This window comes from Dipodomys merriami, unplaced genomic scaffold, assembly GCF_024711535.1.
Source record: "Dipodomys merriami isolate MVZ:Mamm:240054 unplaced genomic scaffold, mDipMer1.0.p SCAF_49, whole genome shotgun sequence".
NCBI classification, from domain to species: Eukaryota; Metazoa; Chordata; class Mammalia; order Rodentia; family Heteromyidae; genus Dipodomys; species Dipodomys merriami.
Genome location: NW_027206057.1, coordinates 926,128 through 990,683, shown reverse-complemented (window position 1 = coordinate 990,683; position 64,556 = coordinate 926,128). Strand labels below are relative to the sequence as shown.

The 64,556-nt window shown below is 37.4% G+C and overlaps 1 protein-coding gene across 1 annotated transcript; it reads left to right on the top strand.

Annotated features, from left to right (window-relative positions):
- The first annotated feature begins 10,476 nt into the window (after positions 1-10,476).
- Positions 10,477-31,970, top strand: Slc40a1 (solute carrier family 40 member 1). Its single transcript, XM_069995628.1, has 8 exons — positions 10,477-10,846; positions 11,301-11,368; positions 15,197-15,356; positions 17,501-17,616; positions 19,042-19,168; positions 27,468-27,713; positions 28,000-28,650; positions 30,400-31,970. The coding sequence occupies exons 1-8, from the start codon at positions 10,804-10,806 to the stop codon at positions 30,711-30,713; spliced, it is 1,725 nt and encodes a 574-aa protein (XP_069851729.1). The 5' UTR covers positions 10,477-10,803; the 3' UTR covers positions 30,714-31,970.
- Positions 31,971-64,556: the final 32,586 nt, after the last annotated feature.

Sequence of the window (64,556 nt, the reverse complement as noted above, 5' to 3'; positions counted from 1 at the left end):
AAATACCGTACAGAGGGGTTACAATTACATGAACATGGTAATGAGTACATGTCTTATCAAGCATTGTTGCCTCCTCCTTTGTTTTCCCCTTACCATCCCTGCCCTTCCATCTCCACAACTACACTCTCCCGCCTCCCCTGCCAAAGTTGGAAAGTTTGTTTTTCGACATAGCATCTTGTACATCTCATTGTTGCAATGGGTCCACCTGTATCCCTATTTAAACAACTCATGATTCTCCAAACTACACTTCTACATTTCCTAAAAAAATACTCTCTTATTTGATTCTGGTGCCCTGCATCTGGTATATACATTTTTCTAATTTGGGGAGGGGAAGGGAAATAACAAAATGCTGAAATAAGGATACAGGTTGAGCCATTGTAACAATGAGATGTACAAGATACTATGTTGAAAACCAACTTTACAACTTTGGGTTGGGGGGGAAGGTGGGGAGGTGGGGAGGGAAGGGATAGTAGCCGAAAAACAAAGGAGTGGGTAACAATGCTCGATAGAAAATATACTCATTACCTTACTCATGTAACTGTAACCCTGTGTACAGTATTTTTGCAATAACAATATGTACAAAAATATTCTCTTTAATATTTCATAATCTACACTGATCAAAGTTCCCTTTAAAATTCTATTTGTTGCTCCTAGATTGGAAAGATCAACATCGTGAAAATGGCAATACTTCCCAAGGCTATCTACAAATTCAATGAGATACCTATCAATATTCCAACCTCATTCTTCAAGGAAATAGAAGATGCAAGCCAAAAATTCATATGGAACAATAAAAGACCACGAATAGCAAAAACGATCCCCAACAGAAAGAACAGTGCTGGAGGAATATAAATACCAAATTTCAAACTCTACTACAAAGCCATAGTAATGAAAACAGCTTGATACTGGCACAAGAACAGATTTCAGGACCAATGGAATAGAATTGAAAACCCAGAAATGAACCTACAGACCTATAGCCATCTAATCTTCGATAAGGGAGCTAAAAAAAATAGAATGGAAGAAAGACAGCCTCTTCAGTAAATGGTGCTGGCAAAATTGGTTAATTACTTGTAGAAAACTAAAGCTAGACCCTTATATATCACCCTGCACCAGAATCAACTCCAAATGGATCAAAGACCTCAGAGTCAAAGCAGACACTCTGAAAACATTACAGTATGGAATAGGAGAAACCCTAGGTCTCCTTGGCTCAGGCCGAAATTTTCTTAATAGAGACCCAGAAACACAACAAATCAAAGAAAGGTTGGACAAATGGGATTGCATGAAGTTGCAGAGCTTCTGCATGGCAAAGGACATAGCTAGCAAGATCAATAGAAAGCCCACGGATTGGGAGAAGATCTTCACTAGCCATACAACAGACAAGGGTCTCATATCTAAAATATACCTAGAACTCAAAAAATTAAATCCCCCTACAACAAATCTTCAAAGAAACAACTGCCCAATAAATAAGTGGGCTAAAGACTTAAAGAGAAACTTCTCTGAAGAGGAAAGAAGGATGGCCAATAGACACATGAAGAAATGCTCAACCTCTCTAGCCATAAAAGAAATGCAAATCAAAACAACATTGAGATACCACCTCACCCCAGTTTGAATGGCTATAATCAAGAACTCTAATAACAACTGATGCTGGATTGGATGTGGCCAAAATGGAACCCTACTGCATTGTTGGTGGGAGTGGAAACTTGTTTAACCACTTTGGAAAGCAGTATGGAGGTTCCTCAAAAGACTCCACATAGAGCTCCCCTATGACCCAGCAATCCCACTTTTGGGCATTTACCCAAATGATCACACAAACAAGACCATACTAAAGCTACCAGCCCGACTATGTTTATTGCAGCCTTATTTACCATAGCTAAGATATGGAACCAACCCAGATGCCCCTCAGTAGATGAATGGATCAAGAAAATGTGGTATATATACACAATGGAATTCTATGCCTCCATTAGAAAGAATGACATTGTCCCATTTGTTAGGAAATGGAAAGACTTGGAAAAAATTATATTAAGTGAAGTAAGCCAGGCCCAAAGAAACATAGGTCCCATGGTTTCCCTTATTTGCAATAACTAGTATATGTCTGAATCAAGCAGAAAAGGTCAGATAAGGTGATGTTAGGGAAATGAACCCTAACATATGTATTCCAATGTTTTTTTTCTTTTATGCATTGTTTCTAACACATTTATAAGATGATTTCTTTGTTGCTTTGTATGTCCCTCCCCCACGGCATAACCCCTGCTTTTACTGTATTTGATGTTGTTATAATTTGTGGAGGGGAAGGGAAAAAACAAATCGTTTAAATAAGGATACAGGTGGACCCATTGCAACAATGAGACGTACAAGTCGTTATGTTGAAAACAAACTTTACAACTTTGGTGGTGGGGGTGGGGGAGGAGGGTTGGTTGGGGGGTGGGTGGAGGATGGGATGGGAAGGGGAAACAAAGGAGGAGGCTACAATGCTTGATAAGAAATGTACTCATTATCTGGCCCATGTAATTGTAACCCCTCTATACAGTATTTTCACAATAAAAAAATAAAATAAAATAAAATTCTATTTGTTAGCCTGATGCTAATGATTCATGCCTTTAATCTTAGCTATTGAAGAGACTGACAGCTATGGATCACAGTGTAAAGCTAGCTTGGAAATCCTTGAGCTTCTTTGGTGGTTAAAGTGGGAAGTAGAGTTGTAGCTAAAGTGGTAAAGAGCTAGCCTTCAGCACAATAGCTCATGGACAGCAGAGACAGTGCCAAGGCCCAGGATGGAAAGCAAGGAAGGACTGAAGGAAGGAAGGAAAGAAGGAAAGAAGGAAGGAAGGAAGGAAGGAGAGAGAGAAACAAAGAAAGAGAGGGAGAGAGAAAGAAAGAAAGGAAGAAAGAAAGAAAGAAAGAAAGAAAGAAAGAAAGAAAGAAAGAAAGAAAGAAAGAAAGAAAGAAAGAAAGAAAGAGGGGGACGAAGGGAGGGAGGGAGGGAGAGAAAGAGAAAGAAAAAGGGAAAAAAGAAAAGGTGGGAAAGGAGAGAGGGAGAGAGCAAGAGAGAGAGGAAGGAAGGAAAGAAGGAAATTTTATTTGTTTCACTCTACAGTGCCAAGCAACTCCTTGCCTGTTTCTGAGACAACTTTTTTTCCCCCGGCGTGGGTCTTGAACTCAGGACCTAGGCATGTCCCTGAGCTATTTTGCACAAGGCTAGCACTCTATCACTTGGAGCCACCGTCCAACTTCCAGTTTGGGGGAGATTAATTGGAGAAGAGTCTCATGGACTTTCCATGAGACTTTCCACGGACTTTTAATTCCAATTGTCAGATCTCAGTCTCCTGAGTAACTAGGATTACACATGTGAGCTACACATGCCCAGTTTTTTGTTTTGTTTTTTATCTATGGCCTCGGCTATCTCCTGGAGGCAGATTCTACACTGAAATCCTCCAACAGCTCCTAGTATTAAGTGGCTTCTGTTCCTCCAAAGGGTCATTCATAGTAACCCACCTGCCAGTGAGACTCAGTATTGTAGTACTTCCAAACCCCTGTTGGTGTGTGAGTGCCTGCCATCTTTAGCTATAGGAAAAGCCGTATGTAGGCTTATTGACATTGTCCTGAGCTTATTAGGTCAGTAAGAGACAGAAAAACTAAGTAGAAAGAGTAAGGGCCTTGTAGTTAGACAACAGTGTAAGCTTGAATTCTAGCTTGAATCTTACTCCTACTCATCTTTAAGCAAGTGACCTTGAGTGAGTTAACTTCCATGTACAAAGGGGTAATAATAGTATTACTTTACAGGGTGTTGTGCAGATGAGATAAGGTAAGCACCTTGCTTTCTATCTGCCATTTGTTTAGTGCTCCAAAATGATACTATCTTTTATTATATATGTGGCTTAATGTAGACAACACTGCAGTAGTGAAAAATGATGTTCTTGGGCCTTCTTATTGTACTTTTAATCTGTGTGTGTGTGTGTGTGTGTGTGTGTGTGTGTGTGTGTGTGTGTGTGTGTGTGTGTGTGTTGGCACTGGGACTTGAACTTAGGGCCTGGGCACTGTCCCTTTCCTGTTTTAGTCAAGGAATCACTTGATCCACACTTCTACTGGCTTTTGCTGGTTAATTAGCGATAAGAGTCTCACAGGGCTGGAAGGTGGCTCAGTGGTAGAGTGCTTGCCTTGCATGCACAAGACCCTCAACACCACATAAGCAGAAAAAGCTGGAAGTAGTGCTGTGGCTCAAGTGGTAGAGCGCTAGCCTTGAGTTGAAGAGCTGAGGGACAGTGCCCAGGCCCAGAATTCGGGCCCCATGACCGGCAAAAAAAAAAAAAAAAAAGTCTCACAGACTTTCCTGCCTAGGCTGGCTTTGACCCATGAACTTTAGTTCACAGCCTCCTATGTAGCTAGGGTAACAGGCATGAGCCACTGGTACCTGGCTACTTTTAAAAGAGTTTGAAATATCAATTTAGTAAATATTTTCAATTGTATCATGGAAGATAGCATTGTCCAGGTCACATGATGATCTTTTTTTTTTCTTAAAAAAATCTTTTTTTTTTTTTTTTTGCAATGGTACTAGAGTTTTCTTAGTATACTATTGTCTGTGAGCACAAATTCAAAGATTTGATACAAAGCATATCATCTAAGGATTGCATGGCTGTGAGGCATCATTAGCTTTTACTGTCTCGCATTCAACTTTGGCATGTTATGATAACTCAGCATTTTATGAGAGTAAAGAAGTAATCAGCAGTATGGAAGTAGTATTTACTTCTAAAAGATAAAACAAACAATATAGAAGAGTAGGTACATGATTATACCACCAAGAGAGGTTTAAGAGGGAGTTGGAAAACAACACCTCTTAGAAAGCACATATGGACTGTGTCCTAAATGGAACATTAAAAACTGAAAATTCTGTCTGTGTCTCAGAATGCAAAGTTCTTGAATTTAAGTATATGGGTAGCATAGTTAAAAAAAATACTTTTAAGGTGTTAATTAGAAACAGGTACATGGTGTGGAATGAATGTCTACAGCAGAAGAGGATATGGGAACACATAAATGGAATGCATTGTTTGGATACGTGAGTTCCGGAGAGATCCGAGATCTGTATGCTCTCTCCTGTGAGGAGCCTACAAGCAATTGAACAATTGAAAATGGTACTAAGCAAATAAAGCAAAAGAAATAATTACCAGAACCAAGAGTCAGCTGACAATAGATAAAGGATTAAGAGACAGAATATACAAATTATATTAAGTGAAGCAATCCAGGCCCAAAGAAACATAGGTCCCATATTTTCCCTTATCTGCAATAACTGGTATCTGTCTAAGACAAGCAGAAAAGGTCAAAAGCTATGTACATATGACCATATAAGCTGATACTAGGTGAAATGAGTCCCAAGATAGGGACACAAGAAATTTTATCTTTCTTGCTATTCTTTTTAATGTACTTATAATGTACTATGTGATTTTTTTTGTTGGTTCTTTTGTATGTTCATCCCCCATGGTATAATCCCTGTTGTCACCATATTTGATTCTGGTGTCCTGCATCTTGTATATACAATTTTCTAATTTGGGGAGGGGAAGGGAAATAACAAAATGCTGAAATAAAGTTATAAGATGACCCATTGTAACAACGAGATGTACAAGACACTATGTTGAAAACAACTTTACAATTTGTGTGTGTGTGGGGGGGGGGAGTTGGGAGGTAGGGGAAAGGAATGGTAGAGAAAAAACAAAGGAGGGCATAACAATGATTGATAGGAAACAGACTCATTACCTTGCTCATGTAACTGTAAACCCTCTGTACAGTATCTTTACAATAAAAATAATAAAAACAAAAAATTAAACAGTGAAAGAACAAATGGTTCAATGAATAAGTGGGAAAACGAATTTAACAGTCAGTTCTCAGAAAAAGAAGTACAAATGGATAATAGACACATGAGGAAAAAAAAACACTCTACACTCTTAACCCAAAACAAAATGCAAATTAAAGTAATTCTAAGGTCCTATTTCACCCCAGTCAGAACAGCTACCATCAAGAAAACAAACAAATACTGGCAAGGATATGGGTAGGGTAGGGAAGAACCTCAGAGATTGTTGGTGAAGTATAACCTGGTGTGAACTACCTCAGTGTAGAGGTTCCCCCCCAAATTAAGAATAGACTACCTTATGATTCTGCCTTAGGGAAAGTTAATCAATACATAAGAAAGATACTCACATACTTACGTTTGATGCAGTACTGATCACAACCAGTGATTCCAACCAGTGCATTCAGCTGAGGTATCCAATAACACATGAATGGATAAAAAACATATCATGGAATATTACTCAGACATAAAGAAAAATGAAATTATATCGTGTGCAGAAGAGTGGATGGAACTTGAGATCATATAGAACAAGATAATCAATACTCAAAAAGTCAAATCTTGTGTTTTGTCTAATTCATGGAATCTAGACCTAAAATATGTTCATAGATCTAAAAGAAAATATACACATATGTATACATATAATATTAAGTATGCTTGTAACTGTAGGATTGTAACTGTAGGATTGTTCGGGGGAATGAGAGGCAGGGAGAAAAGGAACAAGAATGATGGAGGGTGGATGGTATTGAAATACATTATGTCTATGCATGCAGATGGTATAAGGAAACTTGGAGGGGATGGAGAAAGATAATGGAGGAAGTTAATCTGATTAAAGTATGTGCACATATAAAATACCACAATGAAACCCCTTTGTATAATTAATACACATAAAAATGAATGAAAATGATGCGAAGAAAACAAAATGAATACCTGAGAAATCCATTCCTCTTTATTTTGCCCATGGAAGACAAGGCTGAGCATTATTTTCAGACTATGAAGCAGAGATTGTGGTTATGTTAAGCTGTCTTCGGTTTTGCTTGAAAATAGAATACAAGAGAATAGACTTCACATGGTAACATGTAAGTTAACAGCAAAAGAAATGACCAATAACAAAAACTGAGAGACTGAAATATTTATTAAATAAACTCATATGTATTTTCTTGCTGTATGTGTAGAAAATTAGTTTGTAGTTTCATTGGTCAGTTGTGATAGACAAGAGTTGATTTCTGTTTCCTTCTTTCTATACATTTGACCTACATTTACCCCCAAAGAATACTAATACCAAAAAATTGACAAAGTTTCCTTTTAAGAGTATGCATCTTTTTGAAATTTGAGATAACACACAGAATATAGAACTCACCATTAAAGCCATTTAAAAGTATTCTGTTTGGTCATAGCTTACATTAGTAGAACATGCACACTCAGTGTTTCACAGCCATTGCCACTGCCCAGATCCAGGACATTTTCATTGCCTCACAAGGAAACCTTGTACCCATTAAGTTGTCAGTGTTCAGTCTTTCTTTCCCCCAGATTCTGAAAGGAGTCATGCTTTATGTATCTATGCTTTCATCTTGGGAATGCATTTTTTTGTAATCTTGTGAATTCTGAATTTGTTTATCTAACTAGAGACTATAGATTATTATCTATCTGCATATATGTCTGTATGCATATCCTGACAGAGAGAAAGAGAGAGCTCACAATGTATGTCAACGTTCATGAGAAACTTTTCAAGGTCAATTCTATTTGCAGAACTCAAACAATGTGAAGGCTTGAGAGGATACTTACCTGTCATTCAATGTCTTTTTTTTTTTCACTCAATGTCTTAAAGTAAGCATTTGAACTTGAATTTCTCTCAAAGGTCCAGTTCACAGAAATGTCAAAAAGTTCTTAAACTTGCTTATAACACTGAAAAAAATGTTTGAATAGAAACAAGGCTTTATAGCTCCTAATTTAGGATAAAAAGTTCCATATCCAATAGGAGCTCTGCCCTGCATCAGCTCTTCCTGTAATAGCTGGTGATTGCCCTATTATTTTCAGAGCACTGGAGTAGTGACCATTCTTTATTCTACCTTTCTCCTGGTGAGGACATCAGATACAACAGAGGAAACTGAGGATCCTGTTGGGTAAGTGAAATGCAACTTAAAAAACCCTGTCCTTTCTCAACCACAAATACTTGTTATCAGTTTAAATTAGAATTTACATTTTATTGTGGTTGGAAATTTTAAAATGATTAACCTATTCATGAACTTTAAACCATGCTTAAATATAAAATGGCTGGGTGAAGTGGCTCATACCTGCAGTCCCGGCACTCTGGAAGTAGAAGCAGAACTGTGAGTTCCAGAAATGAGATCCTGTCTTTTAAAGAAAAGCTACAGTTCAATTGGAAAGTGGTTTATTTGGTCTCTCTCTCTCTCTCTCTCTCTCTCTCTCTCTCTCTCTCTCTCTCTCTCTCTCTCTCTCTCTCTCTATCTCTCTGGTAAATTGACAAGCTTGTATGACTTTCTTAGTTCTGATTGAATTAGGGAAGCTGTGTAGTGTGTGTTCTGGGAAAAACAATTTTGGAAAAAGACTTAATTTTTTCAACTAGTCAAATGTTTCCTTGGAAGGAGGAAAGGGAGTAGGGTCTTGTGACTTAAGCAGTGAAGTACACCAAGGCCAGGGCATTTCTGTCCCTTTTCATTTTACCCATATTTTGAGGATTTTTAAAATTCTATGTTTAACTCCTTTCTATGTCATGACCTCAATAAAATTTGACAATTTGCATCAGTTATGCTTTAGGGTTCCCTTGGTGATGCTTAAAATGCCACCAGCTTTGGTGGCCCGGACTTTGCTGATCTCCCCACAGTGTCTTTTTAATTTGTTTCAAGATTGTTTCTCATCTGCTCTTCTCATCATTTTCTTAGTTTTGGCTTCTGGAGAGTCTTGGGTGGCAATGCAGAACAGACTCCATATCACATTTTGAAGCACACACCGACACAGCTATTTATTTGTTTTCACAAATACTTCTCTGTGTTGATAGTAAGCAATGCCTTTCTTTCTAAGCTACAGAACTTCCTTTCAACCATCTGAAACGTGGAGGTGGGCTCAGCACTCTTTATGGTACTCAATATACCGTGTATTAAGTAGGCAAAGGATTGCTGGACCTAGCAACACAGCTCATTCCTCGTAAGAAATCCTTCCTTGTACCGTGGAAGAGATTCATTTGTCAGTCTGTCCTTCCCAAGCTGTGCTCAGTGCACACTTTATTTCTAATCCCTTTCTGGAACTTCAGCAGGCCTACCCTAAATCTCTGAAGGAAGAGAAAGAACTTGGAAATACTGTGTGAAAGACAGGAAAGAAAGAGCTTTAAAAAGGAGAAAAATCAGTTAAGAGCAAACTGTAAATTCCCTATCTCTATTCTCCAGACCAAGTCCCAACCGAAGCCAGCAGCACCCCGCCCGTGGACCTTTGGGGCTTCTGATTGAGAGTCCAGATACAGGGCATGTGTTCCTGAGCGGCTCCCTTCATTAGGAGGTGGCAGTCTGGCCTGAGCTTCAAGTGCGGAACCTGGATGGAGGCTCAATGTACAGGATCACTCCTGAGGTTTCTGCGAGATTGAATAAGGTAAGGTCATCAACAGGCTGGGTTAAAAAAAAAGAGAGAGAAAAGGAAGGAGTACCTATCTGTCCCTCCCCAAAGGGTTAGGCACAGCTGGATCCAACTAATCAGCTGGCATTCATAGCCATCCATTCACCCCTCCAGGCGGCCACCAAGCCGACACAGAACCCAGAACCAACTGGGACAACAGGCATTCCTGGGAACTGGCCCATAGCTGCGGGAGAGGCAGGAAAGAGAGTCGGGGGGGGGGCGGGGTGAGGACGCAGAGGGAGAAGAGAGGACGTGCGCGGCGGGCTAGGCTGCTGCCTCCTTGATGTATCTCCAGGGCAGAGTTGGGGTTCGAGGCTGAGGGGGGCGGTGTTAGATCCGTACCCCTGTGGAGGGGACTTCACCCTTCCAAGGCTGCCTCGCTCCTCGGAGGAGGGGCTCGGATCTCGGAGCCCCCTTCCTGCGCTTTGATTCTGCTGCTTTGAGGGGACGCCTGCCCAGCCATCCTGGGAAGAAGAAGAAACAAACACACACAAACATTCCCCACCGCAGGCGGCCGGGAGGGGAAGGCCGGGACGGCGGCCTCGGTGCCCCGAGTTCGATCTAGATCCAGACGTAATGCACATCTGTTTCAGGGGAGCCCCTTTCCCCGGCCGGCCGGCTCGGGTTGGAGCTTGGCAGCCAGGTCGCCAGGGCGAAGCCTTTCCCTCCCACGACTGTCTGGAGGGCTCCCACGCCGCGGGTCCCACGCCTGTCCCCCTCCCCACAGACACCCCCCCCCCGCCATGTCCTTCCCTGGCTTCTGCAGCAGCAGGAAAAGCCCGGCGGGTGGCGTGGCGGAGGCGGGCTGCGCAGGTTATCAGTGGCCGGCCGGACGCCTGCGCCGGGGCGGGCGGCTCCCCCCTCCTCCCGGCTGGGAGGCGGGCGTGCGGGGCCCCGCGTGGCCCGGGCGGCGGCGGCGGCGGCGGCGGCGGAGGCTGCGGGCGGGCGGGCCGCGCCGGAGCTCCGCCCCCGGCTGGTATAAGTGCGGGGCCCGGCCCGCGGCGGCGGCGGCAGCGGCGGCGGTGGCGCTGGCTGGAGCCGGCTCGGTTCCTGCTCGGCCTGTCGAGCCTCCCACCCGCTTCCATAAGGCTTTTGCTTTCCAACTTCAGCTACAGTGTTAGCTAAGTTTGGAAAGGAGACCAAAGGAAGACCCCGGGCGGTTGCGCCTTTCCAAGTGCTGTCTCCCCTTCGCTTGGCTGTAATAGTCGCGGAGGTCTTTCTTCACCTAAGAGGCTGCTGTGTTTTTAGCGGTGCTATCTCCAGTTCCTTGCACTCCTCCTCCACCGACACCTCGCCAGGAAGCAGCCGCAGGACCGCGAGCCGGGGGAGAACGCCTGCCTGGAGTCATGGCCCGGGCGAGAGCTCAGACCCCGCGGGAGGGACGCTGCGGTGAGTGGGGCAGAGCCGGCGCGCGCGCCCCCCGGGCGGTGCGGGAACGCGGCCTGGCCTCGCAGGTGTGGCGGGAACGCGGCTGTGCCCGTGGCCAAACCCTTTAATGCGCGCACGTCTGGGACCGAAGAAGAAAAAGCGTCCCGAGTGTGAACTTGCACACAGGTGGGGATGTCGCGGGCCGGGCGGTGGCGTTGCCTGGCGCTGACACAAGAGTTTCTAAACAGTTTCTTCACTTTGCGCAAAGCTATGCAGAGGTGGACCAACAGGGCAAATTGAAGTAAATGGCATTAGGAGACGAAACACCTCCGTTTACAGTGACTTGAGAAGCTACGTGGTTTGTCGTGCACATATAGCAGTGCTTTCATAGAAGAAGATGCGCGTTTTAATCTCGACTCACTCATGTAATCCATGTGCTTTAAAAAACAATCTTTCTTCCCGTGTTTCTTTGTAGGATTTTTAACCAACTACCTGACTTCTGCAAAATTCCTTCTCTACCTTGGTCATTCGCTCTCCACTTGGGTAAGTGAGAATGCACACCAGGCCGCGCACCACAGTTACACAATTTCTTGTTTACTTTCAGCCAGTTGGGTTAAGCCAAGCTCCACTTTTGTCATGCAGCTAAGGAAAATAGAGCATGCTTTAATGCAAAAGTTATTTTCATCAAAGCTGTTGCTCAGCACTGAAAATAGGGTAGAATGGCAGAGTGAATGACTTCAGCTAATAATGACATTCTAAGATTAATTTAAATATACAGGACAAACAAGATCAAATATCTGAATGATTAAAATCCTGGCCCTCACATAGTATGAGTGGTCACATCGTAAGCTGTCCAATAAACCATTATGTAATGAAAATCAGAAACTGATTCACCCTTCTCCCTCTGACTTTCTGTGTGGTTTTAAAAGAATCCTGATGTTTCCATTGGCCTGGGTTTCATTATCAACCCTAAAAAAGTGAATCATCCAAAAAGGTGCTGGATACATGTTTAATGATTAAAATCTTTAAAATTAAGCAATTGTTCTTATTGTCTAAAAGCTACACAGCTGAGTATGTTAAAATCATATGCCCTTTTATTAAAAGCACCAAAGTAAGAAGAATTTCAAGAGTAAATTTTTAATCTTGCCGGGCGCTGGTGGCTCACGCCTATAATCCTAGCTACTCAGGAGGCTGAGATTTGAGGATCGAGGTTCAAAGCCAGCCCAGGCAGAAAAGTCTGTGAGACTCTTATCTCCAATAAACCACCAGAAAACTGGAAGTGGTGCTGTGGCTCAAGCAGTAGAGCCCTAGCCTTGAGCTGAAGAGCACAGGGACAGTGCCCAGGCCGAGTTCAAGCCCCACGACCCACCAAAAAAAAAAAATTAATCTTAATTTATTTTTTTAATGGAAACTTCTGTTGTATTATTCTTAATAGGTGAATAGAAATCACTCTATGAGGAAATCTCTAGCTGAGCCCTTGAGAAGTTATTAAGATAGATGATTGCCTTTCTAAGAAATATCGGTTCATAGTCAGCTTTGTAGCCAAGCAAACTGCTATCTTTTCAAATGCTTACTCAGCAATGACTCAGCAAATGGATGTCAACAAAGTGGGATGGGTGCAGTTTGTTTCAATTCCAATAACTGGTGAGACTAAGTAGAAACCTAGTGAAACCACACACAGTAAATCTGAAAGGATGTTTTCTCTATTTAATTTACTAAGTATGAAGTTGTAATAGGTAATGGAAATGGTGTCTAAAATTCTTAGCTTGTCCTCTGGCCCTCACTCCTAGAGAACCGAAGTGAACTAAAATGTCTGACTTCCAACTACGGGCAGGGATTAAGTTTTGTTTTTTGTTTTTTAAGTTTTTTTGATCAGTCCTGGGGCTTGAACTCTGGGCTTGGGCGCTGCCCCTGGGCTCCTCAGCTCAAGGCTAGCACTCTACCAGTTGAGCCACAGTGCCACTTCTAGTTTTCTGGTGGTTTATTGGAGATAAGAGTCTCACGGACTTTCCTGCCAGGGCTGGCTTTGAACTGCGACCCTCAGATCTCAGCCTCCTGAGATTACAGGGTGAGCGCCCGGCTGAGTTTAAGTTTTTGTGACTTTTGGCTGATAGATTAGTTGTCAGATTTGCCAAAAACATGAATGGAACTGTGGTTGTTCTAGGAAGATTTTTACCTGAAGAATTTTTTTTTTTGTCTTGAAAATAATTTTTTGTCAAGGACTTAAAAGAAATTCCACAAGAAAGGTGATATATGCTTGTCACAACCTTATATACAATAGGTTGAGCAAAGAGAGGCCTTGTGAAAAAGTTGGAATGAAAAAAACAACAGCTTGAGATGGGTAATAGTATCTGATCATGCCTGTAATCCTAGCTACTCAGGAGTCTGAGATATGAGGATCACTGTTCAAAGCCAGCCTCGGTAAAAAATTTCAGGAGACATTTATCTCTAACCACCAAAAAGCTGGAAGTGGAACTGTGACTCAGGTGGTAGAGCTCTAGTTTTGACTGAAAAAGCTCATAGATAGCACCCAGGCCTGGGTTCAAACCCTAGCACAAACAGACAAAAAAGCCAACTGCAATTTCAGACATGTAAGTTCAGTGGATTTTTACTTCTCATTGCAAAAGAGCACAAAATAGCAATGCTATTTCTAGGTGATTCTACTTTTGTTTTTTGTGTGGTGCCCTGATAGTGTCGAAACAAAATATGTGTGTTTATGTGTACTTATATGAATATCTATTCTCAAAATCATAATTTCCTATACATTGATCACTGAGCTATTTTAGGGTAGAGGGTTATCTCAGGGTTGGTTTTTAGGGCATTGAATGCTTTTAATTGCTGGCTTCATTTCTTTTTGTCAATAGACCAGTAAATTTTATTCTGTACTATTGGAGTTAAAAAATAGTATAAGAAGTGGGTCCAAGTGGGTCCTTTTGTTAAAGAATTTATAACTTAGTACAGGCTTTAAAAAGAATTAACTACAAAAGAAATGGCAGTGTAAGGCAATGCAAAAGAAGAATCAGTTGCCTGGCAAGATCCTATGACCTGTCTCCATGTGACCCAGGCAGTTCTGAATTTTTCTAGCTCTCGTTTGTAGTCCTTACTTCTCTGCTCTCAAGCTTCTGTTATCACTTCAAATAAAATGCACCAACCACCATCTTGTTGTCTCCTGTTATTTTTCCTCATATCACTTATAAACACCTGACTTAGGCTACATTTTTCCTTTAGCCTTTGTGAACTGGAATGGGAACTGCATAAAAACATGGACTATGATTTTTGTGCACTGCTGGAGCTCTAGTGCCTGAAGAAGCATTGGTTACATAGCGACTATTCCATAGGTACTTACTAGGTGAATGAAAGACCATGATCATTTGTCAAAGGGGTAAGAGTTAAATAGGCATTTAAACAAAGTATGGCAAAGGCATGTGGTAGCAAGCAATTTCTACCTCATTTTTCAAGTTCCTAATCTTATTAGTTTCAAATTTTGGTTTAAACTTTTATTCATAATTCTTTATACCAATGTTTTTCTTTCTCTAGTCTATTGATGTTTGGGGCAGGAAATTCCTTTCCTGTTGAGTACTGTCTTGTACATTGCAGATGGCAATAGCATTCCTGGCTCCACCATTGCTTTATTAAAACATTAGTCAATTATCTATACATCTATTTCAACATTGTTTATGCTATTCCAGAATTTGCATTTGTAAATTTCATCTTTCTGATTGCTCTGTTGTTTTGTGACTTTGAGATTTACTTGAGAAACCAGGCATATTATATAAAATGTTGGAGGTGAAAAACTTCAGAGATCATGTAACAATTCTGTCCTTTGACACAAACTGAGAGTTTAGCTTTTTCTTGACATTCAAAGTACACCAATGTTTATAAACCGCACAGTGTTGCTTTTCTGGATGAAAGCAAACTACTTGGTGCTTTTCAAATCAAGATGGGCAAATTCCATACCTGTGAAGAAACCTGACACATAATAGACTTTTTTCTTTTCCCCAAAGTGAATTTTTTTTCTAGAGTAACAATTTTTTTGTTTTTCTTTTTTCCTTTTGCAGTTTTCGAACTTGAACTTTGGGCCTGAGTGCTCTCCCTGAGCTTTTTTTACAGAGATGAGCCATCAGCACCTGGCAAATATATGTTCATTAATAACATTATTTTGAATTTATTTAATAATTGGACAAGGATATTTGCCATGGTGCAGCACTGAATGGTTTTAACATTTGACCAATATTCAATCCATAGAGGAATTAGGACTTTGAAAGTCTTCGAATGTGTCCAAAAATGCTCTTGTTGATAAGAAAACAACTTCCTGAGTGCAGTGGACTAGAAATTAAAAACATTTCATCGAAACATTTTTTCTTATTCAAGGGAGATCGGATGTGGCACTTCGCAGTTTCTGTGTTTCTGGTGGAGCTCTATGGAAACAGCCTCCTCCTGACTGCAGTCTATGGGCTGGTGGTGGCAGGGTCTGTTCTGGTCCTGGGAGCCATCATTGGTGACTGGGTGGATAAGAATGCTAGACTGAAAGGTGAGTGCCCTTCCATAATTAAGACTGTGTACTCTCATGGGACAAGCCTCTGTGTATCCTCTGTAACAGGGGAAACATCAGACTAAGAAAGAAATCCCTATTACCAATACAGTGAATATTTGCACACCACACTTGAGGGGTTTTGCTGGCAGCCTATTTGGATTCAGAATCCTGGACAAGTTGGGATGTTAAAACATTCACCTAATAGATTGTTTTTGTCTTTTTGGCAGCTCATAATTTTCAGATGTTAATGATTAACACTAAAGCCGCTTCTCTGGGACCCATGTTAAACATTAAGAGTTTACTTAATCTAGCTTTCTTTCTAACCATGAATTGCACTGGAGTTTTTCTAGTGTGATGTTTCTGGGACAGGTACACCATCTGCTAAAGGTCTAGGTCACTTTCTTTTATATGAAGATGTATATGTAAGAGAAATGAAAAATAAATAGCCTGGATCACAGATACCTGAATTATACGTTGCTAATTTAGGGAAAAGAAATAATAATAGCATTTATTGTTGAACATTAAGACTGATCTTTTGGTTTTATACAGGACAAAGAGGAATTGAGCAATTCAGTTATTTAGAATAGAATAGCAAGGGAGATAATAATTTGTGTATTTTTTTTAAAAAGTTGCTTGATAATGTCAAGAGCTAGCTGTTCTTAGACATTGGGGAAGGATTGAGGTGTCATTTGGTTTCTTGACATTTCAGGTAAGTGCACTTAAATATAGAGCAAAAGGACGGTCAAATTGTAGGAGTTGATATTACTGGTAAAATGATACAGAGGAACTCATGTACAGCATTCTTTATCCTAGAAAAAATCTAGTAATTTATATTATTATACAAAAATAGAAGTCTTTAGCCTTACATTTGTTGAGCTCTGCAATCATAGGTTAGGAATCATTTTGAGTGGAGTGAGTAGAAGTGTAGAGAAATAGAAATCTCCTACTTATATAGTCAACTCTTATGTCACACTTAGAAGAACACTGCCCTGAATGTGTAGATTGTGCTCACTATTTTCCCTCTGTGTCTACACAAAGCTTTGTAATACCTCTGCTTTTGTCCTTAATATAGTTATAATGGATTGCTTCATGTACCTTTCCTTGTGGCCTTTGGGGTCTTGAGAGCTAAGAATCTTATTCAGTTGGCATTTAATCCTTATATAATGAATATATATATATACACATATACATATATACACATATGTACATGTACACATACATGAATTGAGATTTTATTTCAGAATGCTTTCAAAGAGCTGTTTATTTTTTTTGTCTTGAGTCTTTGATATGACCTTCCAAGCCAAGATGAATGAGCTTTACAATCCTGAGTGTTACAATTATAGCAAGAGCTATAATTATACTTGACATATATTAAAAGCCTTTCGTAAATATTTTGAGTATCATTATAATTCCATAAAGTAAGGAAGGCAGATGTTGCTATTCTCACCTTCTAGACACCAGCATAAGAAACATTAAGTATCCTGCCCTAGATTATGTTCCTGATGAGTAGCAGAGAAAAGACTAACAGATGACCTTACCTGGTCTTCTCCCGCACTTTATTTATATGTGTGCTTCACTCTAAGAAAGCTAGCATTTTCTGGGAGAGAAGGTGTAGCTTAGCATTTTATACTTCTAGCAAATAGCACCACTGTGCCAGAGGAAAACTCACAACTGCTTTATCCTTGGAAAATTTTTTGCATGTTTTCCTTATTTGTCTATATCATCTTATCAGATTAAGCTTGCTATGTAGGAGGCTGTGGATTCCATAACTTCTTCCTTAGCCTCCTACATATTCTTATTTCAGTTTAAGCAACAAAAGGCTGAGAGATGGATTTTATCAATGTAATAGTTCTGTTTGTGACTGAACTTGTAAGAGAATAAGTTCGATGAAAATGTACTATTATGAAGGGCATCTACTGACAGAAAATGTGGGTATTTGAGTTTGTGTGCGCATTTCATTGGTTTGCTGTGACCTCCTGGGTTGTAGAGGCAGAGGCAGAATTTACTTTGGAAAGATTTCCTTTTTTTTTTTTTTTTTGGTAATAATTATTCAGATGTATCAATGTAGCAGAATAATGATGGCCTGTGTAAAACACACCTGATGAAGTTTAGTAATCACTTTTGTTTTTTCCTCTATACAGTGGCTCAGACTTCACTGATAGTCCAGAATGTTTCTGTTATCCTGTGTGGAGTCATCTTGATGATGGTTTTCTTACATAAAAATGAGCTTCTGACCATGTACCATGGATGGGTCCTTGTAAGTTTTCTATGAGATTCTTGGTGACAGGAAATTGAACATGTGGTAGTGACAAAAGTCTCTTAAAACTTTTGCTTATTTTTGCAAATGTGACTTTTTAATAATTTGTGTGTCTACTGAAGCCTATATAATTTGGTGTTGTTTTGCCCATAATAGAAACTCATAATTGTTTAAATTCAAATTTCATTCTATTGGTTTTTAATGTAGCTTTAAAAAGTTTATTAAATAATTTAGTTGTTACTTTTTTGCTTTATTCCATGTTATTCTGTAATATATACACATGTATATACATGTATAGATACATATTAAAATATAATCATAGTATATTATATATTCCATAATATATTAATATATTATATATTAATATACAGCTGTATATACATTAATATAATATATAATACATAATCTATATTATTACATATACTATACTATAATATATAATATATGCTATATTATACTATATTATATATAATATAATATAGTATCATATAGTGTATATAGTATATAACAATATATACTATATACCATATTGTTATATATACCATATTATATATTATACATACATATGTATATATGTATTTAAGTAGTTGTAAAAAGAGGCTGCCTTCAACAAAGCAGTTTATGAATACTTGGTCATTGTTACCCCTTTCAGCATTCTCACCTTTTCCCTCACTTTTCTTAATTTTGTAGGATATGCATTGAATTTTGTAGAATGTTGCATTCTCCCCTCCATTTCTTCATTCACTTACACTTAATATATAATAATATATAATATTGTAATATATAATTACATATATTAATATATAAGTATATATTATGTATTCCATACTATATAATATACTATAAATAATATATAATCAGTCATAATCATGTTCCTTATATAGTAATACAAAATAATATATTAATATGTTATATGCTATATATTATATAATAGTATATATTATGTATACTTTATTATATAACATACAACATAACTAATATATAATAATCAGTCATAATTGTGTTCCTTCAAGAATCACATTTCTCTTTGAGAATATCCATTATATAAAATTTCGCAGTATGATTTTATGATAGTTTGATGGGAAAGAGTAGAAAATTGGAGAGAGTGGAACAGTAGTTGTAATGGAATTTTTTTGTATTTTGTGGTATTTAATTACAGAGTCTTAAAGCCAGATAGACATTACTAGCCTTCAACTATTAGTCTTCTCATCTAATACAAATTAGAATAATACTTTGACCCTTAAAATGACCACTAGTATGTGCTTGATTGTTTCATGTAAACAAAAGTAAAACAGTTTTTTATAAATGAAACTAAGCTCAAATTTTTATTATTTTGTCACCAATGAACATTTTAACCACCCTGTATACTGAGGTACAGTGTGGTAAATGAACATTTTAACTCAAAACTTTCTTATAATTTCTTAGACTTCTTGCTATATCCTGATTATCACTATTGGGAACATTGCAAACTTGGCCAGTACTGCTACTGTAATCACTATCCAAAGGGACTGGATTGTTGTTGTTGCAGGAGAAGACAGAAGGAGATTAGCAGGTAATTTGGTTTACTTTTTCATCTAAACTTCAGTCACAATAAATGAGGCTTTTTGTGGTTGTTCTGGGATGTTTAAAAACAATATATTGAGAGCATGTTTTTTTTTAACCTTGTAATTGGTCCTAGGATTTATCTTTCACAAAGTTAATTTGTAAGATAGCCACCTACTCTCTTATTCTATGCAAACCTCCCCAATAGAAGAACTATTCTTTTTCCTTTTCCCCTTTTTAAATTATAACATTTTTATTTATTATTTTATTTATCTCATTGTTTTAAATATTTATAACAATAAAAATCTGATGTGTATTTTACCAGTTATACTTATGGAGAGTACTATTTGTACTTACAGATCACATAAGATACCGTTTTTCCCTACACCAAATGAAAACATACTTCATACATATATACATATGTATGTATATATGTATTTAAGTAGTTGTAAAAAGGAGCTGCCGTTCAACAAAGCAGTTTATGAATACTTGGTCATTGTTACCTCTTTCAACATTCTCACTCATGAAACTGTCACCCTTTCCCTCACTTTTCTTAATTTTGTAGGATATGCAATGAATTTTTGGCTGCATTCTCCCCTCCTTTGCTTCATTCACCTATACTTAACATTCCTCTACCCCTTTCATGTACTTATTTCCTGGTGTTTATTTTGTTGATGTAGGATTTAGCCTTTCTAAGGAATTACACTGGGAAATGTACTTGTGAGAAAGACTCTAGTAGTTCATTTCTTCTAACTTTTTTAATATATATTTTTATTGTAAAGATGATGTACAAAGGGATTACAGTTATATGAGTAAGTTAATGAGTACATTTTCTATCAAGCATTATCACCCCCCTCCTTTGTTTTTCCCCTACCTTCCCTTCCCTTCCCACCTCCCCAACACCTCCCAAAGTTGGAAAGTTCATTTTCAACAAAGTGTTTTGTACATCTCATTATTACAATGGGCCAACTTGTATCCTTATTTCAGCATTTTGTTATTTCCCTTCCCCTCCCCAAATTAGAAAAATGTATATACAAGATGCAGGGCACCAGAATTAAATACAGTAAAAACAGGGGTTATACCATGGGGGAAGAACATACAAAAGAAACAAAAAAAAAAATCACATAGTACATTATAAGTACGTTAAAAACAAGAACAACAAACATAAAACCTCTTGTGTCCCTATCTTGGGGTTCATTTCACTTAGTATCATCTTATATGGTCATATGTTCATAGCTTCTTACCTTTTCTGCGTGTCCTAGACATATACTAGTTATTGCAAATAAGGGAAACCATGGAAGCTATGTTTTGGGGGGCCTGGCTTACCTCACTTAATATAATTTTTTCCAAGTCTTTCCATTTCCTAACAAATGGGGCAATGCCATTCTTTCTGATGGAGGCATAGAATTCCATTGTTTATATAGATAGATAGATAGATTTATATACATATAAATATATCTCACATTTTCTTGATCCATTCATCTACTGAGGGGCATCTAGGTTGCATTTCTTCTATCTTAAAGTTGTCATTTACAACTTATATTATGTAGGAGGTACAATAATTGCTTTAAAGTACTAAAAATGTAGTGGAGAAAATACAGCTTTTAAGATGTTTATAATCCTAATTCTTAGAAGTGTATCCTAATGGCTAAAGAAAGACTAAAAAATGCTTACAAAGCAGCATGTCCTATTACATCAATATAACTTGGGCTCAAAATACCTTCTTTCCCTCCATGCTCTCTACCTTCCCTCCACTTACAGAACACACAGAAACTGTTAATTGCACATGGTAGAGGAGGAAGGATACAACTAACTACTGGTCAGATGAGCTGCATTAACTTCACTAGTCATTAAGATAATGAGTGTCACAAACACATTGCCCAACCATCATCCTGACAGACAAGAAACCATTCTTGATGACTTAAGTGGCTTACCCCAGAACATAGAAGGCAAGATTATGTAAGATTAGGTGCTGGGTTTAGCAAGCTGCTTTGTTTGACTGGACATTGTGGTTTAACAAAAAGAGGGGGAGCAGAACAGATATGGTAATTAAACAAGAACAAAGTCTATGGAAGGTGTGGAAGAAAAATTTGCTTGAATCATTACCTGTGGTAGCAGATAATCCAAATAGAATGTCACAGCAATTTCAGAGGATGATGAAGCTTGTTTGAGTCTGCAGTACAGAAAATTCTTACTGAGTTTACTTCTTGTGATTGTCATAAGGAATGATTCCACATTTCTATTTGTCATGTTGAATGACAAGATAAAACATTGTTTTTTTTAGGTTTACTTTCTCTTTTTAACATACTATTTTAAGCATATAAAACATGCCCATGATTTAAATTTCAAATGATGCAAAGGATATATTTTGAAAATAGGTCTTATATTTGTTGAATATATTTGAGGGGGAAAGTTTCACTTATCTGCGCTTGGTTTACTTTCTCTTTTTAACATACTATTTTAAGCATATAAAATATGCCCATGATTTAAATTTCAAATGATGCAAAGGGTATATTTTGAAAATAGGTCTTATATTTGTTGAATATATTTGAGGGGGAAAGTTTCACTTATCTGCGCTTGGTGTGGGTATGTGTATGCCATTCCTAGTGCTTGAACTCAGGGCCTAAACTCTGTCCCTAATCTTTTCTTGAGGCTAATGTTCTACCACTTGAGCCACAGCTCCACTTTCAGCTTTTTGGTGGTTAATTGGAGATGAGTCGGACTTCCCTACCTCAGCTGGCTTTGAATCTCCGAACCTCAGATCTCAGCCTGAATAGCTAGGATTACAAACATGAGCCATGGGCTCCCAGCTTTATCTTCATTTCTTAAGTGAACTCATTTTGACTTGGTGAAGTCAAGAAGGCTGTTTTTACTTGTGTAAAATAGTTTTAAGAGAAAGTTACTCCAAATCTTTAGCTGGTCCTAAAACATATTTAAGCAATAAATATAAAGATACTACAAACTTTGTGGGATCTTTATCATTATAAAATGATGTCTCAAAACAAGAATAAAAATATGGCTGGCCATTCGTTCCTCTTTATATAATTAATTATTGCAGGGTAGAAGATTCTAGGCCAAATAGTCCATTTTTCTAACTTTCTAGAGTTTCTCAAGTTTTAAGAAGGGAATTGAGCTCTTATCTGCTCTAAGCTTACTTTTAGTAAGGGGTGCTCTTTTACATACAACCAGCTGCGAGGGTTAGTATAGATGAGTGAAAGAAAACTACATGTTTTCTTTTCTCAAACTTTAACCTCAGTATTTGTGTTAATTAAAAGCCACGTTTCAAAACAGTATCAGAAACTTTTTTAGTTCTGAGCATGAATTTGGAGTGTCATTTTGGCTATAGGCAATTAAAGGAGAACAGAGGAAAAGGAGATGGTTAAAGGAAAAATAGTAGCACGAAGGGGAAATGGAGTGTTTAGGATCTCTAGCAGATGTCTTAGGTTCCTCTGAAGCTGTCTGTAGAAATACATACTTTCCAGTCAGAAATACTTTATTTTATATGAGCTGATTTTTGAATTTTTTTTGACTGTTAGAATTCCAAGTGAAGGAGTAGGCTAGGAAGATTTCGTATTTTGTGAATTGTGTGGATGTGTGTTTGTGTATGTTTATGTGTGTATTGGGTAAGGAAACATGAAAATAAAGAGAAAGGATTGTGAGCTAGATATTGCTTGACTACAAAATGAGTTTAAAACTTGAAGCTGTATCATTGAGTATAAGGAACAGGAGTAATGGTTGTATAGTTTAGAAAACACTACAGAAGGCATTGTTTTTTCATACATGTGGTTAACTAATCTGTTAACTAAGTTAAGTTCCTTTGGGGTACCTGACAGTATTTTATTTAATCATCCTTTTCTATTACGTAGTATACTTAGCCTGTTGTAGATTCTTAAACTTTCTAATCCATTAGTTGCTTTGTTTTCTTCCCTATTTTTTTTGTGTGTGTTATGTCTGTGTGACTCTCCATGTTATCTTCTCAGATTTTTTTCATGCCAACTTTCTAAAGAAAAATGTGCCTGTTGGCTTTGACCATGTGTAGTATATACATTTCATGTTTGTACTCTACTGATTAAAAATTTACTTCACATTTGATGTAGACAAAATTGATAGTTACTATTTGCTCAGCAAATCTTTTCTTAAAAATGATTCTTCTGGCTGGGCTCTGGTAGCTCATGACTATAAATCTAACTACTTAGGAGGCTGAGGATCATAGTTTGAAGCCAGCTCTGGCAGGAAAGTCTATGAGATTCCTATTTCCAGTTAAGCACCAGAAAGCCAGAAGTGGAGCTGTGGTGGCTCAAAGTAGTAGAGCACTAGCCTTGAGCAAAAGAACTCAGGGACAGCACCCAGTCCCTGAGTTCAAGCCCCAGGACTGGCACAAAAATAAAAGCTCTTTTCTGACACTATGCTTGTATGGACATGTAATCATTATTAGCTTCTTAAATATTATGTTAAAGAGTGGAATTGGTGGTCTTGGAAGGCTCCATGAGGACAGAAAATAATCTAATGTAGTAAGAGAGTAACAATTTTAAAGTGGTAAGTTATTTGTATTAATTCCATACTTTTCTGTGGGTATATGCATTGGAAAATTATTAGGAGGGGCAGCTACTACAGTTAGTGAGGCCTCTGCTTAGATATTCACCTGTAAGATGAATGCTGCCTTTGCCTTCAAGTGAAAAGTGAAATATGTCAAAGTTCTGTTGTTATCATGTAAGCATATTACACTCATTGAGCTAATCAGAAAGGCATTGAATTTGAACTAAGTAGGGAAAGAATAGAAGCAGTTTCTAGTAATGTACTTAGTTATATAACGCTTTTTCCTAAGTGATCCAAATGGTTGTTGAAGACTTATTAATTTTCACTCTGCTCTAAGAGATAATTAAGAAGTAGTACATTTTGTTTACTCCTTTATTGTTTTCAACTTTGACACAACTCTTCATTCCGGTGGTAAAACTCTTGACCTCATCACTAAATCCTTCCCTTCTATTATCTAACTCTTTGGCATCTGTATCTTGGACTTCCACATTCTGTCTTTTCAGCTCCTTCCTTCAATATCCCTGCCCCAACAGTCTCACAATTGATACTTACAATTCAATAATATCACTTTGTTTTCGCTGTTCATGACCCCTCGCTTGCCTTCCTTTCTTCCCCAGTTTAAACTGCAGTCAATCATGATGATATGCTCACTTCATAGGTTATATACACCCAGCTCACATGGCCCACTTCCAATTTGTCACTTTCTTTCAGTAAGACTTTGATTAAATCCAACTATAGGCATGTCTGGAGGAAAAACACACAGTTGTTTTGTTTTGTTTTTCCCCCAATGTTATCACTTAAAGTTTATGAACACAGTGTTTAAGTTGGCCCTTTCAAGCTAGTAGGTGATCGAACTATTTTCTCTGGTCTCTTTCCTCTCATACATTCCAGAGGACTGGTCTGCATTTTCTCTTTCATTCCTTAACATTCATATCTTCTCTCTTTTCCTTGCTTTCACTGATGACTTTGCTTTGTATATGACTGATAGAATAGAGAAAGGACTTCGTGGGGCATCCACCATCACTTATATCTTCTCACCTGTTCCTGAAGCCATGTATGTGGCCTCTACACTCTGTGAAATTGACAGATTGTGCTCCTGTCCAACTTTTTTTTTTTGTCTAGCAGTGATATCATTCTACTCAGAGTATAAAATGTTCTAATTTTTCTCTTCTTAAAAACTCCTGCATTAAGAAAAGGTCAGATAAGTTGATGTTAGGCGAAATGAACCCCAAGATAAGTATTAAAATGTCTTTTCTTTCATGTGATCGTTTCTAACATATTTATAAGATGATTTCTTTGTTGCTTTGTATGTCCCTCCCCCACAGTATAACCCCTGCTTTCACTGTATTTGATGTTGTTATAATTTGTGGAGGGGAAGGGAAAAAACAAATCGTTTAAACAGGGATACAGGTGGACCCATTGCAACAATGAAATGTACAAGTCGTTATGTTGAAAAACAAACTTTTAACTTTGGCAGTCGGTGGGAGGAGGAAGGAGGGGAGACAGGGGTGGGTGGTGGGTGGGGGGAGATGGGAAGGGATAGGAAGGGGAAACAAAGGAGGAGGCAACAATGCTTGATAAGACTCATTATCTTGCCCATGTAATTGTAACTCCTCTGTACAGTATTTTCACAATAAAAACAAAAAACAAAAAAACTCCTGCATTAAAGCCTGGCGCAGGTAGCTCATGCCTATAATCTTAGCTATGCCGGAGGCTGAGATCTGAGGATGGCAGTTCAAAGCCAGCTCAGGCAGGAAAGTCCATGAGACTCTTATCTCCAATAAACCACTCAGAAAACTGGAAGTGGTGCTAGCCTTGAGCTGAAGAGCTGAGGAACAGCACCCAGGCCTAGAGTTCGAGCCCCACAACTGACAAAAGAAACAAACAAACAAAAAACCCCTGCATTTTTCATGCTGCCACCTTGTTATCCTATCTCTTTTTTCTTCTATTCAGCAAAACATATCAGGGAGAGAATGCCAATTTCCAATTTCTTTCCTTAAATAAGTCAAGAAATAAATAAAAAGAAATAGGGTTCACATTGTGCTCTGAAGGAATATGACCCATGGAAATGATAATAGAAATTGTATCCCAGGATGTGGTGCAGTCTCTTAAACCAACTTTAATCAGGCATATGTCCCCAACATATTCATGTGACCAATTGTTTCTTCTGAGGGCTAATCAGAACTTGATATAGTTGATTTTCTCTCCCTTTTGAACCACTGTCACCTTGTTTCTAAGACACCACACTCTCCAGATATCTAATCCTTTTTGATAGTTTCTAATCACTTTTTCTGATCTGTAAACATGGGTGTATCCAAAACTCAGTCATCAGAGATTATCTCTTTTCAATCTACAGACATTTCCTTATAGTCCCTAGTGTCTCCTTGCTTTGAAAAATGACCAGCTGATAACTTTCCAAATCTGGCTCATATTCTTTCCAAAGCTCAGCCTATGTATTTAATTTTCTGCTTTTTGATTCAGCCTCCTAATTAGGTCTACTAAAATCAGCATCTCCCAAAAGAAACACTTGTTCTTTTATGCCAAACTTGATTCTCTTGAAGTCTTCTCAGTAAGTGGCAACTCAGAAAAAATAAATAAATAAAACAAAAGCAAACTCAGAAAACTTTAAGAATGAAGAGGAAAAATATACCTGGCAAACTCATATAATGCTGCTTTAAATATTCAAAATTGAACTGTAACCTCTCTACATCACCTTTATAATAACAATAAACAGTTTTCAAAATAGAAAGGGCTTTAAACTCATCATCATCTTTAAATCCTCGTTTCTTCAACATACATACTATTACTATTTGATAGCAAGTCCCCCAATTTTACATTTAGAGTATGAACAGCGACTATTTCTCCACATTTTCACTATAGATGGTGGTATACACCAGCCTTACTGCCAATTACCTCCTAGCTTCTGCTTGTCTACTACTTCCCCCATCCTTGTTCTATCATCATTTCTCAATATATAAAAACAGCCAACATTAGCCTTCAAAATATACTAGACTATGCCATCTTTGTGTTTCAAAACCTGCAAATGCTTTCTGACTCAGAGTAAAAATCAAAGTCCATATAGTATTCATAAGACCTTAGATGACTGGGCCTTACATGACTTCATTTCTCCTGATCCAGCCCTGCTGGCCTCTTTGCTGATCCTCTAATACTCTGGGCCTGTTCTGACTGTCTTAGCACATTTGTATCTTTCCTGCTCTAGAATTGTTTTATGTATATTTCCCTTCCTTACTTCTCACCATAGTATTTAATGAACATCTGCCATGTGCTATATATGCACATATGTATGTTATGCATATTTGCTTGTTTAATATATATGTATACATCTTTTTATCTATCTAATCTATCTATACATGTTTGCTTGCTGATTCATTGCCTTCCATTTCTTATGAGAATGCGAACTTCATGAAGATAAGAGAAAGATACTACTTTTTTTACTTACAGAGTTAAGAATGGTGCTTAGCTAATAACGGGCATTGAGTAAATATTTGTTGATACAGATTGGGCATAGAGTCACCATTGTGTTCATTTTAAAAACTGATGCTAAACTAATTTCTAGAATTCCAAGGAAACACAGTTTTTTGAGGCAAATTTAGAGCGGCTTGATTCAAACACATGTTTTCTAACAAATTACTTTTTAGAAATCAGCATTTGGGGGAAATCTTTACTCGTGGTTTCATACTTTAGTATAATGGAAATGGGCAGCTTCTCTGGTAGATTTGAACTGTTAACTGGTTCTCCACTTACCCATGCAGACATGAATGCTACCATTCGAAGGATTGACCAGCTGACCAACATCTTGGCCCCCATAGCTGTTGGCCAGATTATGACTTTTGGATCTCCAGTCATCGGCTGTGGTTTTATTTCGGGATGGAATTTGGTGTCCATGTGTGTGGAATACTTCCTACTCTGGAAGGTTTACCAGAAAACTCCTGCACTAGCTGTGAAAGCTGTTCTTAAAGTAGAGGAAGCTGAACTGAAACAGCTGAATTTGCACAAAGGTAAACCAAACACAATGTCCAGGCCTTTATTCTGATGTTCAGACCTCATACGCGGCTGAAGATCCAAACTAGTTTGCATTTATGTTTGGGTGAGGTTAAATACACTACTTTGCTAGGTGAGACAAACCAACAGTATTTCTTAAAATAGTATTTGGAACTTTTTCTGTGGCTGGAATTCTTAGATTACAGTTAAAGGAATTGTAATGAGGCAACCAAAGGTACACTTAAGAGAGTAAGAAAAAGTAATTGGCTTTTCCCCTAAAATAATGATTTCTCTTGTTAACAGATACTGAGCCAAAACCCCTGGAGGGAACTCATCTAATGGGTGAGAAAGACCCGAATATCCATGAGCTTGAACGTGAACAACAGTCCACATGCATCTCCCAGATAGCTGAGCCCTTCCGCACCTTCCGGGATGGATGGGTCTCCTATTACAACCAGCCGGTGTTTCTGGCTGGCATGGGTCTTTCTTTCCTATACATGACTGTCCTGGGCTTTGACTGCATCACCACTGGGTATGCCTACACTCAGGGCCTGAGTGGTTCCATTCTCAGTGTTCTGATGGGAGCCTCAGCTATAACTGGAATCATGGGGACTGTGGCATTTACTTGGCTGCGTCAAAAGTGTGGCCTGGTTCGGACTGGTATGATTTCAGGATGGGTACAGCTTTCCTGTCTGATCTTGTGTGTGATCTCCGTGTTCATGCCTGGAAGCCCCTTGGACTTGTCTGTTTCTCCTTTTAAAGATTTCCATACTAGGTTCATTCAAGAAGAGCCAATGTCCACAACAACCAAAATACCTGAAATCATCTTTCCAACTGAAACACTCATGTCAAACGGGTCTAATCCTGCTAACACTGTCCACGAGATGAGCACTAGATCCGTGCCCCTCATCTCCATCAGTCTGCTGTTTGCAGGCGTCATTGCTGCTAGAATTGGTAAGAACTTCTGTTTTGTCAAGTGATAAATTGAAGTGCCTTTTTGGAAAGCTGGTGTTTTCACCAATAAATTATCTGAGCTAGTTTTTGAATGTTAACCAAAATTTCCAATTTATATATACAATCTAGACTTTCAACATGAAATTTTTATTCTATAGCTTAAAAACTAGATACTTGTATGTGTACACATAAACTTAAAGTGTGTTTCAGGCTTGAATTTTTCCTAGGTGAACATTTATGTAGAATGCAGTGTTCATTTAGAAAAATTAATATATAAATATATTTTAATGTTTAATATACGTGGAGGAGGTATATGTATGTGTGGATGTGTGTTTATTGTGTATGTGTGGTGCAGGGGCTTAAACCCAGAATTTGTGCATGTTAAGCAAGTATTCTAACTCTGAGCTACAGTCTCAGCTATTTTTAATAACCTTAATAATCTTAAATATTAATTATTAGTAAAAATAAATAATAAAAATAAGTATTTAAATACTTTTAAGTATCTCAATCTTAAATATTTCTGTGTGTGTGTGTGTGTGTGTGTGTGTGTGTGTGTGTGTGTGTGTGTGTGTGTGTGTGTGTGTGTGTGTGTGTGTGTGTGTGTGTGTGTGTGTGTGTGTGCACGTGCATGCTGGTCCTGGAGCTTGAACTCAGGGCCTAGGTGCTATCTCTGAACTTTTTTGGCTCAAGGCTAGTGTACTACCACCTGAGTCATGGCTCTACCTCCAGCTTTTTTGATGTCTAAGTGGAATTTAGACTTTCCTTTGGGACTTGCTTTGAACTTTGCTCTTCAGATCTTAGCCTCCTGAGAAGCTAGGATAAATATTACTCTTTTAATGTAATTTAGTTTTTTAAAGATATTAACTACAGCCCTTGTATTGCCAGCTAGAAATTTTGAGTTTTTTATATTGCATTAGCTCTACTAAAAGAACTATAATTTAAAGAGAATGCTTCTGTAGGCTAAGATATAAAAAGACAAGATTTTGGTTTTTAAACAACATAGTAGTTATTTAGATAATCCTGCAAAGGTCCTCTCTGTGAGATGTATATTTATTACATACTTTGACATACAAATAGGTTTTATAGCCCTGGAAGAAAGCATAATGTAACGACTAATTACAAAGTTTAAGTAATCATTAATAGACTACTAGTGAATTCATTCTTGAAATCAAACCATATTTATCTTGTGACACAGAGCAATTTGTTAATTTATCAAGACATTAATATTCAAGCAAGACAGCTTTATTGTAAGGGTTGGAGAACCCGAGCAGTAAATGTGAGAGTGGTTTAAAGTTTGTTCACTTTTTTTCCCTAGTACTGGGGTTTGAACTAAGGGCCTCACACTCAACTACTTGAACCACGACCTTTAGAGTTTCCTTACTCTTTAGCCATATCATGTAAGAGGTCAGTTTAAACTTCAGAAAAATTAGTTCTTACAAGGGCTAGGTCCCAGATTTCAGAGTTTTGTTTAAAGAGTATGAATAATCACAGAGAGACAAAACTAAGAAGGCTGTAGCTTAAATTTATTTTAACTAGTAGCTGTAAAAATCTTAATGCCATAAATAACCTTATCATTGTCAATAAAAAGAAAAATAATTAAGGCACAGTTATGTCCTTTATACAAAAAAGAGTAGGGCCAAAATGTGCATCTTGTATAAGTCAAAAATACCTAAATACAATCTAAAATATATGGTTATAAATTATAATTATATATTAAAATTCAATGTCTAAAAATATCTTTTGTTATAGGTCTCTGGTCTTTTGATTTAACTGTGACACAGTTGCTACAAGAAAATGTAATTGAATCTGAAAGAGGCATTATAAATGGTGTACAGAACTCCATGAATTATCTTCTTGATCTTCTGCATTTCATCATGGTCATCCTGGCTTCAAATCCTGAAGCTTTTGGCTTGCTCGTATTGATTTCAGTCTCCTTTGTGGCAATGGGCCACATTATGTATTTCCGATTTGCCCAGAAAACTCTGGGCAATCAGCTTTTTGTGTGTGGTTCTGATGAAAAAGAAGTTACGGATGAAAATCAAACTAATACATCTGTTGTGTAAGGCAGTTTAACTGTTGCTATTCCTGTTACTAGATTGTATAAAGTACATGTGCTTATATTGTACTTCAAAATTCCAATAAATGCCTGGGTGTTTCTCTGTTTTTACCACAGCCATGCCTTAAGGGCTAAGAGCTATTTAGGAAACCTAAGTCAGAAGTGAGCTGGTTATTTTCCCTTACATTTGAGCATTGAAAAAAGTTTAAGAATGGGGAAACTGTAATGATAAAACTAAATTCCCTATTCTTAGGAGTAGATACAATTTTGCATAAGAGAGCAGCGAATGTTGTGAATTAAGTTATTCTTTAGTGGATAGTTATTATCTGCACAAAAATGCAGATAAATCAACCTGCCTTAAAACTCACTGTCACTCATGTGATTTACATTTTTATATCTTAATTCTCAGTTACATTATAAAAACAAGAAAGCTCTCTGCACATGAAGATTACAATGTTAACCAGTATTCTCCTTCCACATCCTGTTGATCTTAAGGGATTTGCTCTATGTGGGAAAACAAAACACATAACAAGAATTTTCTAACAAGGTTTATGGCTTAACATTAGTGACCATCTTTGCATTTTTATTATCAGATCAGGAAAATACTGTATTAAGCATATATAGCTCTTTGTAGAATGGTTGTGATGTAAGCTGCAGATAGAAACAAAGCTGAAGAGTAGATTTCTAATGCAGTGAGTACCTAAGGACTTAAGTCAGTAGTTTGCACATAGAATCTAGAGGCTAAAAGCTCTTCCACTATCACTAATGGTATGTATATCACAATAAGAGAGAGTAATCCTTCACCCTGGCAAGTGACATGGAGAAAAGTAGCCCCCAGTAGGGAAGTATTGGAAAGGTTTTGTTTTAAAAATCATTTGATTTCCTTTGAACAAACTTGGATGAAACACTTTTACTTTAACTGTTTTATGCCTATGAGTTCTATACATTGTTCTAGAGCAAGAATATTCATTTAAAAAGTTTCCTTTTTAAAAGTTTCCTTTTGAAAAGAATAAAAGAAAAATATGTTTGTATATATTTTCCAAAACTGGTTTACAAGTCATTTCGCCACATGCCAGTACCAACATGGTACTTTGCCTTAACCTTGTATGCACTTTCATGGAGACTGCAATACGTTGCTATGAGCACTTTCTTTTCTTCCTTGAGGTTCAGTCTTTCTTCATCTTCCTACATTAAGACATAATGATTTTCTATGTTGTAAAATCTTTGTAAAATATTTCTATATAAAAATATTTTTAAAATCTTATTTTCTTTTCACTGAATTGTGTTCTTTAATGCATGTTGCTTTTGTCACAGAACATCTGCTCTCAATAATGTGTTTTTTTTCTATAAAAGGATAGTTTCATAATTTCTATTTCTGGTTTATGATGGGTAATAGTGCAGTAAACATGGGGCCCAGCATGCATTCTTTGACCTCAAATCAGTTAGCCTAGGTCCTGAGTTTCTATTTTTCCCTTCTGTAAATTGGAGATGATACTATAAAAACAACCCTAACTCACAGCTTCCCTGAATGACTGGAAAAGAGGCCATGTGGAGTCTCTGAGAAGTTGAAGTGGTATTATTACTAGAGGTTACTTCAAAGTAAGGAGGAGTGTGATTCTCCAGAGAGAATAGAACTAACTACCTTAGATATTCAGCAAACACTTATTGATGCCTTGATCCATGTCTCAAACTGTGATCAGTTCTGGGAGATGCAAATTTCACTCAGACATAGTTGTTTTCCTTCGCCTAAGAAGTTTGGATGCTTTGGGCACCACCCTATACCTACTGATCTGTTCCTGAAGTTCTCTTTACATGGACAATAGATGTCTTTATCAAGTTTGGCTGTGGGTTTTTGTTGTTGTTGTTGGTCATGGGGCTTGTACTCTGGGCCTAAACGCCATCCCTCAGCTCTTCAGCTCAAGGCTAGTGCTCTACCACTTGAGCCACTGCACCACTTCCGTTTTTCTGAGTGGTTTAGTGGAGATATGAGTCTCCCGTACTTTCCTGCCCTGACTGGCTTTGAACCATGATCCTCAGCTAGGATTACAGGCGTGAGCCACTGGCATCTCGCTTGGCTGTGGGATTTAACAGAGTCTTTGCTCCCTCCCACAGGGATGGAGCTGGGACTAGAGATCTACCCTCTGTGTTTGCAGCTGTAACTGGAGCCTGTGACCTTGTAAAATGAAGAGAACCATGTTACAAGATTAGCAAGGAAAGGTTCAAGCTCTTAATATGGGCCTTTTGCCAGACTGTGGGCCTACAGGGAGAGGCCTTGTATACAAGGAAGGAGCATGGAGTTGGCCAGTTAATAGGAATTTTTATAACAGCTGTCCTTATCTTTTGCTCAGAGCAGGAAGAGGAGGAAAGAGGAGGGGAATTAGTGCTGGTGCATACAGCTTTTACTGTTTACTGCCACAAGATTTAAAAGTAAGTCCAGGGGTAGGTGGTGGTCTGTCCTCCATTAAATAGAGAGCCAAATACCTAAAGAGTCGATGAGGCATCATAAAGAGGTCAGTTAGAAAGAGGAACATACTCATTTAGTAAGTGATTTTGTAAAGTATCACTTATTTTGTCCCCATTTGAAAACAATTTACACTTTTAATTTATCTTGTCTATGCTAGATGAGCTTCTTAATTTGTTTCTTACATTATTCTTTCAGCAGAAACTACCTTTGCATATCATACCTAGGGAAGTAATCTTCATTTTCTTCTTTTTTAAATTAGGGCATTTTAAAATACACACACATATGTATCATATCCACTCCCAATCACCTTCTCTTATTCTCCCTCCACCCTCCTTTTCCTCTTCTCCAATAGTCTCCAGTAGTCCCCTACTATTGTCTTTCTTCCTGGTAGACACTCCTCAAATGAGAGAAATGTGATACTACATTTTTCTGGGTCTGGCTTATTTTGCTTATTTTAAAAGAAATGCCTACCTCCCTTTCCCCAACCTGAAGAAACCCATTTGGTATTCTTTTCATTGTCTACTACCATTTGCTTAAGTAAGAAGCTACTTTCCTATAATCTACTCAGGATGCAGAATGGAGCCTGGCCCTAACAGTATGGGGGAAGCAGGAGAGAGTGGCCAGGGCTCTGGTAAACTTCTTAGGGTACACTCAGTGCAGTCTGATCCCGCTGTCTTATTTGTGTTGCCAGACTGGATCTTTCAAAACAAGCTGGGCATCTGGAACTTGGTAGAAAATCATTAATTTCTCAAATATGGGCAACTAATTTGAAAATATTAAAAATACTTTGCAATATAAAGTTTGATTTACATGTGTGAGCCTGAGCTACCTCTTTTTTCCTTAAGCTTTTCTCTAATGAGCTAGTTTGCAAAGAAGAATGATATTTGGATAAAGCTAGCACATGTAGGAAGAAAAGATGGATATGTACTAGAATTGCAAAGTCAAGAACAAGAACTGGGCAGATATTTGTGATTTTTTTAAACTAGGTATCCTTTGCTGAAAATTATTTAAGGTCAAATATTCTATGCAATTATTATTTGCCATGCTGATATCAGTAAGAAATTTCCTTGGTTTGCTAACACTGAAGTATTAGAAAATAATAATGATTTGAAAACCTTTTTAAATTTACCTGAATTATAAAGAATATTACCTGCATTATTGTACACTCCTGTTTTTAAAATGAACATATGGATAATTTTAAAGAGTCAAACTGCCCCCTTCCCCTCACTCCCTGAATCTCCAGAACACTTTGCGTTTATTCTTTTTTTTTTTTTTTAAATCAGTCGTGGGGCTTGAACTCCAGCCTTGGGAGATGTTCTTCAGCTCTTTAGCTCAGGCTAGTGCTCTACCACTTGAACCACTGAGCCACTTCCGGTTTTCTGGTGGCTTATTGGAAGTAAGATCTCATGGACTTTCCTGCCCCAGCTGGCTTTGAACCACGATCCTCAGATCTCAGCCTCCTGAATAGTTAGGATTACAAGCGTGAGCCACCAGTGCCTGGCTTGGGTTTATTCTTACACTTCAATTTTAGTGAAAGTTTTAAAAGTCCATTTTATATCATCATTTGGTTTGTTCATTAAGATTAAATCTCTGTTGATCTGTATATATTTCCAAAATTCTAAGTAAGAGTAAACTAAGAGTTATGTTTGTATTAAGATTTAAAGATATACATGATGAAAGTCAGCATATACCTTGTCTAACATATTTACTATGATCAAGAAATAAATTTGGACTGGAGGCATGGCTAAAGTGGTAGAGCACCAGCCATAAATAAGCAAGGTGAAAGTTAGGCCCTGAGTTTAAACCTCAGGAATTCTAGAAGAAAAAGAAATGAATTTCATCCAAGATTGTTTTCAGCCAAGACAAAGTTTCACTTCCCCCTCCTATAATCCTGTCTGCAAACTCTTGGAAACTTCAGTTAGACATTGCACTTTCTTTTATATTATCTTTCCTTCTTCCTCTAAGTCTACCTCTAAGAATAATCTTTGCTATCAGAACATTTTTGTTTTACAAGATAGCAATTCAAGAATAAAAATGAAATGTTAGAGCTCTGAGACAATACATACATATTAATCAGATGTCTGAACTGACTATGTTTAGTCACACTTTAAAGTTGGATGACTTTTTTCCTTATATGGAGAATTGTTTACTTTTTCCAGGTCCAAAAGGGAGCAAGTGTTTCATCTAAAGAATGGACAAATGGGAGGCAAAGTACAAGTAAGCACTTCTGTCAAGATTCTTTGCCTGGGCTGGGAAGGTGGCTCAGTGGTAGAGCGCATGCCTTGCATGCCAGAGGCACTGGGTTTGATTCCTCAGCACCACATAAGCAAAAAGAAAAAAGCCGGAAGTGGCACTGTGGCTCAAGTGGTAGAGCGCTAGCCTTGAGCTGAAGAGCTGAGGGACAGCGCCCAGGCCCAGAGTTCAGGCCCCACGACCGGACCCAAAAAACAAACAAACAAACAACAACAAAAAAAACATTCTTTACCTTAGCTTCCATGTAAGGTAGTGTATATTTTTCTACTTGAACATTTGTCTTATTGCATTTTACTAGGAGAAAAGTTTACTGCAAGTTTTTGAAGTAATTATGTCCACTATTATGATTACTATTGCTAAAGCGGTGCTTGTCCTTAATTCGTGTCTACAGTTGTAGTAATAAAAAATGTTACTCTAGCCAAATGCCAGTGGCTCACACCTGTAGTGCTAGCTCCTCAGGAAATTGAGATCTGCAGATTGCAATTTGAAGCCAGTCTATGTAGGAAAGTCTATGAGACTCTTATTTCCAATTAACCACCAGAAAGCTAGAAGTAAAGCTGACAGTTAAGAGGTGGAGCAGTAGCATTCAGCAAAAAAGCCTAAAGGCAGTGTCCAGGCCCTAAGTTCAAGCTCTAGGACTGGCAAAACAGTTCATCTATTTATCAATTAAAGATATAAAATAATAGATGTTTTATAGTAACCGAACTATTTAAAAAGAAATCCACAGTTGAAGAAGTGATTTTCAAGCCCTATAATAATCAATCTTTAATAAATAAGACATATTACATTTAAGTCATACATAAAGGAATATTTGAACCCAATGTATACATAGTCTAGGAAGAATAATTGTCCAATAATAAATTTAATTTTTATTTAGTATTATATTTACCAAGTATATATACATTTTCTAACTTGTTAATGGTAAGATTTTTAAAGTAAAACTCATTAGAGTAGGAAAAATGAATAATTAAACAATTATTTATAGGCATTTTATTCCCTTAATCTTCCTTATAACTCAGTCAATAATGTATTACCTGTGGTTTTTAAACGGAAAACAGACTCAGAATAAATGTCATGCAATTACACAACTAGAAAGAGGTTTAACAGAATCTAAAACAGTCTGTGGTTGTCTGCAAAGGCTATCTTCTGCCTTCTTTACCACACAAACCTAGCATGAACTGTTTCTAATGGGAAATGACAGATAATCCTTAATATTCTTGAGGAGCCTATTCATTTATGGTAAATGTTTTAAATTCACATTGAAAAATGGATGTAATTACATTATCTGGCTCATCAGACATGAGAATTTCTAATTGTGTTTCCAGGGAGCTAAAGTTTTTCAATATTCGTGGCTATTTTATGTGTCTTATTTGGTCATTGTGCATCATTTAAGATACGTAGAGGTTTTCCTAACACCTATATGAGGGGGTAGAGGAAAATGATTAGATGTGGCATAGAGAACGGAATTCAAATTTTGGCCTTGTTAATTACTAACTTTTGTAATTTGGGGAAAATTGTTCAACTTTACTGAATTCCAGCTCTCCATTTACACAATGAAAATATTAACATCTATTTGAAAGATTAGCACTCTCAGCCCAGATACTAATAAAGCCCCTAATTGTAAAGTTATTAAATTTATGATAAAATTGTAGATATTCTGCTCCAATATAATTCATCGTTACTAGTTTGTTTTTAAGCAAGTATGCTGTGTTTGAAAGCAGAAGAGGGAATCCTGATCGACATAATATTTTTAGTGATATTAGAGTATTCTGAACTCTAGGCCTTGTGCTCTGCCACTTGAGCCATGCCTAGTCCTTTTTGGATTAGTTTATTTTAGACAGAGTCTTGTATTTTTGCTCAGGGACAGATGTTTCTTTCCCCCTCATTTTTTTTTAGCATAAATACATTAAACAGAGTAGTTTGTTGTGCAATTTCCATACATGTAGATTAGATTCACCCCCATTACTCCTTCTCATTCCTTTTCTTCCCTTTAAACAATTTTTACCAGATTTTATTAGTCTATTTTCCTACACTTTTATGGAATACTTTGGTCATATTTACTCCTCTTCTTCTCCTTTCATTCTCCCTCCAGCTGGTTGTAGATTTGGTAAATATAATAAGAACATGAAATCTATGTCTTTCTTAGTCTGGCTTAATCCATATAACATCATGATGATTCTTTTTCACTTTCCTAATTCTAATCACTAAAGGGTCCTCTCTTTCCTGACACTATTTCATTCATATTCTCTGATATTTTACATTTCTTGAAATTTTGGACTCTTGCTTTCTTTAAAACAAATATTTAGTAGTACACACAGGTATAGTTTTATACCATATACTAAGCTCAAAGCAGTGACATATGTTTAATGTTCTCACACTGTAGAATTTTTAAGCTTAATTTCCAAAAGCCTAAACACCCAAGAAGATACAAACTGACCTGTCAGAGTCAACATTTACAGAATCACAGTCATAGATTTTGTATAATCATTAAAAGCTGGTGCTTCCCTTGGCTAGGGGAACATGTGAAAATCACACCTACCTAATCACAGGGAGATAAAATAAAGATGAGGTAATCACTGGAAGACCTAAGAATGGAAATAATGCCACATGATTATTATCTCTACTTTCTGTTAGGAGGATAAAACATCAACATGTTATTTAGCAACATTGTGTCCTATTTGAAATTTTACAAACAGTCAAAGAACCATCAACACTATAAAGCTAGTACTGACCCTAAAATGTTTTTGAATATACTCATGATTTGGACATGGAATTTACGTCTTCTAGCTTTTAAATAATATCCTTAAAGGCTAATAATAATGATGATAATAATATCCTTAAAGGCCCGGGGGCATCCGTGGCTCACACCTGTAATCTTAGCTACTCAGGAGGCTGAGATCGGAGGATCTGAGGATCGCAATTCAAAGCCAGCCCAGGCAGGAAAGTCTGTGAAATTCCTATCTTCAATAAACAACTCAGGAAACCAGAAGTGGTGCTATGGCTCAAGAGGTAGAGCGCTAGGCTTGAGCTGAGGGACAATGCCCAGGCCCAGAGTTCAAGCCCCATGACTGACAAAAAATAAAAAATAAAAGAAAACTAATATCCTTTAAAAATCCTTCTTTACCTTTGGAGTACCTGATAAGTTGTGGATTTCCTTTTTCATGTGTTTTCTTTTTATTTCGTGTTCATAGTTACTATTTAGAGAACATTTCTACAGATCATCTGTGTCACTTTCTTTGAAAAGCACTCACCCAGAGCACACTTTTGTAACCTGGCTAAATACAGAGGAACATCTCATGTTGGAAGTTAATAAACTGATAAGAGGAGTTTATTATGAAACATTCCAAATATAGCTCAGTGCAAAAACATTGTTGTTCAATGTGAAAACACAGAGTTCACTGGAAATTTTGGAGCTGAAACGAAGCATAACTAAAGCAGAGTCCAGCACACATTTATTCCCAGTCATTGGAGGGAGATACCTATTGCTAGGCAAATCATTCTCAGTCAAATTTCTAGAGGTACCAAGAGTCCCACGAAAGTAGATATGTTCTCCATAACACTGTCATTGTCAAAGATGAGACTTACACAGCCCTTACTACCGATGAAGATGCTGGTGGAGACAAATTTATTGAAATCCTATAACTTGATTGATTACTTTGCTATTACTTTGCTTTTCTCCACAATGTATCTCACTAAAGTCACTGAGAGAAAAAAAACAAACAAACACCAAATCTCTTTTTTCCTCATTAAACTTTGTTTTAATTGGTCTCAAAATTCTGTGACAGATTTTTGGTCATGTTGTTTTCATTAAAAAGTATTGCTTTTTAAAAACCAGTAACTTAAAACTGCCACACACTAAAAAAAAGGTTCACAAATAATTTTCCATTCTTTCGGAAGGTTTTATGGTGCATTGTTATCATTAACAAGTCTTTACTATTAACCTTTAAATGGTCAATTGAGACAAATAGTTCTGAGTCCATTTTTCTCCTCCTCCTTCCCCTCACTGATGAAGACTGAAGTGACAGGTTTAGAGGTAATATTCATTTAGTCTTCTGAGCTTTCTGGGCAGACTTGGGACCTAGCCAGATCCCACAGCTTTCTTGTCCACAGTTTTGAGGACATCCATGGTAACTGTCTATCTCTTATCAGGAACAGTAAAACAATCCAGAGGAGGATAGTCAGAGAAGCTCTCTACACACATGGACTTGTCTTAAAAATCTCACACAAATTGTCCCCTACAACACAATGTATCATGATAGATGAGGTGAATTTGAATCCTCATATAAGGTGCCTACTATGTGCCAGCTTGAAACAGGAAAATAAACAACTGACTATCAGGGGGGCTGGAAGGTGGCTCAGTGGTAGTGCTTGCCTTGCAAGCATGAGGCCCTGTTCAATTCCTCAGCACCACATATGCAGAAAAAGCTGGAAGTGGCGCTGTGACTTAAGTGGTAGAGCGCTAGCCTTGAGCTGAAGAGCTGAGGGACAGCGCCCAGGCCCAGAGTTCAGGGCCCACGACCAGCAAAAAAAAAAAAAAAAAAAAAACAACCAAACAAAAAACTGATGGTCAGGGATAGTCATTGCTATTTAGTAGGAATAGGTGAAACTTCAAATTTCTTTACATTATACCGTGGATTACTTTGCTTGAACTATGCATAGGGCACAACGGGATATCTAGTGGCAATACTTAAGACCAATCTGAAGCCCGGCTGGTGGCTCACACCTGTAATCCTAGCTACTAAGGAACTTGAGATCTGAGGATCACAGTTCTAAGCCAGCCCGGGCAAGAAAGCCCGAAAGACTCTTATTTCCAATAAACCACTCCGAAAACCGGAAGTGGTGCTGTGGCTCAAGTGGTAGAACGCTAACCTTGAGCTGAAGAGCTGAGGGACAGCGCCCAGGCCCAGAGTTTAAAAAAAAGCCTAATCTGTAAAGAGAGAAATCTTCCCCAAAAAAACAATGCTTCAGTTGTACCCCTCTTTATTTGTTTAGTGGTATTTAGTTGCACATTAAATATTACCAGGCTAAGCATGGTGGTACACACGTGTAATCCCAACTATGCAGGAGGATCACAGCCTGAAGTTGGCCCCAGGCAAAAGGGAGATCCTATCTGAAAAATTAACTATAGACAAAAGTGCTGGTGGGGGTGAAGAGGTGGAGGTGGTATGGGGCACCGGTGTTAAAGCATCTGCCTACTAAGCAAGTGAAAGGCATTCAGTTCAAACTCCAATTTTGAAAAGGAAATACAAATCATTCATGAAAATAAAAATGAGAGTAAAACACAAAAATCTGTCCATACGGTAATAACCTTTGATGTGGTGGCGACTATTCTTGTACAGATGCTTTACACCATGGGATAAATGAAAAATTGTTTTGATTCAAATGTCCACTTTGTGTGTGTGTGTGTGTATGTGTACGTGTGTATGCACACACACTTGCGAGCATGCTTGTAATAGGGCTTGAACTCAGGGCCTTACTCTCTCCCTTTGCTTTTTTACTGTTTGAGCCATTGGCTTTTTGGTGATTAATTGGAGGTAATAATCTCAGAGATTTCTTACCCAGGATGTCTTTGAACTGCAAATCTCAGATTTCAGCCTCTTGAGTAGCTAAGCATTATAGGCATGAGCCACCAGCACCTGGCAAAATACTCATTTAATCGGCAGTAAATTTAAACATCATTTTACATTTTTTATGTACTCATTTTATGCATTGCTTATGTATGCTTTTCATCAGCAAATTTAGTATCATTTGGTGGATTTATAAAAGATCTTTGTAAATGGGGAATATTAATGTCTGCCTATCATATACACTATGCTTATTATTTTTCTTCTGATTATTTGACTTTAATTATGGTTTCAAAATTTTTTGAATCAGGTATATCAGTCTTTTTTATTTTATTTTGACTGTTGTGAGGGCTGTGAAAAGGCTTCTCCATATTAATATTGCTGAAAGTTTGTTTTCCCTGGTACCTTTATACTGTTTTTCTTATTACTTAAACTGTCTAGAATTAACTGTAAATTATAAAATGAGGATGGGTTTCTGTTAGTCATCTTTTTCCTTTTATGATTCAAGTTCTATAGAGTGATTAAGAGAGTAGGTTTTTGGCATTAGGTTTCCTGGGTCCAAATTCTGGCTCCATTGCTTTCTAACTACAAATTCAAAATGGCGGATATCAGTAACTATCTCTTGGAGTTGTTTTCAAGTGTTCTGTTTAAGCATCACTGCTGAGGGTGGAGGGTGGCTCACACATGTAATCTTAGCTACTCAAGTTGCTAAAATCTGAGGATCATATTTTAAAGCTAGCCCAGGCAAGTCCTTGAAACTCTTCTCTCCAACTAACTACCGAAAATGCAGAAGTGGTGCTATGTCTCCAGTAGTAGAACACTAGCCTTGTGCAAAAATACTCATGGACAGTGCTCATACCCTAAGTTCAAGCTCCAGGACTGGCACAAAAATAAAAAATCAAAAGATTTAGAACAATACATAGTATAAATAACCAAATTTGGCTACCAAATTTAATGAAAACAGTCCAATTTCCACAACTCCAAGATCCAGATAATTACCATTTTAGTTTGCATCTCTATGAATTTAACTTCCATAGGTATCTAAAATAAGTAGAATCATGAAATGTTTGTCTTTTTTGACTTGCCTCTTTCACTAACTTGTCTTCAAGTTTCACTTATCTTTCAGCATGTATGAATTTCCTTCCTTTTTACCGATAAATAATATTTCATTGTATGTCCATATCATATTTTGTTTATTCATTTACCAATGAACCCTTGTGTTGTTTCCAGATTTTGGCTAATATGAAGCAGACTGCTATAAAAATGAGTGTACAGTTAATTATGTGTGAACTTCTGTTCTAATTCTTGAATGTATATACTCAGATGTGGAATTGCTGAGTCATATTCACATGGTAACTTAATTTTATGAAGTCATAACTTCCCTTTTACTTCCCTAACAGCAGTGCACAAGGAGTCCAATTGTCCATGAACTTAAGTACTTTTCTCATTTTCTGTTTTTTTTTATAACAGCCATCTTAATGAGTATGATGTAGATTTTGAAAATTCTAACTTAAATTTTGAAGAATAAATGAGAATGAGCCAGACAGATGACAAAAATAGTTAGCAGTGTTTCTTTAGCTGCCAGTAGCCATAGTTATGATTGGAACATTTTTAGTTTTAGAAAGAACTTTTCCTGTTGATCCACATGAGATACAAGGAGTGAACCACACCAGGAAAAAACTAATGTAGACTTTCCTGCAAAGAAGTAGAGCGGGGCAGGCAGCCAATGTTAGAAATATTTATGCAGCTGTTGCCTAAACTACTCCAAAGAAACTTCTGGTGACTGTTTACAACATGCATGTTTAGTTTGAACCTGTTGATTTAAGAAAAATCCAAAGTCCAACATCTTTTCAATCTGTGCATACAAACCAAAGAAACTGAATAGGGATAAATATGTATTTGTGGATACTCTGTACTAAGCCGGACTTCAGTGAGTTTCTGAAGTGATTCCAGTTTCCTTTATTTTCCATTTGGTCTAATTTTCATTCTATCCCACTTCAACAGGTCTGAGGTCTTAGAATGGCAATGGTAGGGTTGAGTTTCCTGCCCAGGTGTTCACATTCTGTGCTTTGCCCACACTAACATAAAACTGAGCCCTCTCCTTCAAATGTCAAGTCATAAATTGCTGCTTCTAGTCAATTTGTGCCTAGCCAGTGAAAAAATGAATACCAATACTCTTTTCATAAAGTGTACTTTATAGCACTTTGTAACCACAGTTTTCTTTCAGATCTCAGAATTTTAGATATATGATTACTGTAGTATTATCCTACCTCAAAGGTATAAAGTTGTCTGCTCCCATTTTCAGGTCAGACTAGCCAACCTACAACTTAGCCAATGGAAAAAAATAGCAACTAGGTCATTGCTTTTTCTGTTCTACCACTCTGATTGTTGCTAGACTTTTTTTGAGACAGCCAGCAAGGCAAAGTTTATATACTATTGTCTTCTGCTAATTAAATTTTATATTTTCTCCCACTTCAAAAAGACTGGTGACTCTAGTCATAAATATTTACTTTGTTATTCAGTATAGCCTTCTAGGAACTATAGAAAGAATTCTAAAAACCCGGTGGAATGCACATTTTTTAAAATGTCAAGTTTATTGTACAATAGAAGAAAAACCTGTTTTAAATTATTAGATTGTGGTGATGTTTACAACTCTGGATATTGTAAAAGTCATAGAATAAAGATATTATATTTTCAATGGGTAAAGTATATAGCATGTGAATTATATCTCAATAAAACTGTTTTTCTCCATAGAATCCTGAACACCTGCAGGCAAAAAACAAAAAGTGTATTTCTTGGGCAATGAAATGTAACAGAGTAACTGTCTGTACTGAATAACAGTTAAGAGAGCTGAGTGGCATCTTTGTAGTTGGTAGTCTTATTTGATGCTCATAATAAGTCCCTGAGGGAGGAAACACTACCATCTTTGTGTCACAGATGAAAATTTTCAGCTAAACAAGGTTAAACATTTTTGATAAGCTATCCAGTCAGTAGGGTTGTGTTTGGGGTTTGAGCCTGGGAGCAGCCTCTAGAGCTTGACCTCTGAGACACTGAACTAATCTGAGCACAAAGAACGGCGCTTCATTAATTATCCTCAATGTCAGCATTATCTCCAAAGAGTACAAGTTCTTTCATTTAGCTGTGGTTTCATTTTATGTGACAGAATCCACAAAATAGTTATAGACATATCATAGGGTCTCAATCATCTATAATTTAATAGACATTTTCTGAATTATTGTATCAGATTTTTGTAATCTGAATTATACTCTAAGGTCTCCAGTGATAAAGCAGCTTGCTGTGGAAGGAATCCCTGTATTCACTACATTTTCCATATTCATAATCTTTAAAAAAAATTGAAGCTAGATACTCTGAAACTGTTAATAGCAAGTTTTTCCACATTTTTTTTCTTCAAAAAAAAATCCCAGCATCATTATTACTGACTATGCATCCCACCAACGGGGGAAGTCAAAGATACTATGTTAGAGGAGATGTTAGAGGAGGAAATAGCCTTCTAACGCCATGTAGGTGAGCTTGACCTCCATGATAAATAAAGTTGAGGTGACTTATGTTCAGCTTGTAAGAGAACCCCATGGGATCAACTATTAGTGACTGTATAACTTAAACAGTTAGGAAGCATAAACTAGGTCTCTGGCAAGAAATTTTATACTAAAGAACTAGAAAAATGACCACCTATGCAAATTTCGTATAGAAGAATATTCTTGGAGTGAAGATGTAAGGTTATTTTTTTCCACTTAACTTTCCACAGAATTCACAGTGCATATCGTTCCCTTCTGCTGTTTTCCATTTCTCTTCTCCAAGTCCCTACCCCTTGGAGTATTTCTAAGAATTATGATTCAAAGACAAAGTTATGTAACCTAGTGATTTATGTAAACATAACAAGGTAGGTATTTAAGATCAACAAATCATTCTAACTATCTGCTCATATATTAGCCTGAAAGTTTACAACCTAACTTCTTGGTAAAGTCAAGTTGATTTTCCAACATCATTTTTAGTTTAGATTAATGTCTTTGTTTAATTGTACCCAAATTCCAGAACAAACCATTGGAAGATTATAGAGGAATAAAATAGAAACCTCACATAGGAAACTATACTATTTTTTAGACAGGGTCTTGCTACTTAGCCTATAGTGGTCTTGAGCTCCAGATCCTTCTCCCTCTGCCGCATAAGACATAGGATTACAGGCATGTGCTTCCATGCCCAGTTCAAAACTTTACTTATGAAGGAATTTTAATCTAATATACCACATATGCTAATAATTCTAAAGCCTTAAGTTGGTAAGGCAGTCAGCCAGCACAGTTCCTGAGCATATACTACAAGCCCTTTACTATGTTAGCACTTGTGTTAATTGAAATAAGAAGAAAAAATAGAATGCAAATAACAAATTCTGTTAGTTTATCCGAAAATGTGATAAGTAAGCCATTGGCCTTAAAGAATGTGTAGTTTGGAAGATTCCATTTCTGTCAAATCCTTGGAGTAAAGGAGGGAGATAAGCAGTCTACTTCATCAGAGAAGAGGATAGGGATACTGCACCGGCTGGAGATAGGAAAAGCTACAAGGTTATATTCATAACCTGTGTACAACGATTTGTGACCTTTGTATAGCAGTCACAAGTGTAACATTTATAAAATTTCAGCTGAACTTTTAGAAGGTCAAAGTTCAGAAAGGAGCAGGGTCTGAGATAAAAGAGAGCAAAGAAGTCAGAGAAAGACAATTTACTTATCACAAGTAGAGACAATGGGTTTTTTAGGAAGAGAGAACAATATAAACGACACGGATGAATCTAAGATTCCAAACATGGCTGATGCAAAAGCAGTAAGTTAACAGAAAGAATGGGGAATGGGATAGAGAGAAGATATCTCAGAGAAGATGATATGATTCAGTTTTATTAAAGTTCAGACAGTAATGACGTAGTTTGTACAGAAGTCAAGGCTACAAGTAGCAACTAAGAATCAGCTGCTACTGGGCTAGAGCAGGAAAGCTGGAGTACAAATTACAGGAAGCTTGATAATGAATGCTGTAAAGAGAAGTATGATACTCTGAAGGTAACAAAAAGCTAGACGAAGGCAGGAGGAAAATGACAAAGAAACAAAAAATGTGGACTCTAACCCTTTGAACCAGGAAGTCTGAGATGAAAGTTATGAGGGGATAAGAAGAGCTCTGGAACAATTGTACAAAACACGTTACCCTAGCAAAATTACCTCCTTTTAAAGTGATTTTAACTATCTTATCTGTAAACCTGAGTACTTATGTGAGTATTCAAGCCTAACAATATTTTTTTACTCATTCCCAGTTCTTGGAAATTGATTAGTATTAAAATCCAGTTACAAAATTTAAAATTGCACAAAGACTCCCATAGTTTTTACCCTGATAAAGACTTATTCAATAAAAACGTACCCTTCCTCTAAATTTCAAGAACAGAAAGGATGGCATATGCCTTGCATAGAAAGAGAATGAAAGAGAAGCATTCATTTGCCACCTTTTTCTCACATTCTGGTTTTCTAGAAGATTGGTTCAAGGGAGATGAAATACGGATTTGGCCATATTCTGAGGTTTATATGCTAAGATTCTAACACCCTCTGATATGTCTACTGTGAAAATAGAGTTATTGCAGATGCAGTTAGTTAATATGAGATGATACTGGATTAGAGGGGCTTCTAATGCAATATCACTGGATTATTATAAAAATGGAGCATTTAGGCATAGATACACAGTAGGAACCCAGTGTGTGACGATGAAGACAAGGACTGGGGTAAAGCACCCTAAGCCAGGGCTTGCCCAAGGTTGCCAGCAAACCACCCAAAACTAAGCCACATATGGAATCCATTGTGTTTCAGAGGTTCCAAAAGAAACCAGTCCCGTGGATACCTCAACCCTGGACTTGTAGCTCCGGAACTGAGAAAATACACTTCTGGCTTGTAAGCTGGTTAGCTTGTGGTACTTCGTTAAGACAGTCTTAGCAAATGTTTTCTCCCACAAGTTGTTGCTCAATTCATTTTCCCACGGGGTGCACTTGCAAATATCATGTGCCACAGAAAGGACAGAGTGACTTAGTTCACTGTTGGTAAAAATATATTCACACAAGCACTTAAAACAGCCTTGTGTTCCTAATGTACTTCCATTTTATTTCCCAGAAAGAAGTCCTTGTTTAACTAAAGTATACTTTGAGAACCAGACTGGGAGATAACTGTCACTAGTCTGGAATGCTTACTCTTATAAACAAATCCAGTGACAGAACTGGCACAGTTTTATAGAAGATAGAGCCAGGTGAAGTTGCCTATTAACAGAAGACTGAATTGGTGTTTCAAACTGTGGCAATGATTATAACTGCTGGAAAGGTACTGCCTTTTGGTTTCAGTGTTATGGGAAAAAATACGAGCATCATTTTATAATGTGGATTTTTATATAACTCTAGACATTCATAGCTTAGTGGGATATTCCTGGCTTGGGAAATGATGTGTCTACACAGTGGAAATATTTTTCGATAGTCAACTTGTTGAGTGGGTGGCTCCCATGGTAGAAATAGTTAAGGGTATTCCATGCTATATTTTCTACTTACAAGACCTTCAGTAAGCTGTTCTATAGTCAAAGCTTTTCTTTACAGACAAAACAGAAGAAGCTGCCTAAAATACACTGGATTTTAAATAGAATTATAAAAAAATTATATAGACTCTAACAAATTACTGGTCAAAGATTGATACATATTCATTTAGGCTCCTATTTTTTCAAAGTAAAACAGAAATCCGTATTTTCAAGTGATCATAATCTTTAGAATGTGCATTTGTATCATAGTTGATGAGTACAACAATCTATGAATAATACTGCCGAATAGTGAGCCCCAAAGTGTATGGCGCTTCACTGGTAATACCAGGTGATCCTCTTCCCACTTATCTGTGACCATATTTAACTCTTCTACCTAGTTTGTTCCAATTTTCTGTTCATTGATTTTCAGAGATGGAGATGAAAATACTTTGACAAGCAAGTTATCTTTTCTAACACCAAATGGTTGTCCATTGAGGCATTTGTTCAAGTCAGTCAGAAGCCAACGAAGAATCCATAGCTCCTGATGATGGATGAAGATGAATTCATTCATCTCTGAGCTGAATATGAATTCAGCTGTTTGAATGAAGCTGTCCAGCCATGAAGCACAATCATTCAATTGATAACAATACATATCTGGCTCTTTTAGTGTTTAGCATTTGAGACCACAGGAAAAGTAAGAATTGTGGACTTTATTCTTCTTCTAACAGAAGCAGCTGCTGTTCAGCTAATTTCTGCCTTTGGAAGTGGGCCATCATGGACAGATTTCTCAATTTTCCAAGAGATGCCAGAAAGTATTTTGTTCTGTTTTGTTTTAAGGTCAAATATTTAGACTTTCAAATGTTTCAGAAACTATCTGCTTTGTATTGCATTAATTACAAATGCCCAGACGATGGTTTAAGCAATTCAAATTTAAGATCTTCCAGCTCTGGAGGTCAAATGTTTGTAACAGATTTCAACTGGGTTGAAATCAGGGTGCTGGCAGGGTTGCATTCCCTTTGGAAACTAGTGGAACATCTACTTCCTTACCTTTTCTGTTTTCAAGAGGCTGTCTGCATTCCTTGGCTTGTGGCCTCAACTTCTACCTCCAATACTAGCAGCATGGCACCTCTAACTCTCTCTGACATTCAGCTCTCTTTCTCAGCTTCCTTTCCTGACCCTTTCTCACATTTTCTTTTTTGACTTTCCTAATCCCCTTCTCCCCTTTCTTGTCCTCCTCCTTCCTCTTCCTCTTCCTCTTCTCCCCACCCCCCCTTTTTTTTTTAAAGGTATTTGTGATTGCATTGGATCCATCTGAGTGAACCAGGATACCCTTGCCTCTCTGGCTCTATCAAAGGTTACTCTAGGGGAATGTTCTAGATAAATTCAAGTTACAAAGGGAGCCAGGTGAAATTCCACAACTCAAAGTAGTAGGTGGAGGAACTTCTGAATACAGCATTCAGCAGAGATCCAGGGGACAAAGACCATTTCTGAATTTACTAGAGGGAGGCGTTTATGAGCAGAAAGATAGTCAGAGGAGAGACAAAGTGACAGAGACCATTTGTAACATCTTATATATCTGCAGGCATAATTTTCCTAATCAACTAATCAAATAATTTTATTTTTGCCTTTGACTGACTGACTGAAAGTATTACATATTGGCTTTTTAAAACAATATATTTAGCAAACTTAGAGACATAAAATGAATGCTAGCTTATATAAAATAAGTTTTCAGTTACATCTAACTAGTTTGTGGTTGTATATTGCTGTTAGCTCATGGTTTCCTCTTGGTCATTACAACAGCAAGAGCTGCCCTTGATTTTTTCCTACGAGGCACTTGAACATGAGCATGGATGCAACCTGATACAATAACTGTGACATTCGCTGCCTTCATTACAACAGTCTGACGGATCAGGTTGCTTTCCAGCTTTACTTGGGAAGATCTGGCAAAGACAGAATGGGTACAATGACTGAGCATCTTTTCACCATGATTTATGGTCTGTCCTGATCAAAGCTGAAGCAGGCCAAGTAGGCTGAGCTGGAGCCATGCCTGGATGGAATTTTCTTATCAGCTAGCCAAAACAACAAAAACAAAAGTAATTCCCATAAAAAATAATGAACACTGCTTTCTAGCTGACTCCAACATGTATTCAGTACTTTATTAAGACTGTGTGTGTATGCATTGCAAGCACAATATGAGAAAGATAATGTCTTACTGATCGCTATAACCCTAGCATCTCACTTAGTAAGGGCACTCAACCTTCAGAAAAGGAATAATAATTACCCAGAGTTGTTCATACATGGTACTGTCACCTTTGGCAAGTTATTCAATCTGTTAATAAGAGAAGAATGAAATCTTATAGGACAGAATGAAGTAATAAGTATGAATGTATTGTATAACTTGGAAGTGTCATATAAATGCAATGAGCTATTATATATCATTTGAATTAGATTTTACTTTTTCTGAGCACAGTTTTTTTTGAGGAGTTAACTAGAATGAAATGTCTTTTTTTGGCTAGGTGTCTTCTAAATGATTATAGTTTTTTCTAAGGACTAAGGTTGACAGGGCTCAAATTTACTTAAAAAATGTTTTGAATCACTGTTTCTTGCAGGGGCGGGTGGAAAGAATATGACCAAGTTTACATTCATATCATATGGAGGATGTGACACAAGATACAAAAAGCTAAAAGGTGTCTGCTGACATTTCAAAGGATGGGTATCTACATGTGTTTTTGTAGAAGGATCTTATTAAAGAAATTATGAAGTAACTCTCTCCCTCACTAAAACAAAGTTAATTACTTTTGATGGAAACAAGATGATGAGATACCTTAAAATTAAGGAGGTAGCCACTGAAAGAGAAAGCCAAAACAACTGAGCGTTTGCCTCTGGGATGCAGGATTAACTGAAATTCTGGACTGATTGTGATGGGAATGTCATATTTGATTTTTATAACAGATCCTATTTACTTTGTATTACTGATTAACATCTATTGTTTAAATTTTAGTGACTTCTCAGTACAGTTACAATCAAAGAATGAGACCCATTTTTATCTAGTAAGTGTCATAGGATTGGGCATAAAATCATTAGAAATAGATTTTCCTTTCTGTATCTTTCAATAAAGGTTTAAAAAATCGATACCATTTTAGTATCATCTCTCAGTTGTAGTAAATGGTAGGGTCAAGCAGGTCCATGATGGAGCTAAAAGATAGAAAGAAGTTTGCTAACTATGCTATAGGCAGTTGAGTATAGTTCATGTGAACAAAATAATGCTTCCTGTTTCCCATTGTTTACCTGTGCTTACTAGCATTATCTAGGAGGGTGGAGCTAACATTGAATGAATGCTTACTTTGTATAAATGCTTATTTTGCCTATGGTAGGTGACTTACCCTGCTAAACAACCTGTGGTGTTGGTATGAATTTTCACATTAGATAGATGGGGAAACTGAAGATTGTTCCAAAATAAGTTTGTTAAAGACAATCTAGTTTTTTGTTTGTTTGTTTTGTTTGTGGGGCCCGAACTCTGGACCTGGGTGCGTCCCTGAGCTCTTCAGCTCAAGGCTAGTGCTCTACTACTTGAGCCACAGCACCACTTCCAGCTTTTTTCCGCTTATGTGGTGCTGAAGAATGGAACCCTGGGCCTCATGCATGCAAGGCAAGCCCTCTACCACTGAGCCACCTTCCCAGCCCCAGCAATCTAGTTTTATAAGTGGGAAGGTAGATTCCAATTTAGTTCATTCAGACTTCAAAAACTTGATTCATCCTTAACCCTTAGTTTGCCCAGTACCCTAGCTGGGTTGGTTCCATATTGATGCTAAATTGGTTATCCCCTACCCTCCAGATTTTACTAGGAGAGACAGAGAAAGAATAAGAGTAGGAATCTTAAGTGCTAATGTCATCACTTGATTCTCTAACAAGATGAAATTAGGAATGAAATGATAAGCAGTTTTGTACAGAAAAGTTTTTTTTTATCTTTACAGAACTATAAAGATAGGATTTAACAGGAACTCATACAAAATTGTGAACATTTCATCAGTCTCAGGACTTCCTCATCATCTTTAAACTAATAGCTTCCAGATATATGTCTCCAACCTAGACCTTGAGTCATAGCTCAGGCCTGTGAATACAATAGGTCAACTAAACCATCTCTGAGTTAGATGTCTCAAAGGTTACTCAGACTTAGTATGTCCGTGACAAAACTCTTAAACCATTCCTTCAAGATTTGTTTCTTTTCCAATATCTTCTACTCAAGAAATTTTTTCTACCATTATTTTGTTAGTATATTTAGGGGTTATCAGTGAAACCTTTTTCTCTCTTACTTTTCTACCATTATCTCTATTGTTTGAATTTCAAAATGTGTTACTCATGCATCTCCATCACTACTTTTTTTTTTTTTTGTCAGTCATGGGGCTTGAACTCTGGACCTGGGCTCTGTCCCTGTGCAATTCAGCTCAAGGCTAGCACTCTACCACTTGAGCCACAGAGCCACTTCCGGTTTTCTGGTGGTTTATTGGAGATAAGAGTCTCATGGACTTTCCTGCCTGTGTTGGCTTTGAACTGTGATCCTTAGATCTCAGGAGGCTCCTGCGTAGCTAGGATTACAGGCGTGAGTCACCGGCGTCCAGCTTCCATCATTACTTTATAAGTTAACTGAAACATTATTTGTCATCTGTACTATTTTTGTGGTTTGAGTTGTCTCAATAATTCTCCTCTGGTCCTCTCCAACCCAGTTAATACACCAGTCTGAATATTATTTTCAAAACACAAATTTTATTTGAATATATATATATATATCCACATTAAATTTCTCCACTATCTTCCTGTTCTTCTCATCTCTTGGTATCTCTCCATAACCTGTCTCTTCAAAACCTTTCCCTTCTCTCTGTACTCTAGTCTGTGTGTTTTCTTTCAGTTCCACGAACTAAAAGAGTTTCCCACACATACTTTGCATATGTTCTTTCTTCTGAAATGTTTTCTCCTTTATATCTGGTAATGCTAACTCATCCTTCAGATCTCTGTTCAAGAAACATTTCTAGAGTGGAGCCCTCTCAAATGCCCCAGGTTGAGTTATATGTTCTGATAGACCTGCCCTTCTCGTTGGCGCTATCATCACAATTTCAAATCCATTTCCTATTTTACAAAGCAAATATTTACTACGTATTTATTATGTTCCAGGTTCTCTTCTAAGTGCTGAGAATACAGTGAGGCTTAAAATAATAAAAGTTCCCTTGTAATGATGAGTAAAGGAGAAGACACACACACACACACACACACATATATATGTATTAGACTCTGTCTTTCAAATTATATATGTATATAATATATGAAGTATAACAAATTATATAATATCTAAATTATAATAACTTATATAATATATGAGTTATATATACATATATATGTATATATATATATAATTTGAGAGACAGACAGACAGACAGAGTCAGTTCTTTGGTGATATGTGCTACAGAGAAAAATATACCCATGAAAGAGGTTAGGAAGTGCCCATGTATGAGCACAAGCTTATGCTATTTTTTATTTTATTTTGAATATTATTATTATTGTTAAGTAGTTATACAAAGGAGTTTCCATTTACCAAAGCAGTTTGTGAATGCAGTGCATCTTGGTCTCTTGATCAATGTCACCCTTGCAACGTTCTTACCCACCCCTCCCAACCCACCCCTGCACTCATTCATCTTAATTTTAGGTAATGTGCTGAATTTTTTGCATTTAACAAAACAGCGTCTATATACAATACATCTTGATCTGTGTCATCACTTCAACATCTTCACTCTACATCAACCTACCTCTTCTCTTCTATTTCTCAATTCTCTGGTATATAAATTAATTCTTGCCTGCAATCTCCCCCTGTCCCTTCCATACTTCTATCCTCTCCCCTAGGTTCTACTCTCCCCTCTTGCAGAGAAGCATAGATTGTGTGGTTTCCCTCATTTGTGATAGCTAGAATGGGTCTGTAAATCATTAAGTAAACACACTGGGTGGTAAGCAAGGTGTTACAAATAAATTAAGTAATGTGTTAATAGACTCTATGGAGAACACAAATAGTATATAATTCTTTAAAAAGACTAAGCTCAAAGCCCAACAAAATAAGAACCAGGAAATTGGTACTTAGGCTATTTTAAATCATTGGAGAAGAATAGATAAGGTAACATTTGAACTAGATCAGAAGGTGAGCATCACAAATACCTGCAGGAAGGCTGCTCACAGAGAAGACTAAAGACAAAGCCTTCACTTAGAAGGAAATTCCCCACTTTTGAAGAGCGACTATAGGGCCAACATGGCTAGTTTAGAGTAGATAAGAAGAGCAATAGAAGATGAAATAGAAAGAGAGGCCAGGATAACATAGGAGCTTTGGCTTCCCGTAAGAAAGTCTGAAAAATTGTTGTCCAATTTAAGAAATGAGTATTATCAAATTTGTTTTTGAATGATTATAGCAGCAGCTGTGCAGGGGAATATACTCCGCGGGTGTAGGAGGGAGAGCGGAATTATCAGGAATCTGTTTGCATAAGTGGTGGCTTATTAAGAGTGCTAACAGCATATTTTTGAAGGAATGCCTTTTTCACAGATTGTATACGTGTTTAAAGAGAAAGAGGAAAAAATCAAGTACTACACAACAAGGGTAGTGTATGGAATAAGTAATTTGAAAAAAACAAAATTTCCACTCACTAACATAAGAAAGTCTACTACTTAAATCATATTTGGGAGGAAAGCTGAGTCAGTTTGGTATGCCTATTAAATACCAAGTAAAACTAGAGAGTAGACAGTTGGATTTATAAATCTTTACTTTGAGGGAAAAATTGGATTAGGGTTAGGTAAAAGTTAAGGAAGGATCTCATGATTCACTTGGAACTAAGAAGGGTTATACTAAAGGTTATACTAAAACTATAATAAAGTTTCCCATAAACTGATGTGGATTGATCATCCTAATTGTGTACTACAAACGTGACCTTGTAAGTCTTTGGCACATTAATGCCCTTTAAAGCCAAAAGATTAGATGAGACCCCCCCCCTTCCTCTGATTGAGATTTAGGTGAATAGGAGAGAACAATCGATTTAAAGTGACAAGGCTTTAGATGAAGTAAGAAAGTTGAGAAGCAATCAGCAGAAGAGGATTTGTAAGGAGGGTCAAGTGAAGTAGAAGGAAGACAAGAGTAGTCAAGTGAAAGAAAATATTGCAAGTAATAGGTAGTAACCAAGTATGCCAAATATGAGTGATATTAAATTGGCCACTGGATCTTATAATGTGGATAACTTGGAAAGGGCTGTTACCCTGGAATGGAAGATGTAGGTAAAGCCTTGGATAGAATAGATTTAACAAAGGCAGACTACTAGTGACAGTATGAGCGTGTATAGAAGGATGGAGAAATAGGGTAATAGCTATTTGGGGAGGTAGAGTTTTTTATTGTAAAAATACTGTACAGAGGGGTTACAGTTAAATGAGCAAGGTAATGAGTACATTTCCTATCAAGCATTGCTACCTCCTCCTTTGTTTTCCCTCTACCCTCCCACTTCCACTACTATAGTCTCCCCTGCCCACTCCCTCCACCTTCTCCGCCTAAATTGTAAAGTTGGTTTTTCAACATAGTGTCTTGTACATCTCATTGTTACAATGGGTCAACATGTATCCCTATTTAAGCATTTTGGTTTTTTCCCTTCCCCTCCCCAAGCTAGAGAAGTGTATATACAAGATGCAGGGCACTGACATCAAATATAGTGAAAATAGGGGTTATACCCTGGGGGAAAAACATACAAAGAAACAAAAAAATCACATGGTACATAAAAAATATGTTAGGAACAATAGCAAGAAAGAATAAAACCACTGTGTCCCTGTCTTTGGGTTTATTTCATTTAACATCATCTTATCTGGTCATATGTACATAGCTTTTGACTTTTTCTGCTTGTCCTAGACATACACTAGTTATTGCAAATAAAAGAAACCATGGGACCTATGGTTTCTTTGGACCTGGCTTACTTCACTTAATGTAAGTTTTTCCTAGTCTTTCCATTTCCTAACAAACTGGGTGATGTTATTCGTCAAGAAGGTTTCGATGGAAAAATATGTCATGCTGTTTGATAGGGGAAACCTTAGGATAAATGTTACAGAAGAGAAATGGAAGAATTGTCCGAGTATATCTCTGGATCAGACACAAATATTTTTAGACTTAAGAGTAACATGTACAGCATGTGTTAGAAATGTTGAAAGAAGTTTAAAGAAAGAAGGGCAGATGAGTAGATGACCTCTGTGTGGCAGGTAGTGGATTCTATGTTCCAATGACAAAATATCCAAAGGTAGGTGTGTGTGTGTGTGTGTGTGTTTGTGTGTGTGTGTGTGTGTGTGTGTGTGTGTGTGTGAGAGAGAGAGAGAGAGAGAGAGAGAGAGAGAGTATATAAGAAGGAGAGATGGAACAAATTAGAATTGAAGCTAGAAGACCCCACTTCTTACTTCAGGGCTAAAGAGGTAAACAACCAGCATTTGATAGTGTTGAAGAGGAAACCACATCTTTAGGGAAAGAATAACTTTTTGTAGAAACACAGAGGTATCAAGAACATTCATGAAAACTTGAACTTATTAAGTATTTCAATGATGATAGAATGAGTACTAAGGGTTGGAAAGGTTGGAGACAAGGACAGGAGCTCAAGTTGTAACCATGTAGAAATGAGTTTGTGTTTGTGGAACCTTCAGAAAGGCCCAATCCTTTTGTTTTAACTGTTAAAAACTACTGATCATGATAGAGAAATCTATCTTTTGGGAGGGAGCTCTGGAACTCCTCTTCTTTCCTGTCAAAGGAGGGGTGAAGGATGACAAATGGCAGACGTATGGTAGTTCTGGAGTTGACTCCTTGCCCCTTTGTAATGAATGATGCTTTCACAAGTGTGATTATTTGCCCAGTCTCAACATGTTTACTTTTGTTACTTTTTGTATCTTCAGTGTCTTGAGCAGTACCTGGTACCCAAGAAGAGACCAACAAATACATGTTGAACAAATAAACAAGGAAAGAATTGATGGCTCTGGTTGATAGCAAGATCCAAGTAAGCAACCATGTGATGAGATGAAGTTCAGAATAAAGTGAGTGATTATCTCTTTCCATTCTTTGGTATGAGTGGGTATCTTGAATTTGTAAGATTCCACCCATTTCTTACCACCACACTTTATAAAGTTCACTGCTCACAATGGTAGGGAGATGAGTGAACAGAGAACAGTTTACCTCAGATTCTTCTTAACACTGAGACATTCAATGTAACTGTATTTGTAGAAACAAAGCAATAGAAATGGTATAGAAACAGAATAGCTCTGCTGTGGGCCTCTGGAGACCAAGAAATATGTGGTGGAAATGGTTGTTTCATTGCTTCTTCAGCAGCAGAGATGGAAAGTTAGTTCTACGTGTCAATCATGACTCAGCTCTTATACTGTCTCTAGATGACTGCCTTTGTCACTAGTAATCAACTGTTCCCCCTCACCCTGAAATCTGCTTTCTGCTTCCTGCTTGATTATAGTCTCTGCTTAGTCATTGTTTTTGATAGTTACACAATAATGCTCTAAACATCTTAGGCTGACTTTCCTCATGTGCTCCCATTATATCTTTTCAGATAGTCTGCAACCAGGATTTAAAGTTACCTATTTATTTTCTTTCTTTATGTGTGGCTTTATAAAGATAACTTCTCAACACTTTTCTGTCTGATCAGATTGTCTCTTCTGTTCTGTTAGAGGAGGTCCTGGTTTTAGGAACAACTGACCCATCTTTCCCTTTCCTAAACTCTCTTCCATCAGGAAGAGCAGACATAGGGTGTCCTTTCCTTCCCGGTTTTCAAGATCATATTTTAATCATCCTGTGTGATCTTTGAGATTTCAAGGGTTTTTGTTTGTTGGTTGGTTTGCCTTAAATGTCTCTCATCCTTCAGGTTAACCACACTGTCTTCCTCAATTTTGTTTCCTCTTTTAGTTAGATGGATACATACTTTTTAAACCAAAAAGACTCCACTTGTCTTCATATCCTAAGCAACATCCAACCTCTAAAGGAAGAGAATATGCACATTTTTGTTGTCTTGTTAGTATTTGTGTTTAATGGTATCTTTCTACTTCAGCTGAAAATCTATAAGTACGTCTAAATATTTTATCCAATAACATAAAAGTGTCCAAAGTAGACTTCCCTTTATGTGCTTTCATGGTTTTGTTGCAGAAAATTTCACCACCACCTTTCCAGAGACTAAAGACTTAAATTGTGTTTGTTTCACTATTTTTTCCTTGCTTTCACTCTACACACTTAGAGGCTGTGGTCTAATCTCAAATATTTCTCAAATATTTTCTCATTCCCAAGGCTGTTCCTCCAAGTCAGATCTGGCCTCACTCAATGCATCACTGGAAATTCTGCCTCAACTATCCCTTCTTCTCATCTCCTCATTATGCTGGGAAGGTGTTTTAAAAACAGAAAGCCAGTTATTTCAGATATTTATTTTATGGATTTTTATATATCCCAATGGGTATCTGTTTATTTTCAGAATAAAATTAAATTCCATTATGATGGCAATATAAAAAATACATCAGAGTTTAACTTCAGATTCCCTTCCTGGTCTTACCCCAAATAAGACTTCATCAGACTGACAGATACTGAATTTGCCTCATACTTTCATAACTCTTTGTGTTGTTTCATCTGCTATTTGCCCTTATCTGTGTTTGTCCTGGCAAAATCTGATTCCTCTTTGACTCAACTCTAAGCTGTACTCAACTCACAAATATTTTCTTGGTCTGCTTTTAAGTAGATTGAGTTGAATTCCATTCTTTTTCATTGCATATGCCTCACTGCAGTAAAAGTGAGTAGTTTTTATATCTGTCTTTTTATAAAGTTGAGAATTCCTTAAGGGCAAAATTGGTGGTTCATTGTTTTTGTGTCTCATGTACCTAGAAGAGCACTGAACCATAACAGGGATAACATGCAACTGGTATTTCCTAATTTCTTCTTATCAGATTTCCTCAGACAGAAAAGAGAAAGGAAGTCAGATGCATTTTATTCCATGAAGGAATCAATGACTGTAGAATGAAATAAGGTGAAGAAGGATGATAGGTCGAATAAGTTTTGTAAATAAGTGTGTCTGAGGCTAGGATTTAAAGGATGTGTGCCTTTGTTTATGCCTTGCTATTTCAACAGAAAGTGTGCATGCTTCTGAATATCTGTGACAGCAAATTACAGGGTAGGAAAGAAGCAGCAGTGAAACATAGTTCAAAATCCTCATGTAGCCCCTGCTGATGGCTTCATCTGCCTGGTCCCTTGCATTCTTCATCAGAAAGTCAGAGTGCCCCAAGTCATGTGAAGATTACAGAACTAGTTTTTATGCGTTCCTCCTGGAAGGTTATGCAGTTAAAGAAAAGTGCTTACTCTTCCTATCTTGCTTTTCACATTGGAATGAACTAAAAATAAATTTTCAGGCAGCAGATGTTAATAATTACTGAGAAAGCATTTTATGGCTGTTCAGCCAGAGCAGTTTTTGTGCTTGTGATGACAACACATTAGCTGACTTCTTTTCCTACTTGACTCCATTTTAATTTTTCTTGCTTTCAGTTCCATTGACTTTGACGGCAGATACCACACCTGTCTCCCCACCCCTATTAACACATCACAGGTCTCTTTCTTGTTAGCTAAAGACTCCACTAAGTTCAATTCAGACTCTGATCTTTGGTCTCTGAGCTATTGACTAGTCTGATGTCAGCTGTCTAGAACTTTAGAAGGTCAGTCTGGATTCTAGAAGATAGAGAATAGTTCATAAAATAGTTTGTTGTCCATTCCACATTCTCTGGAATACTTTGAGAATAAATTATTTAGGTATGTACTGTAGTCAATTTACATGTGTGGTGGCCTGCTCTATATTCTTGTGAGAAGGAATGAAAACTGTTTAGGGTCCCTTATTAATTGGGGAATACGTGAAGCATATATATATATATATATATATATATATATATATATATATATAATTAGTGCATATATCCATATAAAATATATATGGATATATGCACTAATTTATTTGAGCTTCATTAAAAGTCAGAAAATTTTCAGATATTACAGATACAGAAAATCCTTGGTTCAAGTCATATGAGTCAGTGATAGAACAGGGATGTAGCTGGCATAGCCTTGGTCAAAACTCGAGCCTCTTATGCTATTTATCCCAAGCTCTAAGCTTGTGATGTTTTTGTCAGAAAGATAAATCTGGAGAGGTAGCTGCCACACCCAATCCTTTGTTCTCTTAAATCTTAACCTTCAGTTTTGCGCCCACTATCAGGAAATGACATCTGGCCCTTTGAGATTGAGCAATCTGTCTTCTACCTGACTTTTCACTTCTTGTTTGCTACAACCTTTTCTTTAATTCCCAGGGGGAAGGAATGGTGTCACACTATCAGATAACAGAAATTAGATTTGCTCTAGGTTCTGCAGATTCATCAAGATATGAACTTTGCTCAGTTCCTGTACGTGTCCAATGAGTAGACTGTATGACATTGACCGAGGCTGCCTTCTCCTCTGATAGTCTGTTTTTGTTTTTGGGTTCTGGAGCTTGAATTCAGGGCCTGGACATTGTCTGCGGACTTTATTGCTCAAGGCTAGCCACAGCTCCACTTTCAGCATTCTGGTAGTTAATTGGAGATATTAGAGTCTCACTGACTTTCCTGCCTGGTATGATTTTGAACTGCAATCCTGAGTAGCTAGGATTGCAGGCATGAGCCACCAGTGCCTGGCTCTGAAGCCATTTTTAACCTAGTAAGAATTAACAAGCCATTTATATTAGAATGTAACTATTCCATTTTCTTCGTCTTCTTTTTTTTTAATCGGTCATGGGGCTTGAACTCTGGGCTTGGATGCTGTCCCTGTGCTCTTCAGCTCAAGGTGAGCACTCTACCGCTTGAGCCACAGCACCACTTCTAGTTTTCTAGTGGTTTATTGGAGATAATGATAATGAGATGTACAAGTCGTTATGTCAAAAAACGAACTTTACAACTTTGGCCTGGGGGGGGGGGATGATATGGGAAGGGATGGGAAGGGGAAACAAAGGAGGAGGCAACAATGCTTGATAAGAAATGTACTCATTACCTTGCCCATGTAGTTGTAACCCCTCTGTATGGTATTTTCACAATGAAAAAAAAAAGTCTCACCGAGTTTTCTGCCTAGACTGGCGGCGATCCTCAGATCTCAGCCTCCTGAGTAGTTAGGATTACAGGCATAAGCCACCCTGCCCAGCTTTCCATTTTCTTCCAAGGAAACTGATAATATCAAATTCTCATTGAGAAGCCAAGGCTCAACAAGTTCAAGTAAGTTGGCTCAAAGTCACAAAGCTAGCAGGTTTAAATCTTAGATTTAAACCCAGAGAGTTACTATCTTCCTAACACAGAGAGTTAAATCTTCCTAACACAGCATGAAAATTCTCCACAGGCTTGGCCTGTCCAGACTAAACTTTCATGCCCTGGGCATATATATGTGTGTACATATATATATATATATATATATATACACACACACACATACATACATATATGCAGAGGTCCTGAGCAAGTCACAAGAATGGTGTATGAGTTTAATTATTTTTCACATCTCTGCATCTCTGTGGTGGTATTTTTACTCTGCTCACTACCTAGATAATTCCTGTTGGTTCCTTCACAGCTTAGTTCATGTCTCCCAATTCATCCCATTTCCCCCATTAAATAACAAGCTCTTTGCAAGAATGCCTGTTCTCCTAGTTGTCTCTATTCTTCAAGATCTAAAAGTATGCATAATAAATCCTACTTAATCTGAATTGAATACATGGGCCTTTCCCATGTGTTTTTCAAGTTATTGAGTGGTTATATTCACATCCTCATTTCACAAATAAAGGCCACATAACAGAAGATGGAACCTCAAGATCCTGTCTGTGCTCAGGATTCTTAAAAGAGTTTTTTAGAACATGTTTTCTGATGCCCTGACTTTCCCTTGATAGTTAAGTTCTCTCCAATCTACTATGCCACTCCAGTTCTAACTTCTCAATGGTGTCTACACCAATTGCAAAATTCAACATAAGATCTGTCTTAACTTTGCTTGATTCCCTCTCCATTTGAAATTCTTTATTTCCCTGGCTTCTGTACCCTATAATATACTGTAATACACAATCTAATGTTCTTTCTATTCCATGAGGCTAACACATCTCATTCTGCTTTAGGAGATCTTTCTCCTCTATTTAAATCTGCAGGGCTCAGTTTGGTACACTAAAGATAGGTCTTCTTTCAGGGATCACCCTTTGGAGAACATTTAAAATTACTACTTTTAAGAACTAAATTTGGCCATTTCTTTCCTCAAATTATTATTATTATAATTAGTAGTAGTAGTAGTAGTAGTAGTAGTAGTAGTATTTCTTATTTTTATTTTGTCGGTCATGGAGCTTGAACTCAGGGCCCAAACGCTGTCTCTGTTTTCTCACTCAAGGCTAGCTAGCATTCTATCACTGAACCACAGTGCCACTTCTGGTTTTCTAGTGATTAATTGGAGATAAGAGTCTCACAAACTTCCTGCCTTGGTTGGCTTTGAATGCAACCCTTAGATTTACGCCTCCTGCCTTGCTAGGATTACAGGCATGAGCCACCGGTACCAGGCTTTTTATTTTTTTCTATCAGTTGTTTATGAATGCATAAATTCCAAATATGTGCCAAGAACAGGAGTATTAGAAGAAAAGGGGCAGGAAGACAATGGGCAAAAAAAGAGGCACAGGACATATGAAACTGTTGTCAGTCTGCATATGCCTTGCCATTGATGCCTCTGCTTAATAAGTGTCCAATTCCAGGAACTAGTCCTATCCTTTTAGGAAAGGGTTGTAAGGTTGATTATTGTACTCTGCTCAGAATCTGACCAGCCTTTCTGAGGGCTTTTCTTCATGTCAGAGGCAATATTTAAAATTTAAAGAGGGAGCTGTGTGCAGGTGGTTCACAACTGCAATTCTAGCTACTCAGGAGGCTAAGATCTGAGGATTGTGGTTCAAAGCCAGCCTAGGCAGGAAAGTTGGTGAGACTTTTATCTTCAAAAAACTTAAAAAGAACTTGCAAGTGGAGCTGTGGATCAAGTGGTAAAGTGATAGTCTTGAGCTAAAGCAGCTCAGGAACAGCACCTAGGTCTTGAGTTCAAACCTCAAAATTACTGCCACCTCCAAACAAACAAACAAACAAACAACATAGAGTGGTGAAAGATAGGCAAAAGTAGCAATGGATTAAACTCGACACAGGCAATTATTTAGTTAATCATCATTGAGCTTTCTTTGTGAGGTAACCTTAGGCATGACTATATATAAATACCTCATATCATTGTGATGCACCACTTTAAAGGAAAGTTCATCCTATTAAAAATTAGTAGCCACTATACTGATGATGGGTTGGGGGTTGGAAAAAATGCAAACTGTACATGTTAAATAAAATGTGTCTTTGTTAAGAATGTTAGAACTATTAGGAATTCACAGATATTGATTATTATTTGTATGCTCTATTTTTTAGCCCCCAGGACACTAATACTCAATATTAGAGAGCTAGCATATGACATCAAGAAATATTTAGAACTCTGTTTGCTCAAGTCTTATTTATTTTAATTACTAAGTATCTTTCACACAGGAAATCAGCAGTAAGCTACTGAGCAAGTGAAGCAACTTTAGTAGAACATTTTAGTGCACTAAAAATATTTAGCGAGAAGAATTTGACTCTCTTGAGCTTCCAAAAACATTGTGGGTTTTTGTAAGTTGAGCTGCATGTGTAGTATGAAAGCCCTGCAAATTCCTAGAATAAAATGTAAGGCAAAGTTCAGAGGTTTTCATTGGCTGTCTGTGTAATTTTTTATTTGACCACAATGTTGATCCTTCCCTGGGACTTTCATTTAAAAGCTTCTTTATTGAAATCTTTTTGATTTAAAGTATGAGCATTTTTCCCTGAGAGGAAAATTAAGAGACTAAAACATGAGAGTTCTTTGAGCAGAAGTCTCCATTTTTGAAATACATGTCTCCATTTGTATATTTTTTAATTGTAAAAATACTATACAGAGGGGTTACAGTTACATGAGTAAGATAATGAGTACATTGTTACCTCCTCCTTTGTTTTTCCCCTACCATCCCTTCCCTCCCACCTCCCCAACTCCTCCCCCCACTCCCAAGTTGTAAAGTTCGTTTTCAACATAGTGTCTTGTAAGTCTCATTGTTACAATGGATCTACCTGTATCCTTATTTCAGTATTTTGTTATATCCCTTCCCCTCCCCAAATTAGAAAAATGTATATAAAAGATGCAGGGCACTGACATCAAACACAATGAAAACAGGGATTATATCATTGGGAAAAAACATACAAGAGAAACCAAAATCACATAATACATTATAAGTACATTAACAAGAATGCAAGAAAGATAAAATCTCTTGTGTCTCTATCTTGGGGTTCATTTTACTTAACATATGTTATATGGTCATGTGTACATAGCTTTTGACCTTTTCTGGTGTCCTAGACTTATGCTAATTATTGCAAATAAGGGAAACCATGGGACCTATGTTTCTTTGGGCCTGGCTACTTCACTTAATATAATTTTTTCTAAGTCTTTCCATTTCTTAACAAATGGGGTCATGTCATTCTTTCTGAGGGAAGCATAGAATTCCATTGTATAAATAGATCTCATTTTCTTGATCAATTCATCTACTGACGTGTCTCCATTTTTTTTAAAAAACATAAATTAAAAATTTCCCCTTTCCTGTGTTGGGTAGGTAGTGTAGATTGAGCACAATTGTATCATCATGGATGAACTCTGCAATCAATTTTGTGTGGAATCCTGTGTACATGTGTATAAAAGATCTGCCCCCCCTCCCCCCGCCAGTGTCTTGTCCCCAGAACACCTACTCTGTCCAGCTCAAGCTGACTTTACTATCCACAATTTGTGGAAAGAAAAACTGATATTACTCTTTTTCTTTTTTATGTCTCCCAGTGCCTATTTTGGCAGCACTACCCTGAGGAAAATGCTGGATGGTTTCAAGTTTGGCCCAGGTGCAATTGC

Excerpts from the sequence above, each read along its gene's own strand:
- Slc40a1 (XM_069995628.1), top strand. The coding sequence starts at position 10,804 with ATGGCCCGGGCGAGAGCTCAGACCCCGCGGGAGGGACGCTGCG. Across the intron at positions 19,169-27,467 it reads AGACAGAAGGAGATTAGCAG|ACATGAATGCTACCATTCGA; the intron begins GTAATTTGGTTT and ends TTACCCATGCAG. Across the intron at positions 27,714-27,999 it reads ACAGCTGAATTTGCACAAAG|ATACTGAGCCAAAACCCCTG; the intron begins GTAAACCAAACA and ends TCTTGTTAACAG.